The sequence below is a fragment of the Ascaphus truei genome, chromosome 3 (assembly GCF_040206685.1).
Source record: "Ascaphus truei isolate aAscTru1 chromosome 3, aAscTru1.hap1, whole genome shotgun sequence".
Lineage (NCBI taxonomy): Eukaryota > Metazoa > Chordata > Amphibia > Anura > Ascaphidae > Ascaphus > Ascaphus truei.
The window spans coordinates 359,602,264-359,674,352 of NC_134485.1; the positions used below are offsets into that span (position 1 = coordinate 359,602,264).

Genomic DNA, 72,089 nt, shown 5'->3' on the forward strand with positions numbered 1-72,089 from the left:
GGTCATTGAAATAGGGGTTTTGCCTTCCAGCCATAGTCAGGGTTCAAGAAGTGAGTCAGCCCTTGAAAAGGGATAGGTGTTTGTTGTTTTCAAAAGTTTCGCTGAAGCAGTGAATACAGATGGTGACACACAAGTGGTACTGATTTTGCAAATAAAGGTTGTCACACCGCATAGGGCTACCAGCTGTGAATGGAGTATATGCAGAAAAGTGTGAAAATTGATACAAGACTGTGCTGAAGCAAGGGAATTTTTAGCAAACAAATGCTGAGTGTAAAATTGCCCTATAAAGGAAAAGGTTTTTCAAAGCCAATTGCTGAGTGTTGAGTCCACTGCAAAGAATGTTTTTTTTTCTGCAAGTAAAAAAGTATGCCTATTATCTTGGGAGCAAAACAGACACCCAAAGTGGGAAGTGTGAATGCCATAATACCCAAAGATGAGACTGAAAATTACTGAACTCAGGCAGAAAACAAAATTCTGTTGCTGAAGCGGAGGGATCGCACCTAGCAAATAAATGGTGTATAGCAAATAGACTTTTTTTACCTAGCAACTGCACAATCTTGTATACCTGATAAAAGAAAATGCATGCACAGTACTGCTGATATTGGGAAAAAAAAAATTACCCAAGAAAGAAAAGTCTACAGAGATGCCTGTGAGAGCTACGACCTCTACAAGCAAAATATGCCCATCTGTAGGACTACCACAATTGGGGGTTCAAGCAAATACAGTGGCAACAGCTGCAATAGCGCCTCCTGAGGTCAGGAGGAAAATTACACCTGATAGCCTAAAAATGGAGGACAAGATGCAGCGTTCCTGTAATGAACCCTACCCCACGGAAGAGTGGCCCTTCCAGTCCAATAAAGAGGAAGACATCTCTTACGGGGAACCCGAACCGAGTCACACCCACAAAACACCCCAAGAATGGTGGGGGTGCCTGAACTCGGCACGAACAGAAAAGACCGCTCCCTTTGATGACGAATATGATCAGCAGGCAACAGAGCGGGAGCAGTGGATCACCCAATATTTCTGTCAGCTAAAGCAGCTGCAAGAAAAGCCTGCCGTATATAATGAAGATGCTAAAATTTCAATTGAAGATGGAGACCCCAATATTCCTGAAGGGACGGTGTCATCCAAATCAAAAAGGCGGAAAAAGAAAAGCGGTTCTTCACTTACCGTGGAAGGAACAGACACGTCCACAGATCCTGTGGAGAAAATGGAGGACAGAGTTGCCCTGCAGCCTAGAGAAAATGGAGAATTCGTCCCACGGTTAACCGAATATCCAGAGGGCCCAAGGCAGAAGTCGGGCACCCCAAAGAAGTGTCTGTCCGGTGCCAACAGTGAGGAACCCTCAACCAACCATCCCAGGGAAGCGGAGCCGGAACCAGTGAGTGACGATCCCTTCACCAGCCCTGAAGACTCCCTGAAAATTGCCAGGCGTGACTGTGATCTACTTCGAGAACAATTGAAACTTGAGAGAGCAGATAACACAGAGCTACAGAAAAATAACGTGAGGCTACAAAAAGATGTGCTCACAATTTACTCTTTAGCCAGGACAGAATTGGACGATCTCAAGACTGAGCTAGATACTGCAAAGGCTACTATTTCCGCCATGGATGAAAAGCAGAGCCAATCTGATAAAATGGTGGCTACGCTAAAGCGGAAGTATGAGGAGGCACGGAAGCAGATGACAGTCTTCCAGCAAGAGGTTCACACTCTTCGCATAGAGCTGAATGTCTCACAACAGGAGATCAACAGTGTCCGGATAGAAGTGGACGTATCTCAGAAAGAGGTTCAGACACTCCGCAGAGCACTGAATGCCTCACATCATGAGACCAACAGCTGCCGCACAGACCTGGAAGTTTCCAGAAAGGAACTACACAGTCTCACTGAGGAGCTGGACATTGCTAAAGAAACTATTGGTAATCTTGATGCAGATCTCAAAGTCTCTCAGAAGGAGCTTCAGACCCTCAACCTAGAGAAGGAAGTCTCACGCCAGGAGATGGTCATTCTCAAAGCAGATATGTGTAAATGGAAGGAGGACTGCAAAGAAGCCCTGAAGAATACAGAGACTGAAAAAGGAGAAAATTCAAGATTAAAAAGAGAAAACTTAAAACTGAAAGAAGAAAATTTTCAGTTAACAGAAGAAGTCAAGGAAAAGTTTGACGCAGAGCACCGACTGCAGAACCAACTGAAAGGTCTGCGTACAGACCTCCAGTATGCTGAGGAGAAGCAGCAAACGCTACAGGAAGAAATACTGCACCCTGCTAAAGAGGTACAAGCGCTGCAGGAACGTCTGAATACCCAGTACGTCCCCACAGAGCAGTATGAGGAGCTAAAGGCCACGCTGCATGTCTTCAGAGCATCATTGGAAGCGGAGCTTCGATACCAGGTGACTCTGTATGAGAGGGAGCGTGAGAAGGCTCAGAAACTGGAGCAAGAGCTGGAGAGACAGAGAGCCTGTTCCATTTCCTTGAGTCAGTACACCAAGGAGAAAACAGATGCAGCGGCAACCTTGACAACAAAAATTACACAGCTCCAGAATATGAAGGAGACTCTGATACAGATTCCTCCAATACGGAAAAAGGTATTGGCTCAGCCCAAGCACCAGTATCCCACAGTAACTAATGCCCGCAAGGACAAGGGTACAGTGAGAGTTGGGGACTCCACGCAACTTCAAAACAAAATTACAAAATTTGAGCCACCAAAGAAAGCACTAGCCAAACCTACAGCTGCCCAACAGGCAACAAACAGAGGTTGGAGTGCAGAATCAAAGCCAGAAGAATCCTTAGCTGAAGAAACTGAACTGGCGACTCCGTGGTGTGGAGAGGCGGCAAAAGACCACTTCAAGAGCAGATAACTCTAAGGGCTAGTCCTAACTGCTCTACAACTGTTGCCATACACTTTGTCTACAAAAAGAGGAGTGCCCGACGCAACAGAATTCTCAAGACCACGCACGTGATAAAAAGACTTTACGTGGAAAAAGTCCTCCTCGAGCGACTGAGGAGTGCTGATCTCAAGCATCTTCGGGAGGAGACAAAAATAAATTGGAGAAAGGGCTCCAATCCCAGTGGGACAGAGGGTTCTCTTCCTCCATCCACTCTCATTCAAGTCACAGAGATATCTAGAATGCGAGTGGAAGGATGGGCTTTGGCCGTGGTAAGCCCGAGCTTCCCACAAACAGGGGAAGTATGTAACAGGGGACTTATCCCTGTTCTGTAATGTGCCTTTAATCCAGCAGTGTGGTGGTTAACCTCTGGTAGTTAATTACTAAACACCTGCCTGATTAGATGGCTTAGAAAGCCTGTCTTTTGAAACAGGAAGTGAGAACTCTTTAGCTGACACCTGAGCTGAACTTGGAGACACACTTGTCTTGAGCTCTGCCAAAAGATAGCAGAGCTGCTTTCAAGACACAGGGAAAACTTCTAAACCTGTATGCTGACAAACCCTGAAGACAAGGGAGCTGAAGCAGGGACAGTAAAGATTTTCCCTCCAAACCACAAGGAACAAATAAGACTTCTAAAACCTGGGTGCTGATATTTTTTGTGCACTCATGGGTGCGGATCCAGGAGAGCAGAGAAGCTTACAAACAGATAAGACTTTTATTCTTAAAGACTGCTTATATCTGCTTATTGCATGCTATGTTTGGGGCTGGGGAGAAATGCTTGACTATGGAGATGTGAATTGATTGCATAGTGTTTTCACTAGAAATACTCCCAAGTGAACAGAAGCTTTTTTCCCCCCCCCTTTGTTTGGATGTTTTCCTGATAAATAGGAAAATGCACAATAAAGCCTTATTATAATTTCACATTATAAAGCCTCCTAATTGCGTACCTTTGTGAACGTCCGTCCACAGTGTGTAACTTTCGTTCTAGGGCAGCCAGCAATAAAATTTTGCCCCTAGCTCATAGGAACCCCCTTACTCGACCCCAACCGGGTCCGACCGTCAATGGCGTGACAAAGGGTCGCGCCGGTACGAGGGTCCCACCATTGACCGTTATGGCGGAAAAAAGCCGCTTGGCTATAAAACACTAAGGGCCTGAAAGGCGCATGCGCGACGGCAAGGAGTATGGCAGCCTAATCTAATAGCTCCCTGCCTCACTCCCCATAAACTCGCATATAAACCACTGAAATTGAAACCAAACGGCAGTAAAATAAAATCAAAGATCGTACACAAATCTAGGATGTCACGGAAAACCCCCAAACCAGCAAAAAAAAGAGGGCTACCAGAATATTTTGGGGCCGCAGGGCCGCGCGGTGCGAGCTCAGAAATGGCGCCGGTTTCAAACGCCGGCTCAGAGACTGAGCCTGACGGGGAAGAGGAAGAATTTACCCTCCAAGAGCAAAGACCGCAAACAGTGCGATATCAACAGGCTATGCACAGACCTCAAAGCATTTTTTCAGGCTGAAATTAAGGAGCTGAAGAGGGAAGTGACTGGACTGGGAGAAAGGACAGGGGTCCTGGAAACTAAGGTGGATCAATCCATCCGAGCAATCCGGAGACAAGATAAAAAATCCATAGAGCTGCAGGAGCAAATAAATGAACTGAGGGAGCGTCAAGAAGACGCGGAAAACCGCGACAGACGGAACAATCTCAGAATAAGAGGGGTCCCGGAGAGCGTGCTGGACTATGAGGAGTACATCAAGCAATGGCTGGAATCGCTGCTCCCTGAGACCCCTAAAGACGCCCTGGCAATGGACAGATGCCATAGGGCCCTGCGAGCTAAGCCTCTACAAACCGAACAACCAAGGGACATTGTGATCCGCCTACACTACTACAGGACAAAAGAGGCTGTTCTCAGAAAAACGAGACCCCTACCTGTGGTGGAATATGAGGGAGTGAGGCTCTCAATCTTCCAGGATTTATCCCCAGAGACACTGGCCCGCCGGCGAAACCTATTGCCAATTACCAGGACCTTGCGGGAGAAGGGGATCAGATACCGGTGGATCTTCCCCTTCGGCCTGCTAGTGGCTCGAGGCGGCAGATCCTTTATCATTAAAGACCTGAAGGATGGACCCTCCTTCCTGCACAAGCTGGGCCTGGAAGAGGCCCCCGGGGGGGCTCCCCCGGCGAGCCCAACCCCAGACCCTATCTGGTCACAGTCCCCGAAATCCCCCCGAGCACACCGGGATAAAGACTAGGGGAAAGAGACATAAACTCAGTTCCATGTTACGCGGCTGTTTGGTTAAGCTGCTAAAATTGATAAGCCAAATCCCAAAGTTTGCAAACACAAGAGGTCCCTTGGTGCAGTGCCCTAGTAGTAAGACGAACGCTGAAATAAAAAGAATCATACACTCACTTACCTCATGAGAGCTCCGAGCGCACCGTGGAAGATTTCGCTGGATTTGCCATGAAACGCACGATGGTCCCCTGCAAAGAAGATGGCGACGATGCACGAGGCAGCTGAAACCCACGGTGAGACGCAGGAGCCGGAAGGCAGATTCAGGCGGGAGACAGGAGAGCGCGCCCACACCTCCGCGCGAGAAGCAAGCTGGATCCAAAATGGCGACGGGCCGGAAGGACGTCATCAGGCAGGGGGCGGAGCCGGCAAAGGAGGCGCCATCTTGGAGGAGGCAGCAAAGAGGAAGGCCCCGAGAGGTGACTGGGGCGTGCCGGATCAGGACAACATTCTCCGCAGGCAGGAAATGGGCAGCTATAGCTAGAATTTAAAAACAAAAGCGGGGATTAGAGAGTTAGAAGCGTTAGACGCCGGCACGATCGAGACACACAGAAGCCAATAAGAGGAAAGAACAGGTAGAGTAAGGAGCGGAGCAAGGAAGGAGTGAGGAGAGAGGGACTTGAGCCTAAGAGGGGAGAGGAGGAAGGAGCAGAAGGCAGCAGTCCTAACACCAAAGAGGGGAAGAGGGCAGTAGTGGAAGGCAGATCAGGGACAACGGAGAAAACAGTTTAAGTAGGTGAGTATAGAGAGATAGGAATGGAGGTTATAACAGACATGTAAGAGGGAAACGTGGGAGTGGAGGAGGGAAAGAGGAGGCAGATAGAGGGAGTAGGGGAGTTGGAGAGGGAATAGAAGGAGATTAGGGAAGTGTCAATGATTGAGAAGTGAGCAAAACGACAAAGTAAGTGGTAGGAGGGGGTTAACACACTAGGAGGGTATCAACAGGGGAAAGAGAAAAGAAAGTGTTAGAACAAAATGTGAGAAGTAGTTAAGAGGGAAGCAGGGGGACTGACGGACATCGAAAGTACAAGTAGGTAGTAGAAGGAAACAAGAGGAAGGCTGAACAGAGAGATGGATGAATCAAGTAAGTGGCAGTGAGCCTAAAGTAAGGAGGATAAGGAAAAGGTCCCAGAGAGGTACACAGAGCTATGATATGGGGAGAGGCGAATAAACTACAGGGTCGGGTGCTGAGAGGAGAAAAAGTATAGAGGCGGGTCGAAGACAGATGTCACAGGGAACGAAATTCAACGACCACAGACAGGGACCTTCTCATGAGGACACTGACAGCGCTACCGTAGAAAGGGACCCAGGATAAACGGGATTTGGTTAGTTCACCCAAAGTTCAGTGGGTAGGAGGTGTTAGATAATTAGGGGAAGCGAGGCGGGAGCGGCGAGGGGAGGCCTGCTCCGAAGTCTGCATGGGCCAGGCGCTAGTGATGGGGAGAAAAATCCCTAGGCGCACTAGTGCAACCCTTTGGGTTGGATGTTCGGGGAGAGGAGTTAAACAGCAGTCCTCAAGGCCGAACATTCTGAACAAGAGTCACAAGCCCAAAGGAGGAAGTCTCGGCGAGAGGAGAGAGGCGAGAGAACGTTGAGAAAGACCAAATGTTATTGTTAATGTATGTGGTGTTGTGTATATTTTCACCCCCATGTCCCCTTGTGTATGTCCCCTCCCCTTTTTCCTTTCAGATGGGTTAAGAAAGAGGAAGGTGGTCGGAGTAAGACGGAGCCACACGGGCAGACACGCTCGGCAAGGCATGAAGAAGCTACGTCAGACGGAACAGCACATCCCTGCTAATGAGTAAGGACATAGTGTTAGTATCCCATAATGTTAAGGGCCTCAACAGCCCGGCTAAAAGGAGGGTCGCATTCAGAGACTACAGGCGCAAGGGGGCAGAAGTGCTCTTCTTACAGGAGACTCATTTCTCCCAAACTAATTTCCCCAAGTATATCGATAAAGACTTTCGGACCCACTTCCTAGCCTCAGCTCGAGTAAAAAAAAGAGGGGTAGCCATCCTAATTCACAACCGTATTCCATTCCGACTCGACAAAACATATAGAGACAGAGAGGGGAGATATCTGATAATCACAGGCTCCATTAGGGAGTATCCAATAACATTCGCTACCATATATGCCCCGAATGACAATGCTACTTCTTTTTTCAATAGTTTCTTTGATAAGCTAAGTAAAGTCGCAAAAGGGAATATCATAGTAGCAGGGGACCTGAACAGAGTCCTCAACCCCAGTCTAGACCGATGCACGACCACTAACAAACCCCACAGACACGACGTATTAACTCTGACAAAAGGCATAACAAGCTGTCAACTTATAGACATATGGAGAGAGCAACACCAGGGAGAACGCGAGTACACTTTCTACTCCCACCCGCATAACACATACAGCCGGATAGACTACTTCCTGGTGTCCAATAGATTGGTCCCTGGGGTCTCTCGCTCAGAGATCCATGATATTTCATGGTCTGACCATGCACCTGTAGAGCTGCGGTGCACACTGATCCCTCTAGACAGACCTCGAGCGAATTGGAAGCTAAACGAGATCCTATTAAAGATTCCAGATCTCGGGCGGGAAGTAGGGGAAAAAATTCAGGAATATTTTGAGGACAACGAGGGGAGCGTAGCGTCACAAGCTACACTGTGGGAAGCTCATAAAGCAACCCTCAGGGGAATTTTGATGAATCTGGCTGCCAAACGGAAAAGGGAAAGGGAGAAAAAAACTAAGGAGCTAGAAACTCAAATAGCTGAGCTCTCTGCCCTGCACAAAACCAATAAGCGGGAACACACGCTCAAACAATTATTAGACACCAAAAGTAAACTCAACCTCCTCCTCACCTCCCAGGCTGAGAAGGAAATGGCCTGGTCTAACCGGAAATTTTATGAAAAGGCGAACAAACCTGATACACTACTTGCCAATAAGCTAAAAAAGAAGCTTCAAAATAACTCTATTCACGCAATTCGGAACCAGAAGGGAGACCTTACCTCCATACCTGGGAAAATAGTAGAGGAATTCAAAATCTACTACGAGAAGCTACATAACGGAGACAAGGTCACCCATAGCACTAAAACGGGTGAGTTATTGACCACCTTCCTGAAAGAGGCAAAATTACCAACCTTAGGAAGGGCCGAGAGAGAGGCGTTGCAGGCGGACTTTACTCTAGAGGAAATATTAGAAGTCATCAAAGCATTAAAACCGGCTAAGGCGCCGGGCCCCGATGGCTTCTCTAATCTATATTATAAGAAATACGCAAAAATTCTAGCCCCACATATGCTAAAATTATTTAACGGGGTTCTGGAGGGGGCCTCCTTTCCAGCACAAATGCTTCAGGCATCCATCTCTGTGATCCACAAACCTGGAAAGGACCCGGCAGACTGTAAGAGCTACCGGCCCATTTCACTGATTAATTCGGACATCAAAATCTATTCGAAACTTATAGCGAACAGGGTGGGTAGTGTCCTTCCCGGGTTAATTCATACGGATCAAGTAGGATTTATAGGAGGAAGGCAAGCGGCAGACAACACCAGAAGAATCATTGACCTGATTGATCTGGCCCAAAAGAAAAATACATATTCTATGGTGTTGAGTCTGGACGCGGAAAAAGCTTTCGACAGAATAGACTGGCCTTACTTAACTGGTGCTTACTGAACAAGAAATTAACAGAATACTTTTTAAATCCACTCCAGAGGAAGCATTTGGGCCAGACCGGCCGCAGGACCATCTGCAGGAATTGGAACGCCTTAAAAGGAGAGAGATTGAGCTTTTTGCACACGGCAGCACACTGTCTGAGTATTACAAGCAGAAGCTGATTCCCAGAGGATTTCGGATAAAAAACAGGCCAACTATAGGGGCAGAAAACACGGCTTTCTGTGAAAGGTGGTGCCAGGTACTTAATAAGGCCTCATTAGACCTTATCATCTTGGTGATTGAGGAGGTGGGGGAACAACTTAATAACACCAGAAGGGATATACTGAAGGTGGAAATCCTGATTGAGCAGGCGAGTTCCAGTACTGACATTATACAATCTCTGGACACTTTAAAGACCAAATTGAAGAAAATAAAGAGTGACCTGATCCATTTCAAAAAACTGAAATTCAAGAAAGTGGTGCAGGATTATAAGGACGTAAGGGTCTACCCGTGGCTAAAGCAGGATCGCAAGCAACGCAAACCCAGGAAGGGACAGACCCCCCCGACAAACACAGACGCTAACACCAGTGATTCCGAAGCCCACTCCTCCACTGAACGACAGAGGGAAGCACCGCGGACTCCTTTTTTAGGACAGACTGCGGAAAAGGGGGCAAGAAAACCAGACGGGGGAAGAAAAGGAAAATCTCCTTACCTCCGATCACAAACGCGCCAATGAGTATGGATACCCTGGTCATTAATCTTTCACAGCATATACTAAGTGCAGATGAAATGTCTGTACTGGCACGTGGCCCCTCCTACAGTATATACCCACCTTGAACTTTGATGATTTTGGGCTAGAAGTTGACTTATTTAAGTTTGAACATTTACTTAACCTGAAATCCTTTTTTTCCCACAGGACAACAGAAACGATGCCGCCTACAGAGCCACCAGGGACAGATAATTTGGCACTGCCTATCGAACCGTCAGGGACAGTTAATTCAGCCGATCAGAAAGGTACCAAAGTATGTAAATTAAAATCCACATTCATACCTCCTTTCAAAAACCAATCAGTGAGCACCTATATGCGATTAGTTAAGGCAGACATTGCTAAATATGCTACCAATAGGCATAAAATCACGCACAATATGACATTTAGGGAATAGAACGCCCTTAAAAAACTGTCCAGTAATAGTGATATTATCATTAAAAGGGCAGATAAAGGTGGCGCCCTTGTCATACAAGACTACATAGCATATAAAACAGAAATTAAAAGACAACTGAGCTCAATTGATTGTTACATCAAATTGGATAGAGATCCCACTCCGACGTATGCGAGGGAGATAAAGGAGATTATCCAGCTTGGCCTTAATAACCGCTGGATATCTGAGACTGAAGCAGAATTTCTTACAATAGAACATCCCAAATGCCCACTGTTTTACACCCTCCCGAAAATACATAAAAATCTCCAATTACCTCCAGGGCGACCAATAATAGCAGCAATACATTCACTTAATCAGCCATTAGCCATATATGTTGACACATTCCTCAACCCCATAGCACAAAAAGCACGGTCATACGTAAAGGATACCTTTGACTTTTTAACCAAACTCAAAGATATTCCACGCAATGGTACTGACCATATAATGGTCAGTATGGACGTTTCCAGCTTGTATACTATTATACCTCATGAGGATGGCTTAAATATAGTAAAAACTGCTTTATCTGCCCATTACCAGGCGACAGTCCCCACTGAATATATTTTGCTCCTATTACACTTCATTCTTCATAAAAACTATTTTAAATTTGAAAAGGAGCATTTTTTGCAAATTAAGGGAACTGCGATGGGCAGCAACATGGCGCCCGCATATGCCAACCTATTTATGGTAGATTTTGAGGAGAAGTACATATATGCATCAATATACTATAAATACATAATTGGGTATTATAGATATATTGACGATCTGTTCTTTGTGTGGACAGGTACTGAGGACCAGTTATTGTCATTTTTTGATTATTTACACAATCTCCCTTCTCCTGTACAGCTTACTAATGTCTGGAGCTCTAAGCAATTATCCTTTCTAGACGTCCTGATTTCCCAAGAAAATGGTGAGTTCCACACAGACCTTTACAGGAAAGATACTGACAGAAATGCCCTGTTACGTGCTGACAGTCACCATCCCCCATCCCTCATCAATGCCCTACCTTTCTCACAAAAAGTGAGGGTTTCTAGGATCACTAGTCGACAGGACAAACTAGCACCGGCCATGGATGACCTTCGTGAAAGGTTCACTAAAAGGGGATATACCCCGGCAGTGCTTGATGCAGCCCTTAACAGAGAGGTGATTCCTAATAGGGCGACTAAGGATGAGAAACGCATTGTATTTTCCACCACATACAATAGGGCCAGTAATTTTGTCAGATTTACTATCCGGAAACATTGGCACCTGCTGCAGAATGATGAGGTGTTAGCAGCTAGTTGTCAGACACCCCCCTTGATCGCTTATAGGAGAGGGAGAAACTTGTCAGACAACTTGATACATGCTGACAACAAGGACCACTACCATACGCCCCACTTCCTAGAAGGCGGTAAACAGGGTAACTTCCGGTGTATGAATTGTTCAGTGTGTAACAGTCTTACTACCGGGGATGTATTTTGTCATCCACATAGTGGTAAAAAAATCACTATTCATAATCGTATTACATGTAGATCTACATTTGTGGTGTATATTATCAGGTGCCCATGTGGTCTTGTCTATGTAGGCAAGACTACACGCATGCTTAAAGTGAGATACATTGAACACAAAAGTGTGATACGTAAGGGTACGGACCCTACTGTACTGGTACAGCACTGTGTTGAACACAGACACAATGTGTCATCCCTCAGAGTGATGGGGATTGAACACATAGCACCAAGACAAGGATACCCTGATAGAGAAGCCCTTTTACTGAGGCGTGAGGCTTATTGGATCCACACATTGCAGACAAGTAATGGCAGGGGTCTGAATGAACAACAAAATTTCAAATGCTTTCTCAACAGGAGGTAGCAGAAGGACTCTGTAAGGCTCTGTGCGTCTCGCCGTGGACCCCTGCGACCCATTATGTACATTATGCTCCTCTAAGGATTGCTGTATATGCATTTATCTATATGTATCATGTATCCTTTCAGGTTCTAATTCTATATGTAATGCTGCTAGCATAAATACAGCCTCCACCATTTTTTATACACTGCATTAGATGACACTGTGGTTATACTATTAGTTTGTACACTTTATTTGATTATTTTATTTAATAAAACTGTAGTCACATTACACTTGATTGTTTATGTAAGGGCTCTCACCCCAGCACGATCATTCAGTCCTCCTTGGGCATCAGGCTGTCTTTTTTTCACTCCAGGGCAGGTCTGATGCCTGAGGCCCGCCCCCCCCTCCTCCCCCGTGAGGGCGTGATGACGTCACCAGGGGAGCCTCTGCTGCCAGTGAGGGGGCGGCTCCCTGAGTTTCCAGCTTCCTGCAGGACAGCCATCTTAGCCTGTTACAGGCATTGGGGAGGCTGTCTCCTCCTCCCCTGGTGGTGCATGACGTCATCACGCTGCGTCGCGCTGGCGCCCTGACGTCACGATGGGGGGCGTTGACATCCAGGAGCAAGGCAGCAGTGATCGTGGGGGGGTGAGTACCCATTTGTGTATATATTGTGGTATGTTTAACATGTTCTGTAGCCCTCTCCTTGATAAAGGCAATCTATTTGCCGAAACGTTGGACCTTTGGTGGCACAATAAACTGCACCTTTAGAAAGACCGTGTGCCTGCTTCCATTCCTTTGCTTACTTAACGGAAACCTTAGGGGCATTTGGCTTTAGAGGACGCCTACTGCGGGCCATCATGGCGCTGTATGAGGGCCCAACGGCGAGAGTGAGGCACCAGGGCTTTCCCTCTGAGCAATTTCACATAAAAAGTGGAACGAGACAGGGATGCCCGCTGTCGCCGTTGCTGTTTGCCCTTTGTATAGAGCCCTTGGCGGCGCACATACGCAATAGCCCAGATATAACAGGAATCTCAGATGGAGAGCAAGAGTATAAGGCCGCTCTATATGCGGACGATGTTATCCTAACATTATCTAAACCGCTCACGTCCCTTCCTAACGTATTTGGAATTCTGAGCAAATTTAACCAGATTTCCGGCTTTAAGATCAATCAGTCTAAATCAGAAGCCCTCAATATAAATCTTCCCAAAGAAGTGGAAAAACTGATTGATCTCAACTTTAATTTTAAATGGCAACCCTCCGCTATCAAATATTTAGGGGTATATCTTACACGGGACTACAAAACTTTATATAAGGCAAACTTTCCCAGGTTAATAAAGGCGTTGAGGGAGGATCTCAGAGTGTGGGCAAAAGGGGGCATCTCATGGATTGGAAGGATACACGTGAAGATGAATCTCCTCCCAAGGATGTTATATCTTTTCCAGAGCCTACCTGTACCATTGGTTCACTCTGACATCCTCTCCCTTCAGTCAACAATTATGAAATTCATTTGGAATAAGAAAAACCCAAGAATTGCTATGGGGATATTAAAGAGACCCACAATAAGAGGAGGGCTAGCGGTACCTTGTTTGTTCGCTTACTACAAAGCGGCCCAATTGGCTCAAATTCTCCAATGGCACACAGACCCAAGCCTTAGGAGATGGGTAGAGTTGGAGAAAAAGTGTTGTGCACCAATTGACATCCAGAAGCTTATCTGGCTGCCCAAGAGAAGGGTACGCCAAATCGGCACGCCGCTTCAGACCATTGCCAGTTCACTACGAGTATGGGAGGCCACTAAATTTAGTTGTAAATTAACCACAAAAGCATCACTCATGACGCCAATCATTGGCAACCCAGACTTCGCTCCAGGCCTGAACAGTAAAAACATGGTGTATTGGATACAAGCGGGTATTACCCGTCTTGAAGATCTGGAGGGCAGGATACAGTACATATACAAACATTTGAGCAAATTAAATCCGCAAAGGATATCCCAAATACGGAATTTTTTAGGTACCTCCAGATCAGAGATTTTTACAACAAAACCCCAATTAGACCGGCACGCACTAATTTTGAGCAGCTGTGCTCCAGAGACACGGACACAAGGGGACTCACATCTAGAATGTACAGGGAAGTAGTCTGTCCGGAGACGTCAAGCGAGACCCGGTTACACTACATGCGACAGTGGGAGACAGACCTAGGGGAGACGTTAGAGGACGAGGAATGGGAGCAGATCACAAAAGCAGCTGCTAAAAGCTCCATATGTACCACACTAAAGGAGAATGCGTATAAGGTCCTGATGCGGTGGTACTACATCCCAGCTAGATTGGCTAAATTTGTTAAGGGCTACTCCCCGCTCTGCCCAAAACAGTGCGGGGAGGTGGCTGACCTGCAACACATGCTGTGGTCCTGCACAAAAGTGGTCCCGATTTGAGAACAGATTAGAGATTGGTTACAGCGGATTCTTGATTGGGAGATTCCCCTGGACCCGTGGCTGCTCCTGTTGGGAAGGCGGATCCAGGGTATGTCAAATGCGACGCACAAATTAATCGCGCATTTCGCAATAGCCACTAGGTGCGAGATTGCAGCATTATGGAAGCAACCAGAAATCCCAGTTATCCCCAAGATTCGAAATAGGATTTGGCACGTTTGCCGGATGGAACAATTAACGAGTTTGGTTAATGACACCGGCACAAACTTTCTAAAAGTCTGGTCGCCTTGGTTGGCACAGACAGATATCCCCGGGGTGAATGCCACCGCAATTCTGCTATAATAGGTTCAGATTGACAGAGGCTTTCAATGACGTCACATCCTTTCTCCCCCAAGCCTCTGTCACATGGTACTTGAACCAATCAGAGTAGGGATAGACTTCCCACGCTCTGATTGGCTGCCGTACCATGTGAGTCCGGCCATGTGTCTTTTCATGACGTCATCTTAAAGGCAATTGCAGCAAAGCCATTCAGATTGGCTGTGCTGTCATTGCCTTTAAGTGACGTCATCATTTTTTTTTACATCGGCCAAAACACATGGTTTTCATGGCCCAATCAGGGCCGTGGGAACCATATGACGAAAATGTGACGTCATAGGCCTTTAAAAGCCTATGTCGTCTCATTTTGAAGCCAGACGCCGAGGAGGAAGGACCTCCTCTGAAGAAAGAAGACCAGGGCGTGGCACCGGACGGCAAGAAAACCCCGGAAGAAGGTAGAAGAATACAGATGAAGATGGATTACAACTAGAAGACCCCTGGATTGTCGTGTTTTATTATTTTAATGTTTATTATTTTATGGTTTTTTATTTTATTGGTTCCTGTTCGTGGATTGGTTCGTGAGTAAGCTGATTAACGGGAGTCGGTGGGGGCAAGTAATGGTAAGTTAAATAAAGAAATATATTTTATGTAACTGTGTTTTTTTTTGCTTTTTCATGTCTTGATTTTTTTTTATGCATATCATTTCTTGCCACTGTATGTATGTATGTATGTATGTATGTATGTCTAGAGAGATATATACATACAGGGTAAGAAATGATAGTGTTTTTAAAGCTTGATTTTCTGTATTGTAAATGATTGTGGCTATGCTGCTATGCATAGATGTGTGTTAAATGTATTTTATTATTAGAGAGATGTAAGTTTTGGGCTGTATGCTGTACTGTAGGTTATGGAGAGGCTTGCTTTAGTATATTGTAAATGTTGGTGTCCTTTTTAGTATGTTTTGAACTTGTTCTCTGTTACGATAGCTATAGTTAATTGTGTAATTGATATGGATGGTATTTTAATTGTTTAGGGATGTAATTCATGTGTGTTTATTAATTGATGTTGACTTTATTTGCTTACATAATATAGTTCTTGTGATGTCAGGCTATTTGAGTTGGCTTACTGTATTGTTAACATTGATTTGCAGCATCTACATGTAGTTTACATGTTATGCTACATATATACACTGTAAAAGCAATGTTTTAAGTGGCATTTGAGCCTTCAGATTGAATGATTAAATGAGATTTGGTTAGGAAATTGCTTTTTAATTCATTGAGGATGTTATGCATAAGTGGTGTTGCCATTGCAGGATGGCTTCACCCCTTAATTACCTTTGAGGTTAGTACCCGATAAGGTGATTAAGGGGTTCATTGGTATGTTAATGTAATTGAGATGTATTGCCTATTTATTATTTTGGCAACGGACCCCAAGGATGACGCTGGCGACGGAGCCTTCTTATTGATGAGGTTAGTAGAATTTTCTTTATTTTATTAAGGTATTTAATGTGTTTAATAATGGCCAAATAATGTATTATCCCTATGTGGATAATAGTTATTTGGCACATTATTGTATTGTATGTGCTAGGGGAGGGGGTATTGTCCCCAAGGGTATTTGGTAGGACTCCCCTGTGGGTAGTGGGTGAGGGTGGTTGGGGGGGTTAGTGGGGGAGGGTATGTGGGTGATGGTGGGTTAACCCCTTAATGACTGTAGTGGTTAATAACCGCTATGGTGATTAAGGGGTTAGGGGACATTACATTGGATGTTTTAATTATTGTGTCTGTTTTGCAGAAGCGGATGGGGCATGGGCAGGATGAAGATGAGGACGGCCTTCATCGTGGCAGCCGGACATGGGTGGTGAGTACTATATGTATTTAATGTATTTATTGTTGTTTATGTATTTTACATACACAGGGGGTGTATGTTGTGTATTGCAATGTTTATTGGGGGCAAATGTACCCAATAAACATGCTATTCTGCCTTAACCCCTTCATTGCCTTAGCGGCTATCCGCTATGGTAATGAATCAGCATTTATGTATTTTTAATAATATTGTGCAGAAGCAGGGGGCCCCCTGAGCTGAACCGCATTAATTTGTGTCTCAGAGACCCCCTGCTTCCCTAATTACAGGCCCCTGTTTGGGGCATCGGTTACAGTGTCGCCACCATATTTATAGCGGGCACGTCGCGAATGGGACGCTATAAAGATGGCGGTGACACTGCCACCCGATGACACATTCCGGGGCCTGTAACTCAGGAAGCAGGGGGTCCCTGGTCCACAAAGTGATGCGGTTCAGCTCGGGGGACCCCCTGCTTACTGTAGAGTATTATTAAATAAATATTAATGCTGCTTCGCTACCGTAGCAGATACCCTGTAAGGTAAGGAACGAGTCTTTATTGATGTATGTGTTTTACTCATAGTGTAGATGTGCAGAGGGTCTCCGGAGCTGAAGCCTTTTTGTTTTAGGCCCGGGGACCCCCTGCTTCCCGAGATACAGGGCCCTTTAGGGGGTGCCGGTATCCCTCTGCTTTGTGTACATGCCGCGATCGGGACCTTTAAATGCAGAGGGATACCGGCACCTCATAAAGGGGCCTGTATCTCGGGGAGCAGGGGGTCCCCCGACCTGAAACCAATGCGGTTCAACTCTGGAGACCCCCTGCACATGTACACTATGAATAAAAGTTGTTTAAAAATACTTTATTTGTTGCCGATGTTTGCGCTGAGAGAGCAGCTTGTCTCTCTCTGCTGCAAACATCTATCGGCAGACAAGGCCTATCGGAAGGCTTATCGGGACCCAGCCTGTATCGGCACAGGCTCATCGGCAGCTTTGCTTTCGCAGTGCTTCGGCAGGGATCGGAAGGATTCGGCCCTTACTGAATACTGCGAGGGCAAATCGCCACAAAAAGGCCGATCCCCCACCTATCCGCCACACTTGGTGAAAAGATTTTATCGGGCCTTACTGCATGAGGCCCTAAGTCAGAAAGTGTGAACAGTGTAAACCCATATCTCCGGTTCTGTAAGTACTAGAGGGCTAGGATTTGGCCACCATGTAGTCACTGCTCCGGCATCATTGCATGGCAATTTCCAGCACTCTCCGATCAACAGAACAGAGTATGGGTAACTCGGTAAAATGTGATGTGATGGGAGAAATGCAACTTCTGTAAATGTACATTTAAAATGATATATTGTTATCTCCGGTTCGTGGGTCATAGCGAGCTGAAACTTGGCCACCATTGAGAGTCTCCTCCGTCATGAGGGCCTGGCAATTTCTCGCCCACTCGGCCCAGTCGAACATATTATTTTTATATATATATATATGATTATAAAAATATACTGTATTTGGTGCCTAGTAAAATGCCCACGAAAGATACTAGACCCTGCAGTATGTTAATGTTCAGGGGATGACCTTATGTCTACACCAAGTCCCCTGATCAAAGGCTCTCCCACCCTGATTAAGTATGCTAGGGCGGAGAAGAGCAGGACATGGGTACTTGTACTAAGTGTCATACTTCACACTTCTGGACAGAGTTTCCCGGCCCAGACCCCCAGAAAGTAGACTTTAAGTCGCCATCTGATTAGTGTGGGGTGCTGAAATTGGGTCTCTGGCTAGAGGGATGTGTGCATGTGCCAGCTACCTGGGGCAGGTACCAAAGTGCTTTCCACGTTAGCTGGCAAAAGGTAATTGAGAAGCGCAGATGTCACCGTATGTGGAAAAAAATATATAATATATAGTGTAATGTGTTCTACAGGAAAAAACAGCTTCAAAAATCACAAGTGGGGACTCACAATTTCTCAATAAAATACCAGCAGTGTGTATGTATGGAAGACTTACTTGACATGAAGTACAAGGCTTCAGCAGAACAAACCCTCAATAAAAGAGATGACACTCTTAGTGCAACATTGCATGTTCGCTGTAAATGTATTTATAAAGGAATAAATATAGCACTCACATTTTGCACTATGTGCATAGACACATAAAATTATAGATGCGCAGCTTCAGTGTTCGCCGTCAGCCCCACTCCTGAAGTCGCGTCGCGTCACTTCCGGTTTGGCCCGTCGCGTCACTTCCGGTTTGCGATCGATCGCAGAATTGATCCACACGGGTTCAGGGGGGTTCAGGGTGCACTTCTGGACTGCTGCTGTTCACTCAACGCGTTTCACTTGTCTCCAAGCTTCGTCAGGAATCAAGCGAAACGCGTTGAGTGAACAGCAGCAGTTCGGAAGTGCACCCTTTTCCTGTAGAACATATTACACTATATATTATATATTTTTTTCCACATACGGTGACATCTGCGCTTCCCACAAGTTTCTTTCTGTAATCAACAAAAGGAGGAATTGGATCTTCTCCTTAAGGGTTAAGCTGCGAAGTTTAGTGGTTCACATATTTATTCACATTTATTATTAATTTTATTTATTAAGCACTTTTTAAGGTTTATCACTGCACCTCTATTAGAAGCACCTCACACCCCCCTTTTTACAAAAGGTAATTGGGTGCAGGTAATTGTTAACCAATATCTGACACCCAATGTTAGGGTATAGGGCTTAAATCCCATATAAACAAGTGTAAGCTCCATGCCCATGTTGTTCACGTTGTTCGTGACTACATCTGAAAGATACCTGATGCCTTGATGAATTGCTAATCCAGATCCTGATTACTTCATTGCCCAATTCCCTAAGTAGTGTATATATTCTGTGTGTTATTTGTATAATCCTGGGTGTTCACCTTCCCTGAAGGAATAAACTTTCTTTATCATATCACAGTCGCATTCAATTCAACCCAGTGATTTTGGTGTATATTATAACCCTGCACATGATATCGTGACACCAGGGTTAAGATGCATAGCCAGGTCACCCACCCACAGACAGCCGTTTCGACCTTAATGGGTCTCATCAGTGTGGAGTTGGTTAGGCAAAAAGGAAGCAAGTATAGATTTTACCATACTTAGTTAAGTTATGGTGGGTAAAAAAAGTGACAAAAACCCTCCACAGCAAAGCATATAGCAAATGAAAATATTACTGAATGCTCATTTGCTTGTCTTAGACAGATCTGCAACCCAGCCTTTCACCATTATCACCCAGCACACAGGACTTCTACTGCAGCAAGGTATTCCTGTGTATATCAGTATTGCTTGACCTGAAGAAGAGAGGAGAACTCTCGAAAGCTTGTCCTATGACATAAATTGTTAGTCCAATAAAAAAGGTATCACCTAATACTGAAGAACTCATTTATTCTGCACTATATATATATATATATATATATATATACATACACAGTTAGGTTCGTAAATAATTGGACACTGACACAATTTTCATAATTTTGGTTCTGTACGCCACCACAATGGAGTTGAAATGAAACAACCGAGATGCAATAGAAGTGCAGACTTTCAGCTTTAATTCAAGGGGTTGAACAAAAATATTGTATGAAACGTTTAGGAATTTCAACCATTTTCATACACAGTCCCCTTATTTCAGGGGCTCAAATGTAATTGGACAAATTAACACAATCATAAATAAAATTTTCATTTTTGATACTTTGTCGAGAATCCTTTGCAGGCTATGACTGTTTGAAGTCTGGAATGCATGGACATCACCAAACGCTGGGTTTCCTCCTTTGTGATACTTTGCAGGCCTTTACTGCAGCTGTCTTCAGTTGTTGTTTGTTCGTGGGTCTTTCTGCCTTAAGTTTTGTCTTCAGCATGTGAAATGCATGCTCGATCAGGTTGAGATCAGGTGATTGACTTGGCCATTGCAGAATATTCCACTTCTTTGCCTTAAAAAAACTCCTGGGTTGCTTTCGCAGTATGTTTTGGGTCATTGTCCATCTGTAAAGTGAAGCGCCTTCCAATCAACTTCGCTGAATTTGGCTGAATCTGAGCAGACAATATATCCCTATACACTTCAGAATTCATCCGGCTGCTTCTGTCTTCTGTCACATCATCAATAAACACTAGTGACCCAGTGCCATTGTAAGCCATGCATGCCCATGCCATCACACTGCCTCCACCGTGTTTTACGAATGATGTGGTATGCTTCGGATCATGAGCCGTTCCAAGCCTTCTCCATACTTTTTTCTTCCCATCATTCTGGTACAGGTTGATCTTAGTTTCATCTGTCCAAAGAATGCTGTTCCAGAACTGAGATGGCTTTTTTATATATTGTTTGGCAAAGTCTAATCTGGTCTTTCTATTCTTGAGGCATGTGAATGGTTTGCACCTTGTGGTGAACCCTCTGTATTTGCTCTCGTGAAGTCTTCTCTTTATGGTAGACTTGGATAATGATATGCCTACTTCCTGGAGAGTGTTCTTCACTTGGCTGGATGTTGAATGGGTTTTTCTTTACCATGGAAAGGATCCTATGATCATCCACCACTGTTGTCTTCTGTGGACGTCCAGGCCTTTTTGTGTTGCAGAGCTCACCTGTGCGTTCTTTTTTTCTCAGAATGTACCAAACTGTTGATTTGGCCACTCCTAATGTTCCTGCTATCTCTCTGATGGAATTTTTTTTTTGCAGCCTAAGGTTGCCCTGTTCCATTTGCATTGAGAGCTCCTTTGACCGCATGCTGTGGTTTCACAGCAACAGCTTCCAAATGCGAATGCCACACCTGGAATCAACTCCAGACCTTTTACCAGCTTAATTGATGATGAAATAACCAAGGAATAGCCCACATTTGTCCATGAAAATGCCTTTGAGTCAATTGTCCAATTACTTTTGGTCCCTTGATAAATAGGGGGCTACATATTAAAGAGATTAATTCCTAAACCCTTTCTCCAATTTGGATGTGAATACCCTCAAATTAAAGCTGATAGATTGCACTTTAAGCCCATATTCATTATTTAACTGTAACTTGAATGTATTTTGGTACACAGCCGAAATAACAAAACTTGTATCAGTGTTCAATTATTTCCGGACCTAACTGTATATATATAAAATAGGGCTCCTTACCAGGCAGACCAATAATTCCAGGACCACGCAGTAGGGAAGAATTAGCACACTTATTGATAATTCAAAAATATGTAATAATAAACAGACACAATCACCGACGTTTCGGTCCTATAGACAGGACCTTTCTCAAGGGACTCCCTATTATTAAATATTTTTGGATTATCAACAAGTGTGCTGTTTCTTCCGTACTGCGTGGTCCTGGAATTATTGGTCTGCCTGGTAAGGAGCCCTGTTTTATATCTTACCTATGGAACAAGCACCTGCCTTTCTTTTGTTTATGTGAGTGCCATCTGTCTTTTACAATATATATATATATATATATATATATATATATAGGGAAAAAGAATGGTGTGAATAGCGCTATCAATAAAAAATTAAAAGGATAATGCACAATATAAACACAATGTGATAAATGACTAAATATAGAACGGCTGCCAGGAAAAAAACCTAACCCAAACACAGTTAGTGAAAAACAGAGATACAATACAGACCGGCGCCTCAAGTGTCCAAAAACGATAATAAGTCCAAAGAAATACTGCAGTGTCCAATGACGGTGATCCGGTAGTTAGACAGCAGACTCCACAGCAGCAATCATGGTATATAATGCAGGGAAGATAAAGAGAGAAATCATAGCGTGACACTGCATATGAAAAACATATAACTCACACATACAAGACTTACACCACTAACAACACTAACAGAAAGGCTGACAATAAAACAGAGATTTATTAGAACAATTACTAAAAAGGACAATGAACTAGGGAGCAGGTCTAGGATCCGGTGTGTAAAACCGGAATCCTACTTACAGCAATCCAAAAATGTTCAAGCAGTATAACAGGAGGTGCAGTCCGGTTTCAGCTTTTCTCGGGCGCGTGGTGCTTCTGTAATGGCCGCCGGCGCTTCCTCCGATCACTCTCGCATGCGCACGAAACGCGTTGGGTGTTTTAGAGATCATTTGGAGAGTGAACACTACAAGGAGCAGACCTCAGCATCAATCCCCAGTTCTAGAGGACGGCAGAGACGTGCAGCGAGGAGTAAGCGGCGGCGAACAGCTCCACCCAGCGAGTGACATCAGTATAGACGAAAAATCTCGCGAGAGTTGGCCTGCAAGGACGCCAAGCCCGAGAGTGATCGGAGGAAGCGCCGGCGGCCATTACAGAAACACCACGCGCCCGAGAAAAGCTGAAACCAGACTGCACCTCCTGTTATACTGCTTGAACATTTTTGGATTGCTGTAAGTAGGATTCCGGTTTTACACACCGGATCCTAGACCTGCTCCCTAGTTCATTGTCCTTTTTAGTAATTGTTCTAATAAATCTCTGTTTTATTGTCAGCCTTTCTGTTAGTGTTGTTAGTGGTGTAAGTCTTGTATGTGTGAGTTATATGTTTTTCATATGCAGTGTCACGCTATGATTTCTCTCTTTATCTTCCCTGCATTATATACCATGATTGCTGATGTGGAGTCTGCTGTCTAACTACCGGATCACCGTCATTGGACACTGCAGTATTTCTTTGGACTTATTATCGTTTTTGGACACTTGAGGCGCCGGTCTGTATTGTATCTCTCTCTCTATATATATATATATATATATATATATATATATATACAAACATCACAGCTTGCACTCAATGTAATGGTTCATATAGACAGGTGTTAGTCTCAAATAATAGAAATACAACATTACCATTCTCTCGTCCGGTAAAGAAAGACTGCACTCGGTTCTGTAATCATGAAAATCTGTATTGGGCATCTGAATAGAAAAGATAAATCACCCAATCTGACGTTTCGATCCTGGAATAGGACCTTCTCTCCTTGAGAAAGGTCCTATTCCAGGACCGAAACATCGGATTGGGTGATTTATCTTTTCTATTCAGATGCCCTATACAGGGGATACTGTTCAAGATGACTTTCAGATGGTGTTCTTTTGCGAGATTGGGAAGTATCATTCATTCTGTTTGTCCTGTTTCTCCTCCTTCTCCTTCTGAAGTTGTCATGATCAAACATATTTGCAAAGTATGGTTCCAATGCCCAAAAACCTCCTTTCACACCCGGTTTGGGGGGATGCGAATGAAGCAATCATTAATTGACAAAGTAAAGCGCACTGAATTTTTCCATTTACTAGAGTCAGCTAAATCCCTGAAGTATTCATAATTGGCAAAGAGATAGCAATATATTTCTGATACAGTAGCTTTCTTATTGGCTGCATCATTAATTGCTGAATAAATGAGAAAGATTATACTATAACCTGGTTTCCCTACAGCAATTTACATTGCATTCGTTCCCAGCTCTGATAAAGTCAGGAGTGAGTGACCACAAAGTATAACTATAAGTAGAACACATTGAACATTTATGTTTGGCAACAAAATATTAAAACAACCACATTTTGATAACGTCTTGAATGGACAAGGCCATAAAACAATGAGGAATTGTAATGAATGAAGTATTTTACTGGATCAGTCTTGCACCTGCTTGAGACTTGCAGTACTCTACATAGACTAGCTAACTTAACACATTCACTGTACAATCTGGCGGACAGGTTCTGAATTTCAAACAAACACATCTGGAATCTGTCTGGCATATATTTTTAATTCAGGTGTGAATAGCAACACAAAGAGCTGTCTCCAGTTGTCTACAACTAAACGGGATGTATATTGATTACATCTCCAAAACAAAATGATTGATGTCCGGACTTAAGTAAAGGAAATATGAACATACAGAAAGGCTAAATATGTATATGTATTGCTCTATATTCACATTCATTTTGAAAGAAGAAAATAACAAGCATGGCCTTGATTTACATTTACCTCTTACAATTACAAAGACTAAATTCCCTGAGGCAGCCTTTTGATAACAAGACTTCCCATTAAGTTAAAACCACTCTTATTAAAACCTAGCTAGCTGTACCAAAGCTATTTCTTTTCATAAAGTGGTCTTTTTTGAGTGATGTTATAATAATGCATCTAAGATGCTTTTATATAAAAATTTTGATAAAAATATCTGATGAAGCGGCAGTGTTTTGTTTAATGTCTTTTTAGCTGCTACTTAGATTAATGCAAATATAAACTTAAATTTTAAACTATTTTTAAAATAATAAGCTTGTTTTCAATTAGGAAAATTGGAGCAGAAGACCACACAAGCACATAATAGTGTAAAACTGTAGTTGCAATTACCAGAATGTATCTATAAAACAGTGATCTGAGTTAGCCCAGAGGAAGGGACCCGCAGCATCTGCTCTGTCCTATGGGTATTGCAGCTTCCATCTCCTCACAGTCCGTATCTCTGGGGTAGTCAAAGTTGCCGGCGTCCATTTTCCTGTTGATGTCAGAGTTGGTCACTTTTGGGGTCCAAAAGTGGATCAGAGTCTCTGTAGTGTTGGAGGGAGCTATACTGCTGCTGTTGAGTAATCATTACTTTGTCACGAGTTTCTGTTAAAAACCTTTCCTCGAAGAAGTAGCATTTATAAGTCCACTTAATTTCCAGGCAAGTGGCCTGGTTTAGACAGAAGTAGGTGATGAAGTGACAGATAATGAGTCTGTCTTGTATCAGAGACATAAAAGGCAATAATATAAAATAAAGTTGAATATAGAAATACACATGAGGTGTATAAGTACATGTATACATTAGGAGCATAATAGAGAACATAATAAAGGATCATGACAAGGGGAGCACAGCCACAAAAAACCTGTGAAATAGGCTAATGGGAGTCATTGGCATATCAGGTGTGTCCATTTTTGGTGTACAGGTGATGGTCACATGTATCATTTGGGAGTCTATCTAGAAATAGTCAGTATCTCTCACACTCACGTTTGACACAGAAACTTTTGGTGTACTTGTAACAGGGGACTTATCCCTGTTCACAAATGTGCCTCTAATCCAGCAGTGTGGTGGTTAAATGCTGGTAGCAAATTAACTAACACCACCTGCCTGATTAGAGGTGGTAGAAAAAGCCTGCCTTTGAGACAGGAAGTGACTCCTTAGCTCTGAATGAGAGCTGAGCTTTGGAGAGAACACACATCTCTGGAGCTGACCGGTCTTGAGCTCTGCCCAGCATAGCTAATTGCAAGACACCAAATAAGACTTCTAAACCTGGATGCTGATTTTCTGTGCACGCACGGGTGCGGTTCCAGTAGAGCAGAGAAGCTTACTCTACAGCAGATAACAGATAAGACTTTCATTCTAAAGAGACTTCTTATATCTGCTTATGTCATGCTATGTGTTTATGGCTGGGAGACCTGCTTAACTAGGAGTTGTGAATTGCATGGGATTTCACTAGAAACACCCCCAAGTGAATTAAGCTTTGTTTCCCCCCCCTGTGTTTGGATGATTTCCTGATGAAAAGAAAAAGGCACAATAAAGCCTTATTATAATTTCACCTTATAAAAGCCTCCAATTGTGTACCTCTGTGAACGTCCGTCCACATATGGTGTCCGAGGTGTAAAAAGGACCAGAGATTTTTATGTGAATTTTTTTTTAATGCTTTTTGCCTACAAACAATCTGAGAAACTTAGAGGGAAAAAAAAAAACCTCATGCAGCAGAGATCGGAATTAAAGGGATACACACCACTGAAACTTACAAAAACCCAGAAGAGACTGCTGAAGTAGCTAAACCTTATTTTGCCTATCACAAAGTGTAATATGGTCATTGAAATAGGAGTTGTGCCTTTCAGCCATAGTCAGGGATCAATAAGTGAGTCAGCCCTTAAAAATGGATAGGTGTTTGTTGTTTTCAAAAGTTTCGCTGAAGCAGTGAATACAGATGGTGACCACGAGTGGTACTGATTTTGAAAATAGAGGTTGCCACACCGCATAGGACTACCAGCTGTGAATGGAGTAAATGCAGAAAAGTGTGAAAATTGATACAAGACTGTGCTGAAGCAGGGGAATTTTTAGCAAACAAATGCTGAGTGTAAAATTGCCCTATAGGGGAAAAGTGATTTCTGAACTGTGTAAAAGGTTTTTCAAAACCAATTGCTGAATGTTGAGTCACCCTGCCGGGAATGAAAGAAATAGTCCACTGCAAAGAATGTTTTTTTTCTGCAAGTAAAAAAGTCTGCCTATATATATCTTGGGAGCAAAAACAGACACCCAAAGTGTGAAGTGTGAATGCCATAATACCCAAAGATGAGACTGAAAATTACTGAACTCAGGCAGAAAACAAAATTCTGTTGCTGAAGCGGGGAGATTGCACCTAGCAAGAAAATGGTGTAAAGCAAATAGACTTTTTTTTACCTAGTAACTGCACAACTTGTATATCTGATGAGAGAAAATGCATGCACAGCACTGCTGATATTGTAAAACTTATCCAAGAAAGAGAAATTCTACAGAGATGCCTGTGAGAGCTACGACCTCTACAAGCAAAATATGCCCATCTGTAGGACTACCACAATTGGGGGTTCTAGCAAATACAGTGGCAACAGCTGCAATAGCGCCTCCTGAGGTCAGGAAGAAAATTACACCTGATAGCCTAAAAATGGAGGACAAGATGCAGCGTTCCTGTAATGAACCCTACCCCACGGAAGAGTGGCCCTTCCAGTCCAATAAAGAGGAAGACATCTCTTACGGGGAACCCGAACCGAGTCACACCCACAAAACACCCCAAGAATGGTGGGGGTGCCTGAACTCGGCTCGAACAGAAAAGACCGCTCCCTTTGACGAATATGATCAGCAGGAGACAGAGCGGGAGCAGCAGATCACCCAATATTTCTGTCAGCAAAAGCAACTGCAAGAAAAGCCTGGCGTATATAATGAAGCCGCTAAAATTTCAAATGAAGATGGAGACCCCAATATCCCTGAAGGGACGGTGTCATCCAAATCAAAAAGGCGGAAAAAGAAAAGCAGTTCTTCACTTACCGTGGAAGGAACAGACACATCCGCAGATCCTGTGGATTAAAAGGGGGACCGAGTTGCCCTGCAGCCTAGAGAAAATGGAGAATTTGTCCTGTGGGTAAGCGAATATCCAGAGGGCCCAAGGCAGAAGTCGTGTACCCCAAAGAAGTGTCTGTCCGGTGCCAACAGTGAGGAACCCTCAACCAACCATCCAAGGGAAGTGGAGTCGGAACCAGTGAGTGACGATCCCTTGACCAACCCTGAAGATGCCCTGAAAATTGCCAGGCGGGACTTTCTTTCACAACTAAAGCTGTCTCACATTTTAATCTGGTCTGTAACCATTACATACGCCTATAATATATATTCTCTTTTACTGTGCATGCAATGTCTTGTATATAATGTATACCCTGCTCACTTATGTAACTGTATTTGTAACCATGTATTATTTGTCATCATAACTCTGCCCAGGACATACTTGAAAACGAGAGGTAACTCTCAATGTATTACTTCCTGGTAAAACATTTTTATAAATTAAAAAATAAAATCTACTTCGAGAACAATTGAAACTTGAGAGAGCAGATAACACAGAGCTACAGAAAAATAATGTGAGGCTACAAAAAGTTGTGCTCACAATTTACTCTTTAGCCAGGACAGAATTGGACGATCTCAAGACAGAGCTAGATACTGCAAAGGCTACTCTTTCCACCATGGATGAAAAGCAGAGCCAATCTGATAAAATGGTGGCTACGCTAAAGCAGAAGTATGAGGAGGCACTGAAGCAGATGACAGTCTTCCAGCAAGAGGTTCATACTCTTCGTATAGAGCTGAATGCCTCACAACAGGAGGTCAACAGTGTCCGGATAGAAGTGTACGTATCTCAGAAAGAGGTTCAGACACTCCGCAGAGCACTTGATGCCTCACATCACGAGACCAACAGCTGCCGCACAGACCTGGAAGTTTCCAGAAAGGAACTACACAGTCTCACTGAGGAGCTGGACATTGCTAAAGAAACTATTGGTAATCTTGATACAGATCTCAAAGTCTCTCAGAAGGAGCTTCAGACCCTCAACCTAGAGAAGGAAGTCTCACGCCAGGAGAGTGTCATTCTCAAAGCAGATGTGCGTAAATGGAAGGAGGACTGCAAAGAAGCCCTGAAGAATATAGAGACAGAAAAAAGAGAAAATTCAAGATTAAAAAGAGAAAACTTAAAACTGAAAGAAGAAAAATTTCAGTTGACAGAAGAAGTCAAGGAAAAGTTTGAAGCAGAGCACCGACTGCAGAACCAACTGCAAGGTCTGCGTACACACCTCCAATATGCTGAGGAGAAACAGCAAAGGCTACAGGAAGAAAAACTGCACCCTGCTAAAGAACTACAAGCGCTGCAGGAACGTCTGAATACCCAGTACGTCCCCACAGAGCAGTATGAGGAGCTAAAGGCCACGCTGCATGTCTTCAGAGCATCATTGGAAGCGGAGCTTCGATACCAGGTGACTCTGTATGAGAGGGAGCGTGAGAAGGCTCAGAAACTGGAGCAAGAGCTGGAGAGACAGAGAGACTGTTCCATTCCATTGAGTCAGTACACCAAGGAGAAAACAGACGCAGCGACAATCTTGACGACAAAAATTACAGAGCTCCAGAATATGAAGGAGACTCTGATACAGACTCAGAGAAAGCAAAGTGCGCAGATAGATTCCCTGAGAAGAGACTTGCAAGACGCACTGAAACAGGTTGAGACTCTGCAGGCCAGTAACGTACAGATTCCTCCAATACGAAAAAAGTTATTGGCTCTGCCCAAGCACCAGTATCCCACAGTAACTAATGCCCGTGAGGACAAGGGTACAGTGAGAGTTGGAGACTTCACGTAACTTCAAAACAAAATTACGAAGTTTGAGCCACCTAAGAAAGCACAAGCCAAACCTACAGCTGCCCAAAAGGCAACAAACAGAGGTAGGAGTGCAGAATCAAAGCCAGAAGGATCCTTAGCTGAGGAAGCTGAAAAAATAGGATGTTCTCTAGAAATGGAGGTGGAGGTGCAACTCAGTCCCAAAGAAGCTGAACTGGCGACTCCGTGGTGTGGAGAAACTGCAGAAAGACCGCTTCAAGAGCAGAAGACTCTAAGGGCTATTCCTAACTACTCTACAACTGTTGCCATACACTTTGTCTACAAAAAGAGGAGTGCCCGACGCAACAGAAATCTCATGACCGCGCACGCGATAAAAAGACTTTACGTGGAAAAAGTCCTCCTCGAGCGACTGAGTGCTGATCTCAAGCACCTTCGGGAGGAGACAAAAATAAACTGGAGAAAGCGCTCCAATCCCAGCGGGACAGAGGGTTCTCTTCCTCCATCCACTCTCATTCAAGTCACAGAAAGATCTAGAATGAGAGTGGAAGGATGGGCTTTGGCTATGGTAAGCCCGAGCTTCCCACAAACAGGGGAGGTATGTAACAGGGGACTTATCCCTGTTCACAAATGTGCCTCTAATCCAGCAGTGTGGTGGTTAAATGCTGGTAGCAAATTAACTAACATCACCTGCCTGATTAGTGGTGGTAGAAAAAGCCTGCCTTTGAGACAGGAAGTGACTCCTTAGATCTGAATGAGAGCTGAACTTTGGAGAGAACACACATCTCTGGAGCTGACCGGTCTTGAGCTCTGCACAGCATAGCTGATTGCAAGACACCAAATAAGACTTCTAAACCTGGATGCTGATTTTCTGTGCACGCACGGGTGCGGTTCCAGTAGAGCAGAGAAGCTTACTCTACAGCAGCTAACAGATAATACTTTCATTCTAAAGAGACTTCTTATATCTGCTTATGTCATGCTATGTGTTTGGGACTGGGAGACCTGCTTAACTAGGAGTTGTGAATTACATGGGATTTCACTAGAAACACTCCCAAGTGAATTAAGCTTTGTTCCCCCCCCTGTGTTTGGATGATTTCGTGATGAAAAGGAAAAGGCACAATAAAGCCTTACTATAATTTCACCTTATAAAAGCCTCCAATTGTGTACCTCTGTGAACGTCCATCCACAGTACTGTACACATAAGTATAATAAAATAAGGATCACTTTGCAATAAAGTATTTTAATATGGCTATCCAAATTGTGTCTGGATAACCTACAGTATGTTAGACACCATTAACAATAACATTTTGTCTACTTTTAGAAAATATAACATTTCATGCATTTACTTTTTGCTTAATGTTTTCACATGAAAAATTGGGATGTGTACCAAAGTAGCATTAGGCAGATTTTGATTTACCTCTATTTTCTCATGTAATTATAGTAACTAAGCAGCAATACACCCAGGCACAACTTATGCTGTATGTATTTATATCTTTATTTAAATAGTGCCATCCATGTACACAGCACTTTACAGTTGTAATATATGTGACATAACAGGAATAAGCTCATCATACATAAAAATAGACATTAGGAAAAGGAGTCACTAACCTAAGAACTTAAAATTCAAGTGCCAAGTAGGGAGAACTTATAAACACAGTAGGAGGATGTTATAGTAAGTGCACCTGGAAAGTGTCAGTGCATATTAGATGTATAGTTTCACTCAACAGAGCTACCCAAATGTTTCATTAAAAAAGGTGTGTTTTAAGATGGGCCTTAAAGGTGGAGAGAGTTTGCTAATCGAATATTAAAGAGAAACACTTTAAAAGGGAGGCTTTAGATAAAAAAAAGGGGTAGATGGAAGATATCCTTCAGCAGAATGCAACAGTCGGTAAAGTGTACAGTGAGAAATTAGGTGAAATTAGGTGAAGAAGAGGAGAATGAGGGTGAGAGTCTTTAATTCTGTAAATAATACAGGATTTAATAGGAGGCCAGAAGAGGCATTTCCGTAGGAGAGATGCTGAGACAGATTTTGGAGAGAGTAAAGAGATTCTAGCAGCAGCATTTAGGGTACTGCAGATTGTAGGGGATACAAGTAAGAGGCTGGAAAGGGCACGTATCTTTGCAATGTTAAAGAGGAAAATCGACAGCTTGTAGCTACATTGTGAATGTAAGAATGTGAGGGAGGAGTCAAATATGACATATAGGCAGTATGCTTGTGATACTGGGGGTATGATAGTGCTGTCAAAAGTAAGAGGGAGAAGGGGATAGTAGGGCCAGGCTTCGGAAAAAGTATGAGGAGCTCTGTCTTTAATATGTTACGCTTGAGTTGGCGGATGATATGGCGGAGAGACATTCAGATACTTTGGTCTGTACTAACAAAAACAAAAATCTAGGCGCTATTTGTGTTGTGCTAAAATCAGTGTGCAATGTGAATTGATATAAATAATGAAGGTAAGTGACTAGAAACCAAAATTAACCCCCTTAAGGTTAACAAAATATTAGAACACAAACTAAAGGGGGAACACTAAGAACCCTCTATTAAGTGAAATAGTGAATACAAAGTAAGTATAAGTGGGAACAAAATGACACTAGTTTGCATCTTGTAAACACTGAAATAATAATTGTAGCCCCCTCTCCCCGGGCCAATCGCAGATCGGCCCCCCTAAGGTGTACTGGGGTCTGGCTATGTGTTTTTATGTGGTGCACTCCTGCTGGCAACAGGAGGACCTGAGTCTCCCGCGATGACATGGGGGATAACAGGAACAGGTTACTGGGGTGGATGCCTTCGTTCTGATTCAGTGGTGCAGCGCCTCCATCTTTAGAAAGCCCCAGGAATGCGGGGTGGAATCCTTACCAGAGAGTGTTCCCACACAGGGATGAGAGATTCCAGTCTCACACAAGTTTGTCTTTACAATCAGCAGTCTTTATTCACAGCAGGGCAGAAGCAGCAGCCAACAGGTACAGTTTAGTTCATACACCGTCCACCAACTGTTTTCCCTTTGTGATGGTCCTTCCCTGCCTCCACTCTGGATCAAGGGCATCCAGAGTGGGGCTAACTCTTCCCCCACCCCCTAAGCAGGGCGAGAGGTACTGGTCCATCTCACTAACTACACTATGGTTGGATCAGCTCTACTCATGAGCTGATCACTCCTCTCCTCCAACTCTAACTCACTATCACACTCAACCACAGAGCCACTAACAGACTAAATAGGAAGTGCACTGCTCTTTTATGATATCAGCAGGCAACGCCCCTATGTCTCTTGCTTTGACACAGGGTAAGGTGACCTACCACCACCACTCAGGGCAAGTGCTTGAAGTGGGGGAAACCCATGATAACTCCTGGCAACCTGCATTACCATGGATTATACCAGGAGGAGGATAGAACTATAGCCCCATTTCTTACCAGGGCTACATAATTTAACAAAACCATGATGAAGGATCCTGGACAGTGATTCCTGCAGGGAATCAGAGGGAATCTGCTGTGGTTTTCCATCTTATTTTTCAGGCACCGCGAATGAAGAAAGGAAAAAGGACACACATACAGATGCAGCCTTTTGTTTTTATCATCCTTTCAGTGAGTGTCCGGCAGATGGCAAACTGAATGTCTTTGCCTATGGGACTCTGAATGCTACAGTATTGTATAGTGCAGTTCAATGTCTGAAGCAGGTGTCTAAAAGCCCAGGTAAAATGTATGTATGTTTCTTTGTTAATGACCTTGTACTGTCAATACTGTATCTAATGTCGGTGTTTCACATTTTATTAAAAACCAGTATGTATTTAACATTAATTTCATTTGTGAGTGTTGCACGTGACATGACATGATGGCAACTCCTTGGGGCAGAAGACAAGATAGCAGGTATACATATATGATATATTCCACAATTGAAGTCAGGACAGATAAGAAGGCAACTCTATCTGAGATCTAAGAATATATCAATGACAAGTACAAATATTTCAAAAATTCACCAAACCAGCAAGGGTGGAAAAATTCTATAAGACACAACTTAAGTTTAAATGAGTGCATTATTAGAACACCCCCGTGTCCCGACATAAAAGCAGGTTGTTGGTCACTGCACCCATCTTGGCAGGTCCAGATGCAGCCACAAACATTTGACCATTTCTTGCCAAAATCTTCGAGATTTCGGTGAGATACCTCGAGATGTAGACCGCAGCAGACTAAAGGCCCTGCAGATTAACACAGCAGGGGTCCCTGTATATGAATCCTACCAGGTTCTATCTGTCTGTAAGAAACGCGCAGTAAGAGATAGACTGAATGAGTCACTCTCTAACAAACGATTGCAGGGGTTTTATTTCATTTTAATATTACATTTTTGTAACAGGGGGTCTCCGAAGCTGAACGCATTGATTTCAGGTCCTAAGACCCCTACTTCCCAAGTTACAGGCCCCATTATGGGGTGCCAGTATCCCAATGGCCATGTTTACATTTTCCCGTGTCACGGCCCATGTGATCGGGGGATTAAACAACAAGCCAGAGGGATACCGGCACCCCATAACGGGGCCTGTAACTCGTGAAGCAGGGGGTCACAGACCTAAAATCAATGTGGTTCAGCTCTGGAAACCCTCTGCTACCATACTGTCATTATAGAATAAAATAAGCTTCATTACCTTAGCGGCTAAACGCTAAGGCAATGAAGGGGTTAAGGCAGACTACCAGGTTTATTGGGGGCAGAGGGGGTGAGTAAATGGGGTAATAGCCCAAGGATGGGTGGTTAGGCATAACGGGAAGGTTGCGGGAGGGCTTAACCCCTTCATTACCTCAGAGGTAGTAACCACTATGGCTATGAAAGGGTTACCCCTTTTTACCACCCCACAACCCACCCTAGGCCTAACCACCCACCCTGTGGCAACTACCCTTTCACTCAATCCCTCTACCCACAATAAACATTAAAATACTTACTACCTTATTTATTTATATTTATTTATTTATAAAATATTTTACTAGGAAGTAATACATTGAGAGTTACCTCTCGTTTTCAAGTATGTCCTGGGCACAGAGTAAAACAAATAATACATGGTTACAAGTACAGTTACATAAATGAACAAGGTATACATTATATACAAGACATTGCATGCGCAGTTAAAAAATATATATTATAGGCGAATGAAACAGTTACAGACCAGATTAAAATGTGAGACAGCCTTAGATTTGAAAGAACTTAAGCTGGTGGTGGATATGAGAGTCTCTGGTAGGTTGTTCCAGTTTTGGGGTGCACGGAAGGAGAAGGAGGAACGTCCAGATACTTTGTTGAGCCTTGGGACCATGAATAGTCTTTTGGAGTCTGATCTCAGGTGATAGGTGCTGCATGTGGTAGGGGTGAGGAGCTTGTTCAGGTAGCTGGGTAGCTTGCCCAGAAAGTATTTGAGGGTGAGACAGGAAAGGTGAACTTTATGCCTAGACTCTAGTGATGACCAATCTAGTTCTTTGAGCATTTCGCAGTGATGTGTGTTGTAGTTGCATTGGAGAACAAAACGACAAATTGAATTGTAGAGGGTGTCAAGTTTGCTAAGGTGGGTTTGAGGAGCCGAGCCATATACTATGTCTCCATAGTCAATAATTGGCATTAGCATCTGCTGTGCGATACGCTTTCTGACCAGGAGACTTAGGGAGGATTTGTTCCTGTAAAGTACCCCTAGTTTGGCATAGGTCTTGGTTGTCAGGGTATCAATGTGCATCCCGAATGTTAAGTGGGAGTCAAACCATAAGCCCAGGTATTTAAAACTAGTGACAGGTGTTAGGGTGGTGTTAGCGTTGGTTCTAATCAGGAGCTCAGTCACTGGAAGCTTTACAAATTTAGTCTTGGTCCCAAATACCATTGTTACAGTCTTGTCAGTGTTTAAAAACAGTTTGTTTTGGGAAATCCAGTTTTCGAGTCTCAGAAAGTCAGACTGAAGTATGTGTTGAAGGTCAGAGAGGCTATGGCTGTGTGCATATAGGATTGTGTCATCTGCATACATGTGTATTGAGGCTTCCTTACAAGCTGTGGGAAGATCATTAATGAACACTGAGAAGAGTAGGGGCCCCAGAACAGAGCCTTGCGGGACACCACAGGTGATATCCAGGGGGTTGGAGTTAGAGCCTGAGATGGACACATTTTGGGATCTTCCTGATAGGTAGGACTGAAACCAGTTTAAAGCATGTTTCCCTATTCCAGAGCTCTGGAGTTTGTTAAGCAGGATAACATGATCAACTGTGTCAAAAGCCTTTGCAAAATCTAGGAATACTGCACCAGTGAGTTGTCCCCGTTCCATTCCACACTGGATTTCATTGCAAACTTTTAGCAGGGTAGTTACGGTGGAGTGTTTGGGACGAAACCCAGACTGGAATTGGCTAGGGAAATTTGTCTTGGTGTAGAAATCGCTTAATTGGGAGTGGACACATTTTTCCATAACTTTGGATAGAATTGGGAGAAGTGAGATTGGCCTGTAGTTTGAGACAGTGTTTTTGTCCCCACTTTTGAAGATTGGGACAACTCTAGCAGTTTTCCAGGTCTTAGGGATATGGCCTGCAGACATGATAGAGTTGACTATGGACGCAATTGGTTTGGCAATGGCTGGGGCACCAAGTCGTAGGAACCTAGATTGTAGTAAGTCGGGTCCACATTGGCTGCTTAGTTTTAGTTTGAGGAGCGCTTGTGTAATCTCCTCTTCAGATACTGGGCTAAATTGAAAATTGTGGGCAGTGTTGGGAGGGGGTGGGACTGTAGGGATACTCCCAGGATTAGATTCATGTTTGGGGTTTGGGCTGCGTTTCGCTAATAAGTTAGTGGCACACCCCACAAAGTAATCATTGAATGCATTTGCAATGTCAGTGGGGTTTGTCAGAGTAATATCCCCCTTAGTGATATTACTTGGTTGTTGGTGGTTAGGAGGCTGGAATATATTGTTGATAACCTTCCAGAAGTTAGCTGGGTTTGATGTATTTTGGTGGAGATTGTCAGAGTAATATTGTGCTTTTGCATGCCTTGTTTGCCTTGTGCACATGTTCCGCATGCATCTGTAGTGATTGAGATCCTTGGTAGTGCCAGTTACTTTGTAGCTTTTCCACAAGGCATCACTGAACTGGAAGAGTGCTATAAGGTCAGTTGTAACCCATGGAAGGTGGGCCCCCCGTACCCTTATTTTGCGTAGTGGAGCATGGGTATCGCAGAGTTTAAAGAACTCGGATTGGAAATAGTCGAGCGCAGAATCAGGGTCGGGAATTAAATCGAATCTGTGCCATGGGCAGTTGGTAAGGTCATCCAGAAACTGTTGTGGGTTAAAGTTTGTAAATGTTCTAGTGAGGAGAACTTTAGGGCTTGATTGGGGCGGTTTAATTTTCCTTACACAGTACACTATTGCATGGTCACTGAAAATGTCAGGAAGGATGCCAGAGGATTGGATTCTGCTGGGGTTTGAGGAGAGAATCCAGTCTAGCAAGGAATGGTTATGCGATTTCAGGTTTATCCGTGTGGGTTGGGAAATGAGTTGTGATAGGTTAAGTGACTTGAGTTGTATCTGGATTTTGTGGTTTTTAGAGTCAAGCCAATTGAAGTTGAAATCCCCTAGAACTAGCAGCTCACTCTTCTCATTCAGAGAGGAAATGGAGCCACGAAATTGGGTGATATCAGTCAGGGATTGTAGAGGGGCTTTAGGGGAGCGGTAGATGCCAGTGAGTAAGATGGGCTTAGAAAAGGGGAGGCAGATTTTGCCAACTAGAGTTTCAAAAGAGGGTGGGCTTGGTGGGCAATTTAACAGTGTAAATTGTAAGGTGTCTGCAATATAAAATAACACCCCTCCTCCTCTCTTTGACCTATCTCTCCTAAAAATTGAGTATCCCTGAATGGCAATATGTGCATCAGGGGTTTTAAGGGATAGCCATGTTTCTGTAAGAACGATGGCTTTAGGTTTATGCATAAGGCACCATGCCCTTAGTTCATCCAGTTTGGGCAGCAGGCTCCGGATGTTTATATTGGCGACAAATAGCCCTTTTTGGAATTTAAAGGTGGAATTCTCAGGGGCATGGGACAGAGCTGAAATGGGAGGACCTGGGTTAGGTTCAATATCACCTGCTAAAGAGAGTAATAGTATGAGTAGAAATTTGGTTAGTTGTTTGCAAGTTGTAGATTTGTGGTGTTTGCCATTAGAGTGAGCAGTGGTTGGTGTGCTGGTTTTTAGAGTTCTCCACCAACATTCAGTAGATAGTGCAAGGCTTTTGAGTAGTCCAGGGTGTATGGTAATGTTGGGTGTGGGCCAGGATGGAGGAGTTTGTAGTGGATAGAGGGAGTAACATCTCCATGAGGCCAGGAGAAAGAAAAAAGTTAAAATACATAGCAGGTTCATGATGCCAGAGGTAGGCAGTGCTGCAAGGAGCTGTTGTGAGCAGAGTGAGTGTGAGCAGACTAACAGCAGGTGTGTGCCTGTTCCTTGTCAAATGTTTAGCTGTATTGCAATGGTAGAGTCAGTTCAGGGTTTCAGTGTATTGTGCAGTCAGTTTTGGGAGAGACTGCAGTAAATAAATTGTAAAGGGGTGGGGGGTTGAAATAGGCAGGTTAGCAAGCTTGGGATCATAGTGTGATCTGAATAGCTTACCGTTTGTTCTCATGAGTTAAAGAGTGTTCAGTAGATCCAGTCCCCAGTCACCTCTAGTCAAACTGTAGTCTAACTGTATTTATCACTTAAAAGCTCACTTTAAATGCCTCACTGCCTAATGCAGTTCCTGCCCAATGCAGCAAAGGTGTTGGTATTATACAGAAAAAACAGTCACATGACCCTCCCCCTCCCCAATCAGTCAGCTTGTTCCATTTGGTCAATTAACAGCACAGAGTTAAGAGGAAAAAAAAAAACTTTTTACATTCAAACATACTAACTTATATCAATTCTATAAGGCCACAGTCAGTCTTTTACACAGGATTTGCACAGCATCAGGAACATACTTATATCAATTCTACAAGGCCACAGTCAGGCTTTTACACAGGATTTGCACAGCATCAGGAACATACTTATATCAATTCTACAAGGCCACAGTCAGGCTTTTACACAGGATTTGCAAAGCATCAGGAACATACCTGTGAAGAGAATGCAATTAGATCCATGTCATATCAGCTGAGGTTATTGGTCATTGCATGCAAAAAGTGAGTATATTAACTGTAGTCTAACTGTATTTATCACTGAAAAGCTCACTTTAAATGCCTCACTGCCTAATGCAGTTCCAATACACAAACCACCCCCTTTACCCCCAATAACCCCCTTAACACATGCAGTACAGTAATGGGCAAAATAACTATTATCCAGATATGGATAATAGAGAATTTGCCCATTTAAAATAAAACATCAGCCAGAATAAAGTAAATACAACTTGCACTTACCTCTGCCAGGATGAAGGCTGACCTCATCCTTATCACCATCCTTGGCCTCCGTTGTCAGCAACAAACAGCAAAAGTACAAAAAAAATACAATCTAATGGCCCCTAACCCCTTAATCACCTCAGCAGTTAGTAACCACTATAGTAATTAAGGGGTTAACCCACCCCCACTACCCACCCAGGAGGCCTAACCACCCACCATGGGGACACTACCCCCATTACCCATTGATTGGCACAGTGTTAAAGCATGCCCATAGATTAGCACTATGAGTCAATGGGCCAGCTAAAAAAATAAACAACTACCAGCAAAATGAAATTTTATCAAAACAGTCACCAAAAAGAAACAATAAAAAAGTAAACACCAACAAAATACAGAAATACATAACAAATTCCAAAGAAACTCCGGAATTAAAAAGCAAAACACCAAAAGAAAACATAAATGAATAAAAGAAAACACCAAATAAACAACATTATTAAAAAGCTAAACACAAAAAAATAAGCAAGAATTATAAAATTTGCTAAAAAATGCATTGCTTGTTACTGTTTTAATCCATACCCTAAAGGGGCATAGATAAATACATTGGCAATCAATGGGCAGTTAATTTAAACCCAGAGACAGAACATGAAACACAGACAGAGCTCAGTGCACATCCAGTGAAACTTATACACGGTACAGTGCCTAAATATATATGTATAGATATCTATTAAATAAAATGGTCTTTTAGTTTAACAATTTAGCCAAAGTGTTGTAAGCCCCTGAGCCACTACACGGCAGACCACATCTCAAGGGTCCCTAACACTAATATAAATTCTTAGTAACCTGTGCATTACCAGGAAGAATGATTTATAATAAATCTGTCAAAATTAGTTGCATAGTTCTAAGTCTGATTGAAGCTTTTATTAACCTGTACATTACCAGGAAAAGCACTCTGTATTAGATTTGTCACAATCATACTGCAAGCAAGCAAGTTCCCCTGAGAGTGGGAGATGCTATGGAGTGAGCTTTTAACCATTTAAATGTGGGAGGGGGTGAGCTTCAATTAGGTAGGAGGTTGCCACCCTCCAATCAGCTAAGACCAGCTGAACAAGAATTGTAAAACATACAGGACACCTACAAGCTCATATTGAACCCCCAAAATAACCACAACATATATATAAGCATTCATGTGTCACAGAGGACTGCTACTGAGCATGGCAATATATATTTAAAACCAGAGACAGAACATGAAACACAGACAGAGCTCAGAGCACATCCAGTGAAACTTATACACTGTACAGTGCCTAAATATATATGTATAGATATGTATTAAATAAAATGGTCTTTTAGTTTAACATTTTGGCCAAAGTAGCACTCCTCTGTGACACTTATATGCTTATATATATGTTGTGGTTATTTTGGGGGTTCAATATGAGCTTGAAGGTGTCCTGTATGTTTTACAATTCTTGTTCAGCTGGTCTTAGCTGATTGGAGGGTGGCAACCTCCTACCTAATTGAAGCTCACCCCCTCCCACATTTAAATGGTTAAAAGCTCACTCCATAGCATCTCCCACTCTCAGGGGAACTTGCTTGCTTGCAGTATGATTGTGACAAATCTAATACAGAGTGCTTTTCCTGGTAATGTACAGGTTAATAAAAGCTTCAATCAGACTTAGAACTATGCAACTAATTTTGACAGATTTATTATAAATCATTCTTCCTGGTAATGCACAGGTTACTAAGAATTTATATTAGTGTTAGGGACCCTTGAGATGTGGTCTGCCGTGTAGTGGCTCAGGGGCTTGCAACACTTTGGCCAAAATGTTAAACTAAAAGACCATTTTATTTAATAGATATCTATACATATATATTTAGGCACTGTACCGTGTATAAGTTTCACTGGATGTGCACTGAGCTCTGTCTGTGTTTCATGTTCTGTCTCTGGTTTTAAATATATATATTGCCATGCTCATTAGCACTCCTCTGTGACACTTATATGCTTATATATATATGTTGTGGTTATTTTGGGGGTTCAATAAGAGCTTGTACTGCACCGACACACTTTATTCGAGCAAATACCCGGTATGTACCTGGCAGATACCTGGAATGCGCCGCTCCTAACCTCTGACAAGCCCCGTTGCATTTGCCTTCCCAGCCTGGGTTCATGCCTGGCTGATGGGCGGCTGATCTGTTAAATGATAATGATTAGGATTTAATAGGCTGCAATGCTTCGCGTGTCTACCAGATGGCATAAATTCATGAATTGTAATGCAGTTTATATATATATACTGTGCAGTATTGCAGCCAGCGGGAATAAAATGCTTCAATCCCTGCTTGGAAAATAACTCAATGCACTCGGGCAGAAAACAGTCACAAACCTCAATACACCCGGGTATACCCGAATTCGTGGGACTAGCCAAGCTCGAATAAAGTGTGTCGCCAGTGTAGGTGTCCTGTATTCAATCAATGGGCAGGCAATGAAAAATATACAATTGTAAAAATACAATGAAAATACCTGAATACTTAAAAGAATATACATTCAGTTGTTTTTCATACATTTAGATATTTTCACTCTCTGATTCTGGGGTTTCAGGAAGCTCTTGACCAAAGAAGCAATGATCCTCAACAGCCACAGTCCTCCGGTGCACAGCCACCAGCTACCTGCCCCAACTTGAATACCTGCCTCCATCTAATTATATGTCTCCATCTGGCTACCTATACCAATATCATTATCAGCAAGGACCAAACAACTCCACCAACGAGATGAACCTGTATCCCAACTACATAATCAACTTGAGCATGCACGCACATGACACCCCTGGCATCAACAGTGGGTCACTACCACCCAGTTGGCAACTTTTATAATCAAGGTAAATATACTGTAACTGTCATTCCCAATGACATGCATACTGTATGCGTGCCATAACCGTAGATGCATTAACGCATGCGCACATTAGTGTGCATTCATGCATGTGCACACATTCACATTTTAACGCATGCGTACTGTACTTAAAGCAGTTCCTTGTTTATCATTGTTTATTCATACTGTAGTGTATAGTACAGAAAATAATTTCAAAATTATTTTGCAGAAATGAAAGCGTCAAATTGACAGCCAGAAGAAGATGTCGATGGAAGTCTAAAACCATTACCATCAGGACACTTTTATACTACTGTATATCATATTATATTTATTACTTTAATTTTTTACTTTAATACTACCAGCATTTGTTATAACAATACATAATAAAAATAAAAAGGGGAGAATTGTTTTGTGCATATAGATAAATCATATACCTAATAATTAACTAACACAAAAGGGGAATTTCACTGAATGAAAGGGTGCCAACCAACACTGCATTGCAAATGCTACTGTATGCACGTTTGTTTAATATTTTTGTAATTTCAATTTCTATGTAGCCCCTTTATGCCCACCCTAAGTGAAATCTGATCTGCTACTAGTGTCTTTGCTATGATATGTTGCATACCTGTCAGGTAACAGGAGGGCTGAGAAGGTCTGCAATGATGTGGGGATTATCAGGTAAGGTTTATAGGGTATCATTGTTCATTGGCAGTGCCTCCAGTCAGCGAGGATCATCTGTGATAGTAGGATGGTCCATGCTGACACCTTTCCATATCCAAAGACAGTGAATCACCCTTGCATAGGGTTCCATGGTATTTATTGAATTTGTTAAGTTCTTACAGCAGGCACATCTCATTCTTGCTTTCCATAGAAGGTCACTTTAACGCTTGAGGCCCATCTGTTTCCTTTTGCATGGTGCTCCTTCTGCATCCCCTTATTGGACCAGGGAAGTTGTTGCTAACTCCACAGGGGGGAATAAAGAGACGCACCCACTTCTGGGAGAGAGCCAGTATATATACCCTGGGGTTGGGATTGTAACCCTGCCACATAACAGGGTAGGTATGATACTGACAGGTGTCATATCTGCACATGTGACCCAGCCAGTACCTCCCCCAGGCTGACACTCACTGGCTGTTGCTATGCCGCCCTTGGATACACTAATGCATCCAAAACTGCAATAGCACACTAGGCCTTCAGAGAAATTAACCCTTCCAGTGCCTGACCCTAGCAGGACTTATACTGTTAGGAACCAGAGGAAAATTTAGCAGCCAGAGGCTAGGCTACATCTAAATGTTTTTATTTAACGATTGTTGGACAGTCCCAAAGTGTGTCTGGACGTCGTCTCAACTCCTCGAGAATGGTGGCAGATTGCACGATTAGTCCATCTCAGGTTGTGCATCTCATCAGGACACTGGGTCACATGTGCAGTTATGACACCTGTCAGTATCATACCTACCCCTGTTATGGGGCAAGGTTACAAGCCCAACACCAGGGTATATATACTGGCTCTCTCCCAGAAGTGGGTGCGTCTCTTTATTCCCCCCTGTGGAGTTATCAACAACTTCCCTGTTCCAATAAGGGGATGCAGGAGGAGCACCATGCAGAAGGAAAAAGATGGGCCTCAAGCGTTAAAGTGACCTTCTAGGGAAAGCAAGAATGGGATGTGCCTGCTGTAAGAACTTAACAAATTCAATAAATACCATGGAATTGTAGCAGGGGGCCTCCGGAGCAGAACCTTGTTGATTTGAGGTCCAGCTTCCCAAGATACTGGCCCTGTTATGGGGTGCCGGTATCTCCTATGCATGTAAATGTCTTGCGTCACGTGATCGGGACATTTCAATGCATAGGAGATACTGGCACCCATAACGGGGCCTGCATCTCAGGAAGTAGGGGGTCCCCGGACCTGAAATCAATGTGGTTCAGCTCCGGAGACCCTCTGCTACATTACTGTAATATTTCAAATGAAATAAAATCCCCACGATTGCCTGAGAGAGGCGTGCAAAAAAAACACAAAAAGGGAAAAACACAATTAATAAAGATAATAACCTTTATAATAAACTTAAAAATACATACTAAAAATCGTTAACATAAAATAAGGGTTCACATGAACCCACACTTCCACAATTGCAGAGTACTAGCAAAGATACCCTGAATCAAACCCCCTAGGTCTAGTGGTGTTGAAAAGTCCTGGGATAGGCTGGATATTACAACAGCTTACATTGATTTCAAACAGGGACCGCACTCCATGCAAAGTAGGGGAAAACACTGCAGTCTCTCGAGCTCCCATCATCACGGCCGCTCTCTGCTGCGTGATGACATCACCTCTACGCGTTTCACATCATATGACGCTTCTTCAGGAGGTATGACTAACCACTCCCATATCTGCTCTTAAATAGCAAGACGGACAATTCCTCTGCCAATGGGAGTTGCCATAGGTGTGTTACAAATCAGTGTTAGCTTTGTCTGAGGTAGGGTTCTGCAAGTCCTTGTGCAGGATTTCTCTCCACATCGGTTCAGGGTCCAGTACCATGCTGGCCAGAAAGATCCCCATAACGGGGCATGCATCTCAGGAAGTAGGGGGTCCCCGGACCTGAAATCAATGCGGTTCAGCTCTATACACACACACACACACACACACACACAGCAGCTCAACACACAACACAGCACCTCTACACACACACACTAAATGCTGCTAGACACAAACTCTGCTGCTGCTGCTGCTGCTGCTGCTGCTGCTGCTGCTGCTGCTACACACACATGCAACACAACAGCACCCCCCCACACACACATACAAACAGTGCTGCTGCTACGCCCATAAACACTGCTGCTGCCACACACACAAACACTAGACAGAAACTGCAGCCACAAACAAACTGCAGACAGCCACTTACTTACTTTGCAGCTACACAAACACTCTCTCCCTCCCCAATTCAACTGAATTGGTTAGCTCTGTTCACGGAGGGAGGGGGAGGAGTCACTGCCTGGCTGCTACTTCCTGACCAATCCCCAGCCATGTCTCAGAGCTGTTCCTGCCTCTTGACAAATCCCTTGCCATGTCTCAGAGCTGTTCTGAAAGCTGATGGGCTAGAAATAAACACATTGGAAATAAACACATTGCAAGCTGCAAAAATTCCGGGCATTACTGAATGAATAATGCCCGGAATTGTAACCAATCAGAGAGCAAGGATTTCAATAATGAATGGAATTGTACTGCTTTAGCCTATAATAGGGCATATTTCTAAGCTTTCATACATGTTTACCTGGGAACAAGAGTTGGACATGAGTTTTCTACTAGAGGACTAGAAAGCTATCTCCTCAGGTACAGTATATCTAAAAGTTAAATTTGTACAAATATAAAAGAAAATAGATATAAAGTTATTTTTTGTTCCTCCAATAGATAGAGGATGTTGAGAAGTCGGAATACTGTCTCATATCTGGTGGCAGTGCCCTAAAATCTCTAAAACTTGGTCTCAGAATTTTGATGTTTGTTGTTTGGGCAATGTCTAAGGATCCATTCACGGCATTATTAAATTAAAGAGTTCAGGAAATGCCCAAATCGTCCCAAATATGGACGTCACAGGTATTATTGGCCACTGTGGCACTATTGTGAACTATTGGAAACAAGTGGGTCGTCCTCCTGTATCTATGATTTTACATAAGTGGCTTACCTTTTGGAATGTCTCATGAGCTTACTGAATGGAACTTGTGATACATTTAATAGGATTTGGCTTCCCTGAAAGAATTTGCAATATGCTTTTGCATGAATCTAAATGTAATTTTACTATACAGGTTATACCTATTTCTCTGCAACACCCAGGCACATGTATCTCTGAATTGCCTTGTACAGTACAGAACTATGCAATGACTCGTATTTGCATATAAAATTTGCCTTGTTTCCCTCTCCTCCTCTCCATTACCCCCATTTTATTTTCTGCACCCCTCTCCATTTCTATACCTTACTTTGAAAATGCTCTAAATAAACAGTTATATGTATGTGTGTGGGTGTGTGTATACAGTAGTCAAAAACCAATTACATCTCAGTAAATATGGTTCAATTTGAAAGCAAAACAAATGTGAATGTATGTATTATCCAGGGATAGTGTATTTTGGATGAGAACAGCTGCTTCTTCATTTTGTGGGAAATGTGCATGGAGATCCTCAGTAAATAATAGCTGATGAATACATGTGTGTGTGTGTGTGTGTGCGTGTGTGTGTGTGTGTGTGTATGTGTGTTGTTTAATGTTTATTATTGTGATGCACAAGCATTTGATGAACTGGATAGGATGTATCATTTCTCTAGGGCTGCCAATAAAAAATAAAAACATTTTGCTCACTGCAGAATGTTTATTCCATCTGTCCACTCTAATTTATAGTTATCCTCAAGGCAAATAAGCTGTCCTTCCCCATTACCTTTTTAGACATTGTATTCCTAACAATTCCTTCAAGAATTTCTCACTAATTGTCTTTCCTTTAGAACGTTTTCATTGTTTGCACTTATGAATGTTGAGAAACAGTTTGTATCTAATGCTGACCAATAAAAATAAAAAATGAGCAAAAGAGAAATGAAAATTACAGCTAAATAAAGCAATAAAAAGCTGTTCGGCGCAGGGACTTCTTTTCCTATTGTTTTACGTCTGAAGCACGTATTCCCATTGTGTTATAATATTAGCTCACATGTATTGTAAAGCGTTATGTGCCTGGATGGTGCTATATAAATAAAGATATAATACATACATTAAACAGTATAGGAGCAGCACAACATAAACAATAAAACACAAAATGGAATAACTGCTTTTAAAATATAGTAATCTGAATTATGTTTTAAAGCACAGAGGGTTAGATCCTCAGAGGTCCGTTAAATCCCGTCTACTAATGTGAGGTCACCTAATTAGGTAACAGACATTTGTTTTTCTCCATTTAACAGGCATCCTCAAAGCTAATGAGATACAAAAACAATGTCCATTAGTAAAAGGACAATCATTAGGTTACCTGTATGAATGGGGATTATTCTTGCACTGCACACTCATATTGGAGAAAAGTATATTGTGTGTTTCAATTAGCTAGTTAGTGACGCATTATGCATTTGCGTTATGTAACATAACGCTCATGAGCATGTTGCAATTTCAAATAAATTCAAATTACAAACTGAATAACTCAGGCATATCACCTAAACAGCTCAATTGTTGATATGGCTGTATAGGTATCCACATCTTCTGCTGTAACTGCCCCAGTGTCTAATGAAGCATAGATTCGCTGTTCAAATTCAGAGCTGAAGATCCTCATCAGAGGAGTGGTTGACAACCACTGGAAACTTTTATGGGCTTTGTGCTCACTCACAAGTACCACAGAAAAGCAGCATATTTGGAGCAACATTCTCCACTAAATTAATGCCCTACAGAACATTGTCCGTTCAGTGAATATGCTGCAAAATCATTGGGCAGACAGCAAGCGCAAGCTGGCTGACCATGCTGCCCAGATGAGGAAGACAGAAGAGGTACCACCTGCTATCCTGCATTGCACCACTATAGAGAAGCAGCTGAGGGAGGTGAATTGTAATTACACTAATAGCATGTTTTCTTGGACTGGGGGACATGGAGGAGCTGCAAAGACCTGGTAATGAACATTCAGTACATACTGTATATTATACATATAGCCTAGTCCCCCTGGTTCCCTGTTTGTCCCCTTACCTTTCTATAGGAGTATAGCACAGCAGTGGAACTACAAGTCTCAGCAGCCTCAGGGGCTGCAGGACCATTTCCAGGCAACCAATAGGGCTGAGAAATGTATGGCCGTTAGAATTCTGACATTTGAGATTCTGACAGTTAAGGGGACTGGAGTTGGAAGCTGGATACCGAAGGGGTAGGGTGTGAGTGTGCAGGTGCCTGTGGCATCTGCACCAAGCCAGAGACCCCTGATAGGCCCCAGCTAGGCCCAACTCCTCTCAGTTTGTGGCTGTTACAGGGACAGACCTATAGATAGGGAAACTGCCCATGTAGCTTGAAGTGGGGGTCACAGATAGGACACAACGGCATCCTGGCTCTTGGTGGTCTGGACCAGACCACCCCCACGGAAGAGACTGTCCTTGAGGAGGACATTCCACATGGAAGCACCGGAGTCTGGATCATCGTTGGGTCCGTGTACTGCATCGCAGGACACAGCGTGCCTGGGTGCAGACACACCCGGCAGGTACCCCATGCACAAGGGAACCAATATACTGTACACTATAGTGGCAGCACTGACCTCAAATAAGGGTGATGGGTTATATCCTTGTGGACACTGAGTGGTTGAGTGCCCCATCAGGTACTGTGGGGTACTGTGAACAAGTGTGTGGGACACTGGGCGGGTGGTTACGGCCATGCGAGGCCTGGTGGGTAGGCTGTAAGCAGTAGCCATATTATCGTTCTGTAGTAAAGTTGTTATTTTATGTTTTACCCATTGTGTGTGGTTATTGTATAAGTATATGTATATAGGTCCTGTAACGAGTAATTCTATACAGTAGAATCCGTTACAGGTGGAGGTGCTGAAGAACACTGTACCAGTTACACCCCAGCCTCCTGCAAGCCACAGTTATTGCACCACACACACCGTAGCCACACATTCTCCAAGGGGTGGGGGAAAGTGCGCTACATACACTATATATCTATTTAATGTATACATGTCTTTAACACTTCTCGCAATCCAGGGGGAAGCATGGGGGAAAATCAACAAAAGATAATATCTAAATGCAGATGCTTCTGAAAAGGTCAGAGATGAGTCTTGGCTCATATAAAATGCCTACTCACAGTGTATAAAAAATAAAAGCACAATGATATCTGCACTTAGATATTATCTTTTGTTGATTTTCTCCCATGCTCCCCCCTGGATTGTGAGAAGAATTGTAGTTTTGTGGGACAGTGAAGACAGGCCCTACCAGAGGGTTTGAGCAAGGAGTTGCAACTTTATTTATTTTTATTTTTGTGTCACTGCACGATTTTTCCATATTCTATTTTTTGATGCTGTCACATTTATTATTCACTTTGTATTATAGCACTAATTGCCGATCACTTTATAGTTAGTGAACACTCTCTGTGGAAGCGCCCGTATAATCACTTCTGTGTGTTACACGTAACATTATACATAACCTTGAACATAAGAAAAAACTATCTTATTTGCTGGGCACTCACACATTCAGGTGTGCTCACACATACTGATGCAGCTACCAGTATTAGAACACTTACCTGAGAAATTCCTGGGAGATGCTGGGGCAGTCCCACAGTAAATGCCTCAACATTGCCTCAACATTTCGGTGAGATTCTTAATGGCCCAACAGATTAATAGAGCAGGGGGTCCCTGCAATCCCATTCAGTTTTCACAGAAATGTTGATGCAATGTTGCAGCAACATTGAGGCATTTACTGTGAGACTGCCCCAGAATCTACCCAGGCAGAGTTCTAATACTCGTTGCTGCATCTGTACACTATAGGCCATGCATACTGTAGCATGGTAAGGTAGCAATGCATAGCATGGTGAGATAGCAATCAGTATAAAGTTATTTGAAGACCATATAACTGCTCACTAATCAAAATAACACAACAGATGTTGTAAAACTTACTGTTTTCGGTGCCACACAAAACCAAGTGTAAATCCCCAGCATGTTGCTTCCCTGCGACAACAACTTTGCCACGTCCGCAGTAAATAGGCAGTAGGCGGTGTTAGTGTGTCTTTAACCTAAATGCAATATAGAAAAAGGGTTCGATGAGGTGAGGCACTGCAATGATGAAAGGGCTGGAGGCAGTATGGTAAAAATATGATTGAATTAATGGACAAGGCACGAAGAAATAGGAATGGAACAAGAATCCACTGATTCGTTTCTTGCCATGTGTAATCATGGAGGCGTCTAGCATCTTTTTGTCACCGTCTCTCAAGCGAAGGGTAACCCAGAAATCCCCACATAATTTATATGTCACTGGAAATCCAGGTGAAGGCGAATAAGGATAGTACAGGGAGGGGAAACATAGGGGTCTGTACTCAGGTGGGAGATAACCTCCCATCACACATTCATGCAAAACAAATGGTAATAATGTATGTAAAATGATACACAGATAATATAGATACAGGGAGACTTTGTATGTACAAACCTGAGTAGACAATACATCCCCATCTATGCTATTAAAATGTGGCAAAATATATACTGAAACAAAACAAAAAAGAACCAATAAAAACCTTTAACTTGAACCAATAATAATGTCACAAAAACCAGGGTAAATATATGTAGTGCTGCTTACCCCCCTTCCCCTCCCCCTGAAGAAGATCTTGCTAAAGCTACAGGTGTATTGGTGCTTGTTACCTCTGAGGGTCCAGGAAAGATGAGCTTCTGCGATGGGAAGGAAAGACAGGACAGGCTTTTGGTGATCCTTCAGGCTCTTCTCATGGTGTAAGCGCCTCCAGTCATAGAATGCTCCAAGGTTCCTGGAGACAGTCCCAACCATGACAGTCTTCTAGCATACCCTTACCCAATAGGCTGTTACTTAGGCAGGGGTATATAAAAAAGATGCTTTATTGAGGCAGCCACTGCAGTTGGTATTACAGTAAATGCATGGTGTTTCAGGATAAGTCCCAGACCTCTGGATGGTACCTGGCTTCTCTCAATTGAGGCCTTGCAGTCTATTAGATTTTTCCACCTCAACCCGCAAAGGGGCTGGGAGCATGTCTCACTCCCAGTCGGGAGGAACACAGCACTCTACGTCTCTACCCCAGGAGGGGGAGAGGTGGACTGACTATAATTTAGAACACTTCCTCTCTATGGCACAGAGGGGGAGGGCACAAGATCTGCACCATGATTAGCTACACACAGACCCAGTTTACCTCCACCCCTGTCACTCAGAGAGACAGTGTGAGCGAGCGTAAACCCACAGGATAACCTGCCCACTGCCTGTAGATACTAGGACTTACGTGACAGGGAGGTAGAAAGATAGCCAGGACCAGCCATGGCTATATATGCAAAACTTCTGAAGAAATCTGCTGATGAATACAGACATATTCACAGAATATGATTTGAATTTCTATTATAGACCCCATGTACTGTTATGCTAAAAAAACAGAAACAATAAAATACACTTCTGCAAATCAATGTTGACCATTATTGAGCTGTGATCATATAAAAACATGATTTTTTTTAATGGACCAAAGAAAAAGATGGTTGTTAACATATATAATATAGAGGTCTGTAATGGACAATAGAATACCCACATCCTAATTGTCATACATGTTGCTATCAGACCATCAATTGTAATAAATTGACTCCTCTGACATAAGATAAGACAAACTGGTCTAAATAATTGTGAATGTTGATTCAATTTTTTTTATGATATTCAAATTTTAATTTTAAATTCATTCTATTTCCCATGTTATTCCTCCTTCATACCCTTTTCCCAATTATAATCCTTTCGATTTCCCATTATTATATATATTTTATTTTATTCACTTCATTTCACTATTATTTTATATTTCATTAAACCGTTTCCTTAATAAATATGGGGTAACATTTCGTCAAAGATTGTGTTCGCTGTGAAATCGGCATATCTTTGTGGACACGTCTGAGTTCAGAAAACCCTCTGCTGTTTGTTTTATTTCATTAGTGCAAACTTTTTGCGCACCATACGTAAGTGATCGAAATGTTGACTTTGAGCAAATTTATAAACAAAAACGATGCCAACTTTCATGAGTTTGCGAAGATTATTCATGTGCCGAACTGCAGTAAGTTTGCCCATCTCTACAGTACTCCTTAACGTTCGCTAAATATACTATTTCACGTCTCCTATTCATATTCCTTCAATTATATATATGCAATCCATTGTTTACATTATATGCCATTTCCCCTAAGCGGTGATACTCGTTAAAACTCTTTTAGATGCCGGGTGACATTTTGTGGCTTCTTTAAGCAAATGAGCTATTAGGTGTCTTCTGGTGCTGCAAGGCGTCTTACTTACTAGCACCGCTTAGCAAGTGTGGCCCTATATAATTATGCTTACTTATTTTCCTTGATTAGATTTTACTTTAATTCTGCTTTATATATTATAGTCTATGTTTATTCTTTTTAAACATTAAGGGGCACCCAATCTGGCGTTAATTGCTATTCATGTCAAACATAAAATATTAATCTAGTTATAAAGAACCACAGCATCACAGCATTATAAACTAAAGGTTTCTGGAGCATCAGATTGGTGGACTAGTTACAGTTCACTACCATATTATAATATTTTTCTGTTTGATTTTCCTGAAGGACTTTGTACACCTACAGTATGCTAACAGTTGTTGGGTATAGAGCTGTAAGTACAACATTCGACGGTACAGTATGTTTCCCTGTGCTTCTGCTTTCCCTCTCACTGCCTAGTGTGTGTGCTGGAGGGGCGGCGGAGTCGGCGGTGATCTCCGCGGCGGAGGGTCGCCATGTTGGCTGTGCGCGCGCACTTCGCAGAGTTGCGCAGCGGCCATTAGAGGGAGAGCACAAGGCTCCCTATGTAAAAGGCTGTAGGTGGGACTACAATCCCCATGATGCTCAGGGGCAGTGACACCACCTGATACCAGGGAACCAGTGAGGCTGCAAGATTCTCCTGAAAGAGCAGGAAGGACTATTGCCTGCTGGGAGAGGAAGCGGTCAGTGACGACCAGGAGCTTGAAGCTGCAGGTTAGGTCCACGGAGCTGTGCTCCAGGGACTAGGCCAGAGTTCAAATCCCTGGGCCCAGTTAGTTCCCTGAGTCACTGTAGAGGTGCTGAGAGTGCTGTATTGGGAAGGCCTTATTGCAGGGACCTTTTTCCTATAGTTTGAGACAGGTAATGCAGCAGGACTTTGCCTGATTACCAGCGCAGCCTGAGAGTGCTGGTGTGGCATCTGCTCCATAGCAGAGACAGTGTGCAGAGGATCATCCGGCTGGGGACCCTCCCCTGTGGAGTCAGAGGGTTCAATCCTTCTGCAGAGAGCAGCGCTGTACGGCGTGGGATCACGTGGCGGTGTTGCAGAGTAATCAAGGATTCTCCTGGTTAGGACCATAACCAGGAAGGTATTACGTTAAAGTGCACCAATGGGCCAAAACACCGGGAAGCGCTGTCCCACACACACTCTATCCATAGCTGGTGGACACTAATAGGTTAAGTGCCTGGCACAATGGTACACCAGGGACTAAGATGATACAGGACTGATTATAAGCACACACTCAGTTTCATATGCGTGATGATGTAATGCTGTGCATGCAGAGTAATAATATGTTGGTTATATGCTAAGAGTTCTTATCATTCCGGTCAGTAAATACTGTTTATCCAATCACGTGTGGTATTGTATATGTGGGTAATGATAAGGGTATACTCCCACCCCGTTGGGATCCCTCATCAGTGGAGGCGCTGCACCGAGTGTAAATACAACCTAGGCTCCCAGTGGCGGAGGCTCAGGCCTTCGGTTATGCTAACAGGTGAAAGCAGTACCAGTAGTACCGTACCACAGGGGTACAACTGCTACACATATATTGATTCAGTGATAAATGATAGTTACACAGTATCTTTAATAATGTATACTGTATCTAGCTGAATAGATTCATTTCTTGTTTCATTTACTGCAGGAGTAACAATAAAAAGGCTCTTCTAGTTGACATTCACTTCCTTACTGGAAGGAACTAATTTTGTTATTGTTATGCTAAATGTTGGTATCTGTATTTGCCAAAAAGCATTTACTTGATTTCTACAGACATCCGGTAATCATTTTAAATTGCTTATTTTGATTAGAAAGCTTTGTAATGTCCCTTCATTTTCCAGCGTAATTTTTTTTGTTGGAAAATATATTTTGCATTTTTTTTGTATTATCCTGTTGGCAGAATTGATTTTTGGAAACTTCTGTTTGGAGGGGTTATGGTTTAACATTTATTTTAAATATACAGTATGTTTAATGTTTTACTTTGGTTTTGTTTTTCACTGTTATTTTTCTGTATTGAACTGGAGCAGAGGGTCTCCGGAGGTGAACACTATTAATTTTAGAACCACCTGCTTCTGGAGATATAGATCGCTGTAAGTTGGAAACTGTTCCTGGTGGGCCTACGTGGCGTAGTGTGGGAGCTTTAAACTCCAGCTAGAGCGGCTGCTGGTACCCCTTATGAAGGTCTAGGGAGGGGAGGCAATTCACTAAGCAGTTATAACTGCTTTTAAGTACGATAAATGCCTTTTAAGACTGATACTGCCTGCTGCACAATTCACTAAGCAGTGATAACAGTGCTTTATTGGCCGTTAAAGGCATTTTTTCAGCCAGGGAAAATAAATATGTCTAATATGCGCCGTTTTTTGCCAGTCAGCGCGATTCACTAAGCAGTGATAAGTGAACAGCTAAAGGGTGGCGTAAAAGAAATGGAGCCATGTAGAAAATACTTTTTTATGTTTTTTCGCCACACAATTATTACAACAGACTGGTGTGTGTCCCCGGGTGATCCCCGCGGGAGTTAGGTGCCAACGGGTGATCCCAGTGGGAGTCCAAAGCCCACAGGTAATCCCTGTTGGAGTCTGGGGCCCATGGGTGATCCCTGCGGGAGTCAGGGGTCCCCGCTGGCCTGCCGTACTAATCCTGTGCCCAAAATAACACAACAGCCAATACTTTTAGATAAATACACCACCTCCCCCCACCCCTTAACACATACAGTACAATAATGGTCAAAATTATTATTATCCAGATATGTATAATAGAGTATTTTGCCATTAAAAATAAAACATTAACGGGGGGCGTGGCCAAGACACCGAGCAAGCAGGACGTGTGGTTATACAGCTCCGTCCCAAGAGAGGACAAAATAAAGATAACAGGGTCCAAGAAACCCCTCAAAAAATATTAAAAAAGCTGGGAGAAGGCATCATCTTTGTGCTGAATGCCCCGGCGGCGGTGGATTATACACAAACCCCAAGCATACACGCAAAGACCGGGTCCCCTGGGCCTCCTCTCTCAAATTGCCGTGTGCTTAAAATGGCGGCCAAGCAGGACTGATTTACCTGGATCCGGCGCCAAACCCTGCAAGGTAGTCTCTCTGAGACCAAGGTCTGCAGCCCCCCAAACCATCTGGGATCCGGAGAGCGGAGCGAGGATCTGACCCGCGGCCTGATCTGCATCAACCCGCCGCTGGCTCCGGCGGAGACAGGTGGGTGCCGCGCGGGAGTGGTGACGCCTGTCGGGCCTTTGATTCCTCCACCTAGACAGTCTACGGGGGCCTCCCGCTCTGTCCCGCTCTGCGCAACGGCCGCACCTGGTGTCAGGTCCCGGCGGTGAGCGGCAGAAGTCATCTGCTGCGTGCGAGCCTGATCGCTGGGGGCTCTGGAAAGACTTCTCAAAATAAAAATACTATGCTTGTGCGGCAGGAGGCTAACTAAAATGGCCGCCATGGCGCTGTAGCTGCACGCCGCGCTTACCTCTCCCGGCTGGCAGTAAATCCGATCAGCTCGCCTTCCCGCTATCCCCCCCTGCCTCCCTGTGCTGCCTTCTATCTGACTGCACTGTTGCGGCGAGGAGGGGGGCTGAGAACAACTGCTGCCCGGATCGGAGCTGCCTGGATCCCTGCGTTTCAGCCTGCGTTCTCCCCCCAGGAACATAAATAAATAAACACCAAAACACAAAAAACAACCAGCCTGGGGAATACACAAACATATGCAACCACTGAAAAATTGAAAAACAGGGCTGTGAGTTGTTTTCCAACACACTCTCTCCCCATCCCTAATCCTAACAATAAAAAAAAAATGTGAATAATCACGGTGCTTCAGGAATTAGGGGGTTTATGTCAATGTAAAAAGTCAAAATATCACCCAAACAATATCAGCTTCAACTATAAGCCTACGACCAATAACAATAAATATGCCACCTACCAAAACACCAAAAAAAAACCCGCGGGAGGCCGCACTCTTCTTTAAAAAAACGAAGACAGGAACTAAAGATCAGGAAGCGTCTATCGCTGGCGAAGACGCAGAACCAGAACCTTACTCCGAAGAAGAGACAGACACTCCGCTTACTCGCAAGGAAATGTTGCTGTTTGTCCAAGACGTTAAAAGCTCCTTCCGCTCCGAGATGCAGAGTTTCCATCATAGAGTTAGAGAGGAAATAGCGTCTATAGGAGACCGTATCGTGGACTTGGAGGAGAAAGTGGACACCACCACCTCTACCCAGGAGACCCAAGCCCAAGAAATCCACGAATTAAAAACACAAGTTAAAACAATTTTCGAAAAATTGGAAGATACGGAAAACCGATAAAGACGCAATAATCTGTGGATCAGAGGGGTCCCGGAGGAAGTGGACAATGCTCAATTGGACGCATATCTAATCCAGATCTTTGGGTCTCTGCTACCAGAAATGACGAAAGACAAACTCCAGATGGACAGAGCACATAGACTGCCTAGACCTAAAGGCCTGGACCCCAAAAAAACGCGAGATGTGATTACACGTCTACACTACTTTCGTAGTAAAGAGGAGATACTGAGAGCCGCTAGATCTGCTCCAAGGATAGAACAAGACAACATTCAGCTTCTCATTTTCCCAGATCTGGCTCAAATCACGTTGAACAAGCGTAAAATGTTCGCACAGGTCACAAACACACTGCGAAATAACAAAATACGCTACCGTTGGGGTTTTCCGTGCAAGATAATATTTATCTACCAAGAAAAAACATATATATTTCTCTCCCCAGAAGAAGGCGAAGAGAGACTGAGAGCAATGGGTCTCCTTGAACCAGAGGAAACGGAGGCCTCCCAGCGGAATCAGCCCCCACCTAAACAACAGCGCCCAACATGGGTAAAGACCCCAACTGCACGAAGAGAACAGAACCAGCCCGCTTGAAATTTGGAGCTGATCACTCATTGAGTTTCCAGTTAATCCTACAGATTGACGGAATGTTGCTCGGAACATTCGGCATAGTTGAACTTGTCGCTTACTCCAGATATGCTCTTTTTCCTGAACAGGAGTGGAGATACCTGATGTCAATTTACTAACTTGAACTACTCTCAAGGACCAAGGGGATCTGGTTACCAAGAATCTCCTGAAGTTAACTTCCCATAATGTGAAAGGTTATAATTTTAAAACACAGGCTACTAAGATGGTTGTTTTGGAAAGGTGTTTTTTTTTTTTCCTCAATATTGACTGTGTTTCTAAATGGACTGCAAGTCTCAAAGCACCCAGACACTGATAGACAGCCTGATCTAAGTTGAATGTTTTGTGCAGCTGTCACATGTTGGCCCAATTTGGGGGGTTTTCGGCCTCGGTCCTCGGGGGCCGTCGGCGGTCCGGCTTCTGGGGGTGTCCCTGTTTCGGTGCGGGCGGCTCGGTCGGTGGCTCTGTCTTTGACTGGGTCGCTGGGTGGGCCGCCTGTGCTGGGGGGCGGCCCGCTGATGGCTCTTGGGGCCCGTGTTTGGACACACCGGGCCTACTTTGAAACCGTTTCCTGGGTAAAAGTATGTCCTGGTCGCAGGTTATCTATGTTATTTACCCCAGATCTGTTGCCCCAATACTCTAAGTATAATTTTTGTGTCTCTCTTCCCCTATAGACTAAATATAGATTTTGAGATGACCGAGCACTGGATGCCAGCCTGATCTACTCAATGTGAGAAAATTAAGGAAAGATAAGGTGATGTAAATAGTTACAATGTTTCATTTCCCCCTCGTTTTTCTGTATCCGGATGTGTAAGACTACACATACAATCCATCCCGCACTTTCCGGGGTGTTGCTTTTGCTTTTGATTTCTGAGGGTCTGGCTCCCAAACTAAGGAGCACTGCAGCATTAAGCCGTTGGGCCGCGGCCCGCCCCCCCCCAGGTTTGCGCATCCCGTGACTGCGATACTGTACACTCGCATCACAGGACCTGAAATGGTTGGTCCCCCCAAACATAGTTTGGAAACCGGGGTCCTCTTTTTACCCCACCCTACCTTGTCCACCCTCTCCCCACACCCAGTTCTACAAGCATTTATTACCACAGAAAGTTAATATATGTATCTCTCAATAAGTATGTTCACAATACAGACTGTTTACAATAGTTAAGATACTTTTTCTTCTGTTATATACTGTATAAGTCATCACTCTGTTCACCTGTATCATAGACCTTTAAAGCATCACTATGCCGATTAATATAATTTCCCAAAACACCAAGGGCCTCCATACCCCCCGTAAGAGACGAATAGCCCTTTCAGAGGCTAAAAGACTAGCAGGAGATATCATTCTGTTACAAAAACGCATCTGAAAAAGGAGGATCAATCACTGCTGTACAGTAGCGACTACCCTCTAATCTATCACTCTTCATCCCATACAAAAAAAATGGGGTGGCTACACTTTTCCACAAAAATCTAAACTTCAAAGTAGACAAAATTAAAAATTATTTTTTTCAAAGGTCTAATAGTTCTTCCTATATAACTGCAACCACATGCACACCTTAAAATATATACCACATATTTTGTATTACAAGTCAAAAAGGAATTAATCCTATATTTTTGGCCCGTGTGTATACTTTTAATGGATTTAATTGGTAAAGCATGTTTACAGAGTTTACAAGATCCACATTTGTAGAACCCATTGGGAATAGTACCTCTGGTTCTTTGAAAACAGAATTAGTGAACAGGAATAAGGATGATAAATTTCCAGTCGCAAGACATTTTAATCACTGCTCAATGGGTTCAATAGATCAACTTACATTTAGTGCCATTGAACATACAGTATAGCAAACCATCCGAGAGGAGGAGATAGAGAATCTCTTCTCAACTGTCGTGAAATGCATTGGATTTATAACCTTGGGACTTTGATGCCCAAGGGTATGAATATTGACTGGGAACTTAAACATTTCCTTAAATGAACTTAAAATGATATGTAATGCTACAGTATGTTTTCCCCTTCCCCTCTTTCTCCCCCCCCCCTTCCCCTTTCCCTTCCCCCCCTCCCCCCTTTTTGCTCTGTTCTATATTGCTCAGAGAATGATATAATTTTGTATATATAATTCTGTATTCATACATTTTCATTTCTGTATGACCATCTTCATTTATATAATGATTTATGATCAAACTCTAAAAAGATAAAACATTCCTGACCATTGGGTACTGATATACAAAAATAATTTTATTGATTATAATTCTGTTATATGGGTTTAAGGAATGTATCTTTTTACAATCTCTCTCCGTTATATGTACAAATATGTATCTTACATCTTGCATTGTAACTTTACCTATATTTACATACATTATGATTATTGACATACTCTATCCTAACAGATCAGCTTATAAGATTGATTTTAACATGTTTTTATGTTTTGGTTTTAACACTTAATCATTTCTTCCGGTGCATGCTGATGTATTACAGCATACACTTGCTGCGCATCTGATGTATGATGCCCCCCCCCCCCCCCTCTTCGGCTCGAGCGTGTCATTACCAGTTCAGTGATCCTATTGGTCCAGGGCCTGGGCCAATCAGATCGTAATCTGACGATTTCGCGCCATGAGTCATACACGTCACAAATCAGCTGGAGGCGGGGGAGCTCCTATATCAGCTGCTGCAGACGCAGTCTGTAAAATATTCTCTTTGACAAAGGGCGACGGCCCGAAACGCGTAAGAGTTTTTACATATCCCATGCCATGATGTCTACCATGGATTAAAGGACTTTTATGTATCGGTATCTAGCCCCTTATCTTCATTTGCTGTGCTCTGTTTTTTCCGTGAGGAATCATCTGCTGTATACCATTTACATGACGCACGCCGTGAGATTCACCAGATAGAAAAACTCTCAGTCGTGAGTACCCCAGTCCATTCACTACGGGCTGGGTGTCATACATTATAAGTGTCTTTCTCCAGGGGGACGTTATTTAATGTGTTAATGGGAGGTCAGAGTTTTTTACTGACCTTCACCCTACTGCACAGGTTCCCCACACATTAGGAGATAAGTAATGAGACACAGACTACATATGTGTTTAGAGAGTGGTGCTTGTCCCTGTTTTCCTCACTCAGTGGTTATATACCAGATTTGCATCTAGAGACACCCCACAGCTGAGCACGGAATTCTAGGAACCCTGTCTCCTAGTACCTGTACAAAAACAGAACAAGCAGTGGTCTTTAAATGAATCATTATTGTTGAACCCACAAAATCTCCAACAATTGGAAGAGGAACTGGCCCAATATTTTGATATAAATAACACCCCGGACGTTTCCCCTTTTACTGTACCTTGTGGGAGGCCCATAAATCTGTGCTTAGAGGCAAACTGATTGCTCTGGCTTCTCGGAAAAAGAAGGAAAAAGCGGAACACATTGTGACATTAACACAAAAGTTATCAGAACTAGAAAGTATCCATAAAGCAAATCCCTCCCGAAAAAACTATAGACAAATAATCTCTATTAGAGGGCAATTAAATCTTTTGTTAGTGACAAACGCAGAGAGAGCTATACGATGGACCCAACAGAAATACTACGAAAAAAGTAATAAGGCAGATAAAATGCTGGCACATACAAAACAAAAGCAGGTTAAAGCTAAGATCCATAATATTTATACTAAAAATGGAAAGATATCACATAGCCCCAAAGTTATAAGTGACACTTTTAAGGAATATTATGCATCTCTTTACAACCTGCCTGGCCCAGTGGGAGAATCGGCTAAAAAGAAAAAAGCGAAAAAAATTCAAAACTTTCTAACTAAATGCTGGCTCTCGACGCTGGAACCAGAAGATGTAATAAATCTTGAAAAAAATATAGAACCCCCTGAAATCCTGGAGGCTATCAAATCTTTGAAAAATGGGAAGGCCCCTGGTCGGATGGATTTTCAAACCTTTACTACAAAAAATTCTCCATAATACTTAACCAAAGTATTTAATGAGATCCTTTTAGGCCTCCCCCCACCCAGAGATATGCTACGAGCAACCATAGTCGTAATCCCAAAAGATGGAAAAGATCCCATGATGTGCTCTAGCTACAGACCTATCTCTTTGTTAAATACAGAGCTAAAATTATACGCAAAAATCTTGGCCACTAGATTAAACAATATTCTTCCAAGATTGATCCATCCGGACCAGGTTGGCTTTGTTTTGGGCAGGCAAGCCCTTGACAACACAAGGAGGACGGTGAACCTAATACATGTAGCAAAACAAACCACACGCTCATCATTATTACTTTTACTAGACGCTGAGAAAGCTTTTGATCTGCTGGATTGGCAGTTTATGAACGCCACACTCTCACAAATGGGATTTACTCCCAAAATCTTAAACAGCATAAACACGCTATACTCGGCTCCGACAGCCATAGTGAAAACGAATAACTCCTTGTCTGACCCTTTCCCAATATCGAATGGAACCAGACAGAGGTGCCCACTGTCCCCCTTGTTGTTTGCTTTGGCAATAGAACCATTAGCCTGCCAGATAAGAATGAACCCCGATATCAAGGGTATCAATGTTGGACAGAAGGAATTTAAGATAGCTCTCTATGCGGATGACATACTACTGACGCTCTCAAATCCCCTTATCTCACTCCCCAACTTTTTCCAAGCTCTATCTGAGTTCGGCTCCCTTTTAGGAGACAAAATTAACCACTCCAAATCTATGGCTCTTGGCTTAAACCTTCCCAAGGATATGGTAAAATTACTTCAACTTAATTTTGACTTCAAGTGGAATCAGACCCACATTAAATATTTAGGGGTTCAAATAACAAAAGACCACTCATCCCTATACAAAACAAACTTTAAACCTTTATTTGACCAAGATGCAAAGGACTTGTCCACCTGGAATCCATACATCATCTCTTGGTTCAGAAGGATCACCGCTATTAAAATGAACATCTTACCTAGAATCCTGTACCTCTTCCAAACTCTCACAGTTAAGATTTGTCAGAAGGACCTAAATAATATTCAAAATAAAATTCTGAAATTTGTATGGCAAAATAGACGTCCGAGAGTCCGCAAAGGTATTCTTTATAAATCTAAGTTAGAAGAGGGCTTAGCCCTTCCAAACCTACAAAAGTACTATAGAGCGGCACAGCTAGGGCAACTAGTTAGTTGGCATTCAAACCCAGCCGAAAAAAAGATGGGTCTAACTAGAAGAGTTGATCTGCCCCCCCCTGCGAAATTAAGACTCTTCTCTGGCTTAATAGAAAATCCAGACCAGCTGAGGTTTACACAAACCTGGTGCTATCTTTCGCATGTAATCTTTGGGACTCCCTTAAAACTAGGTTCTAGCTGACTGGTACCCCATCCCTCATGCAACCCCTGTTTTCAGATCCCTCCCTCCCTTTCTACACTAATAACCGACAATCCAACCTTTGGGTCCAAACCAACCACATGTGTTAACGCTATATGAAGACTGGTGTATACGTCAGCCTCTTATGAAGGACATTACTTCCAGACTATACCATAGTTTGACTCCCGTCAAAAATAGCCAAACCCCTGATAAATATATGGTGTCCTGGGAGGAGGAGTTAAATACCAATTTGGACCTTGATGTTTGGAAGGATTTCTGGGAAGCCGCCTCCTAAAATTCTTCTTGTGTGGTGATTAAGGAGAATATTTACAAGCTAATATATAGATGGTACATGACTCCCACCAGGTTGAACTCTTTTCTCCCAGGTGTCTCTCCTTTATGTTGGTGTGGTTGTGGCGAAATGGGGAATATACTGTACATATTCTGGCCGTGTCCAAAAATTCAGCAAACATGGAGGGAAGTGTTTGCTTTAATACACAGGGTTTTGGGCATCCCTGTCCCACATACCCAATATATATAGTATTGGGAAAGCCAATGGCCAATTGTAACAAAAAAGAAATTAAAGTTATCTCCCAAATTCTAAATGCTACTAGATGCACCATCACCAAAAACTGGAAACAATCGTCTCCCCCATCCTTAAACCAAATAAATAATAAAATCTGGCATATAGTCTACATGGAAAAACTCACTGCCTACCTATCTGGTTCCACTTCACAATTCTCAGAGACATGGGCTCCCTGGTTTAGACATGCAGGTATATCCCCATATTTAGACTAGATTATTCTGAACAGAGTGATTTATGATTTATAATTTATGTTGTAGTTAACCTGTTATTTAATATGTTACATGATTTCAAATGCTGTCCCCCTTCCCCCTTCCCATACCCCTCTCCCCCCCTAATGTGTAATCAGACTCTGTGAAATATTATACCGTTGTACTGTTCCCCTCCCTCTTTTTTTTTGTACCCCTCCCACTTTTGAAAAATGATAAATAAAAAAATCTAAGTAATAAAAAAAATAAAACATTAACAAGCAGAAATAAAATAAATAAAACTTGCACTTACCCTTCCCAGGCTGCCACGATGAAGGTCATCCTCATCGTCATCAGCCTCCATGTCCTCCGTTGCCACAAACAATACAGTACAATTAAAAATACAATCTAATGTCACCTTAGCAGTTAGTAACCACTTTAGTAATTAAGGGGTTAACCCACCCTCTCCCACTACCCACCTAGGAGGCCTAACCACCCCCCCAGGCAACTACCCCACCCTTCACCAATTCATTGGTACAGTGGGCACATCATGCTCATATAATATGGGCATAATTTACCACTATAGCAAGACATGGTGAAGGAATAAAAAAACAGGCCCAAATAAAACAACAGCACATTGGAAAATGAACATATTACTAATGTCAATCAAACTATTGAATGGCAAAGTGGGTAAATCATGCTCATATAATATGGGCATGATTTAACACTATGCCAGTCAATGGTCAACCTAAAAATAAACAATCAAAAACAAGATCCAATGCATTCAAAACAATCAGAAACAAGTTCCAATGCATTCAAAACAATCTTATACTAAAAACAAATAAGAAGTAAACCGAACAAAATTACCACCAATCAATTAATCAAATCCAAAATATAGACCAGAATTAACAATTAAAACACAAAAACAAAACCATGAATACATAAAATAAATATCTAAATAATCTGCATCATTCAAAATCAAAAGTCAAAAAATAATCCAACATTAAAAAGCAAACGCCAATAAAAAGCCAGAAATAAGCAATTTAAAACACCAGCAAAAATTCCTGAACACTACATCAATCTGCAATATAAATAGCATACAAATTTAAAATCAAAGAAGCAATATACATTTAACATACATGCAAGCAAGCATACAAGCACGGAAAGCGGCGATAAGCGCGACGCGACGGCGCGATGGATTGGTCGCGATCGCTGGACGTCATCTCAATTTGATTTTCCAGCGACCGTCGCCTGACCGTCGCGTCGCCGGCACTATAAGCGTAGCCTAAGTCTTACTACATCTATATATACTTATTTTTTTATATTTGCACACATAATAACAAAACTTCTCTTGTAATAACAAAGACCCTCTGTTGTACTTTCACGACAAAAGAAAATGTTACTTTGCATGTTTAAAGGAGTGTTACAGTGAATGTATGTTGATACCAGTAAACTAATATAACAAAACTTTATGGACTAACATAAGTATTGTTACAAATTATAATATGATTATCAAGATTTAGAATATTTTTGATACTGTATACATTTTAGCTGTGAATTTAGGTATGGTATAAATGACAAGAAATGTGAAAAAGAAATGGTAATATAAATTACTGTATATTTCTATAAATATGTCTTTAAACAATATTATTTAGGCTGTTATTGTTTCTCCGCAAATAAATAATAAAACAGTATATCGAATTGAATAGCTCCAGCATTACATTTGTGCCATTCCTTGTTTAATTACATCCAGGCTCAGATTCAGTAAGTGATGCAAAGCCCTTGGACCCATTCAGTCATATTGGATTAGCATGTATACAATCTACACTTGTATTGTAACATTTTGAGAAAAACAATCTTGAAGAAACAATGTAGATACAGGTAGGATGTTTACTGGCTTTACAGTATATAAGATTCAAATGTAGTTTTTCGAAATCCTACATACAAAACAAATCATTTGAAATTAAATAAAATGTAATAATCTGGCAACATTTGGAAAATTATGCAAAATCCACAGAAACCTAAAACAACTACTCTAGAAACAAGCATTTGAATCACAGCCAGTAACATAATGTACTTTCTGTTAATTATTTTTTTAAACCCAAACCACATATTCATCTAGTCACTCTTTTGCTGACCATTTCAGTTTTATTTATGTTCCTCTAGAGATTGGAGATTTGCCTTGACACTGGTCCTGCCAATGATTTAAAAAGCCGCATTACACCCCCTTCTCTTGATTCTGCTTGTAATCCCTCTCCCTATACAGCATAACATAACTGTTATAGTCAGTCTAAATACTGTAAATGAATCACAATAAATACTCTATAGCATTGAAAAAATACTGTAGGTTTTAATATTAATCTGTACACTGTACTGTAAAAATATTTTTGTAGTTTGAATACCTGTAGTTTTTCCGAATCTTCAGTATATTTTAAAAGATATATTGTTATGTCTGTTGTCAAAAATGGTAAACCTTTTATGAATTTATATACTTTTGTCCTCTCTTTCCCACCTTAGTAAATACAGTATATTGTTGGACTGCATATACTGTGTGAAGGCTTATCCAGAAGAAAGCAGAGTGCAGAAGAAGGAAGAGGAAAAGTATGATAATGGTTTCCCACACACTAGAAACGGGGTTGAATATATATATATATATATATATATATATATATATATATATATATATATATATATATATATATATATATATATATATATAATGTTCATAGTTGCAAGTGGAATACCTCTTCCCCATGCCAACAGAAGAGGGGCCACACCAAAGTATCCCAATGTCTATATGGCAGTGCATTAAAGTGCATGTAATGCTCAGCGGCTCTTTTTACTTTGGTTCTCAAGAGGCTGATGTCCATGCTGGCTGGAATGGTAGGCAAAGAAGTAAAGGGCACCAGGAATTGTATATAGTTTATTAATCTTAACAGTAGAACTAAACAGGATTTCAGAGTCTTCCTAGATATCCTGCTCCCTGCCACAGTTCCCTGACCTGTCCACCGGGTGTGTTGCTGTTTCTGTCTGCTTGTGGGTTTCTCTGTCTGTCGCCTCTTGTTGCTCCTGTCCTTATAGTTTCCTGTTTCCTGTTCCTCCTTTGCCTTTGTTTTGTGTCCTGACTCTTTATGCCCATGCTTCTGTTCCGTGTGGAGTCTTGATTACTTATTAAAGGTCCTTGCCTATGTATTGGCTTCCCCTCTGTCTGTTTCCTGCTTTTGAGTCCCTCGTCTCAGTGCCCAGGACCAGAGTTTCCTGGCTTAAGATGGTGCAGCATCTCAGAAAGAAGATCACAGGCTTAGTATTGAACTGGAGCAAAGGAATGGAAGCAGGCACACGGTCTTACTAAAGGTGCAGTTTATTGTGCCACCAAAGGTCCAACGTTTCGGCAAATAGATTGCCTTTATCAAGGAGAGGGCTACAGAACATGTTAAACATACCACAATATATACACAAATGGGTACTCACCCCCCCACGATCACTGCTGCCTTGCTCCTGGATGTCAACGCCCCCATCGTGACGTCAGGGCGCCAGCGCGACGCAGCGTGATGACGTCATGCACCACCAGGGGAGGAGGAGACAGCCTCCCCAATGCCTGTAACAGGCTAAGATGGCTGTCCTGCAGGAAGCTGGAAACTCAGGGAGCCGCCCCCTCACTGGCAGCAGAGGCTCCCCTGGTGACGTCATCACGCCCTCACGGGGGAGGAGGGGGGGCGGGCCTCAGGCATCAGACCTGCCCTGGAGTGGAAGAAAGACAGCCTGATGCCCAAGGAGGACTGAATGATCGTGATGGGGTGAGAGCCCTTACATAAACAATCAAGTGTAATGTGACTACAGTTTTATTAAATAAAATAATCAAATAAAGTGTACAAACTAATAGTATAACCACAGTGTCATCTAATGCAGTGTATAAAAAATGGTGGAGGCTGTATTTATGCTAGCAGCATTACATATAGGATTAGAACCTGAAAGGATACATGATACATATAGATAAATGCATATACAGCAATCCTTAGAGGAGCATAATGTACATAATGGGTCGCAGGGGTCCACGGCGAGATGCACAGAGCCTTACAGAGTCCTTCTGCTACCTCCTGTTGAGAAAGCATTTGAAATTTTGTTGTTCATTCAGACCCCTGCCATTACTTGTCTGCAATGTGTGGATCCAATAAGCCTCACGCCTCAGTAAAAGGGTTTCTCTATCAGGGTATCCTTGTCTTGGTGCTATGTGTTCAATCCCCATCACTCTGAGGGATGACACATTGTGTCTGTGTTCAACAGAGTGCTGTACCAGTACAGTAGGGTCCGTACCCTTACGTATCACACTTTTGTGTTCAATGTATCTCACTTTAAGCATGCGTGTAGTCTTGCCTACATAGACAAGACCACACGGGCACCTGATAATATACACCACAAATGTAGATCTACATGTAATACGATTATGAATAGTGATTTTTTTACCACTATGTGGATGACAAAATACGTCCCCGGTAGTAAGACTGTTACACACTGAACAATTCATACACCGGAAGTTACCCTGTTTACCGCCTTCTAGGAAGTGGGGCGTATGGTAGTGGTCCTTGTTGTTAGCATGTATCAAGTTGTCTGACAAGTTTCTCCCTCTCCTATAAGCGATCAAGGGGGGTGTCTGACAACTAGCTGCTAACACCTCATCATTCTGCAGCAGGTGCCAATGTTTCCGGATAGTAAATCTGACAAAATTACTGGCCCTATTGTATGTGGTGGAAAATACAATGCGCTTCTCATCCTTAGTCGCCCTATTAGGAATCACCTCTCTGTTAAGGGCTGCATCAAGCACTGCCGGGGTATATCCCCTTTTAGTGAACCTTGCACGAAGGTCATCCATGGCCGGTGCTAGTTTGTCCTGTCGACTAGTGATCCTAGAAACCCTCACTTTTTGTGAGAAAGGTAGGGCATTGATGAGGGATGGGGGATGGTGACTGTCAGCACGTAACAGGGCATTTCTGTCAGTATCTTTCCTGTAAAGGTCTGTGTGGAACTCACCATTTTCTTGGGAAATCAGGACGTCTAGAAAGGATAATTGCTTAGAGATCCAGACATTAGTAAGCTGTACAGGAGAAGGGAGATTGTGTAAATAATCAAAAAATGACAATAACTGGTCCTCAGTACCTGTCCACACAAAGAACAGATCGTCAATATATCTATAATACCCAATTATGTATTTATAGTATATTGATGCATATATGTACTTCTCCTCAAAATCTACCATAAAAAGGTTGGCATATGCGGGCGCCATGTTGCTGCCCATCGCAGTTCCCTTAATTTGCAAAAAATGCTCCTTTTCAAATTTAAAATAGTTTTTATGAAGAATGAAGTGTAATAGGAGCAAAATATATTCAGTGGGGACTGTCGCCTGGTAATGGGCAGATAAAGCAGTTTTTACTATATTTAAGCCATCCTCATGAGGTATAATAGTATACAAGCTGGAAACGTCCATACTGACCATTATATGGTCAGTACCATTGCGTGGAATATCTTTGAGTTTGGTTAAAAAGTCAAAGGTATCCTTTACGTATGACCGTGCTTTTTGTGCTATGGGGTTGAGGAATGTGTCAACATATATGGCTAATGGCTGATTAAATGAATGTATAGCTGCTATTATTGGTCGCCCTGGAGGTAATTGGAGATTTTTATGTATTTTCAGGAGGGTGTAAAACAGTGGGCATTTGGGATGTTCTATTGTAAGAAATTCTGCTTCAGTCTCAGATATCCAGCGGTTATTAAGGCCAAGCTGGATAATCTCCTTTATCTCCCTCGCATACGTCGGAGTGGGATCTCTATCCAATTTGATGTAACAATCAATTGAGCTCAGTTGTTATGTGGTTATACTATTAGTTTGTACACTTTATTTGATTATTTTATTTAATAAAACTGTAGTCACATTACACTTGATTGTTTATGTAAGGGCTCTCACCCCATCACGATCATTCAGTCCTCCTTGGGCATCAGGCTGTCTTTCTTCCACTCCAGGGCAGGTCTGATGCCTGAGGCCCGGCCCCCCTCCTCCTCCGTGAGGGCGTGATGACGTCACCAGGGGAGCCTCTGCTGCCAGTGAGGGGGCGGCTCCCTGAGTTTCCAGCTTCCTGCAGGACAGCCATCTTAGCCTGTTACAGGCATTGGGGAGGCTGTCTCCTCCTCCCCTGGTGGTGCATGACGTCATCACGCTGCGTCGCGCTGGCACCCTGACGTCACGATGGGGGGCGTTGACATCCAGGAGCAAGGCAGCAGTGATCGTGGGGGGGTGAGTACCCATTTGTGTATATATTGTGGTATGTTTAACATGTTCTGTAGCCCTCTCCTTGATAAAGGCAATCTATTTGCCGAAACGTTGGACCTTTGGTGGCACAATAAACTGCACTTTTAGTAAGACCGTGTGCCTGCTTCCATTCCTTTGCTCAAGTACCTCTGGGATGTCTGGACCTCCCTGGATACAGCGCACCGGCAGATAAGTACCCCCCTCCAGCACCTACCAGCGGTGTGCATGTGCTTCTACATATGACTTAGTACTGAACTGGAACACTCTCGCCCGGAAGGCCATGGTCTAAATATTGAGCAGTGTACATTGAGGGATGCTTATGAGATGGTTCTAAGGGAAAAAGAGTCAGTAAAGAAGAGAACATAAATCTGAAGGAAGAGGTTTGGAATCTGACAAGTCAGATCAGTGGAGCGACTGAGAAGCTTCACCAAGCATGAAAGTTAAGAAACAATTGGCCCAGGAAAAGTTAGACTTGCAGACAGCACTGCAGGATGGAAAGAGAGTGCTGCAAGAACAACGTGTCTCCCTGGAGAAGTACATACAAGCAGAAAATATGCTGCAGAGCCAGCTAAAGAACTGCGTGCAAGTCTGCAGGACGCCGAGGGGAAACAGGTGGATGCTATTCAATTTTTCCGCCTTATTTTTAGCTTTCGTTATCATTATGGGATCATATTTTTACGATTTTATTCCACATAACAATCACTTTGGAGCGAACCTGGTCGTATGGCGGCGCTATATCGATGACATTATTTTTACATGGAACGGTGAGGAAGAAACCCTTAAATCCTTTTAAAAATATCTTAAAAAGAATGCTCTTAATCTTTCTTTTACAGCTACTTTTAATAAGAAAGAGATTTTATTCCTAGACCTAACAATTTATTTTAAAAATAATATTATCCAGACTAAAACTTTTTTTAAAACTGTGGACTGTAACAAATTTATTTTAAAGAATAGTTGTCATCACAAACTATGGCTAGACAATATTCCCATGGGGCAATTAAGATGGGTTAAAAGGAACTGCTCCAAAATAGAAGTTTTTAATGAACCAGCCAAAATTCTTGGGAAAAAATTTATAGAGAAAAAATATGATCCCATAATGATAACGAAAGCTAAAAATATGGTGGAAGAATTGAATAGGGATGAACTTTTAAGGCTACACAATGAGAAAAAACTAATGGAGGACAACTTTATATCATTTGTTACGTGTTTTAATCGAGAATCCCATCAAATATAAAAAATTATTAAGCAACACTGGCATATTTTAAAGGGAGATCCGGTTATGTCCAATTATCTCTCGGATCAGCCACAGGTGGTATTTTCGCGAACAAAGAATCTTAAAGACGTGCCTGCACCCAGTGCTCTGAAAGAAGAAAAAACCCCATAATATTAGCAAAGAGACATGATTATCATCCCCCCCAAAAGGTTTTTTTAAATGCACTACCTGTAAGGCATGTAAAAATGGCCATAAAAAACAGATACTTTTATCTCAAACATCACACGGAAGAACTACAGGATCAATTATTTTATTAATTGTTGAAACATGCATATTGTATATATGCTCATATGTCCTTGCGGGCTTCAATATACAGTGTATAGGGAGGACCATTCGTCCCCTTAGAACTAGAATTTTAGAGCATATAAGAAACATTACATTGGTATAGAGAATCAAAGTGTTCCTCTACATTTAAAAAAATTCCATAATTCAGACCCCTGTGGTTTGATCTATCTAGGAATAGAGCAGGTTAAGTTCCTTTGGAGACGGGTGACAGACTTCAGCATCTGTCCCAAAGAGAATCCTTTTGGATTTATGAATTGAGAACACTACAACCTAATGGACTTAATGTAGATTTTGATTTCAATGCTTTTTTAACCTGATGTTTTTATATAACATTATTGCATCTGCTGTTACTGAGTCTTTTATCTACTTTTATTTTGTTTATTACTATGTATCCTATATGATCTTAGATTTTTCCAATCCTGCATATATATTTATTTGTCATATTTATAGCATTATCTATTAATTTAAATTTAAGGTTTCATATCCCCTTTTTAATATGTACCATTAAGTATTTTAGTACCTTACTGCAATATGGAGTCTGATAAATATCACCCTATGCAGTGGTTATGCTTGCTATACTCCTGGCTGTAGTCCCTTATATCACTGTCAGTGTTTTTGATACTTGCTTTAGGGTAGGTACTCATGCGCTGTTACGGCGATCTCTGCAAGGGAGCTCTTCCTTGTTTACACAGCAGTCTCTGACGCTCGGCGAGAATCTCTTGTGATTGGCTGCCAGCACCAGTGGGCGGGTAATGACGTCACATGCCTGTTCCTACACACAGACGCTATGGGTCTGTGCACAGTATTGGCTATGAATGATAATGGCGTCCGTAGGGGGAGAAAAACGGCGCAAATTTGAAAGGTATATAAATGAGAGGACACCAGGGGTAATTTTACAATGCACCTTGAAGAAGTCTGACTGACGAAACGCGTACGACGGCACTACAGTATAGTACTGAAGCAACCTGACCTGAGTGGAGAGAATCATCCAGGACACATTGAACCCCAACCTGTGGATGGCCACCACGAGAGACTGTTAAAGCAAGGGTTCTACCTGGAATGCACCACCCACTCCCCAGCACATAGGGTTGAGTGGTCTACATTCACTAACTTACTTGTAAGTGTTTTCTGCTTTTTTAATTTGTGTTACATAAAGCTATTTCAATAATTCCTGTGTCCTCTGCTTTTACCTTTGCCAGGAGTATCCTGTCCCCCCAGTGATAACCGGCCACATTTCCTAAGTTGGTAACTTGGAACAACCGATATGCATATTTGGCTCACATAAAATGTGAGTACCACATATATATATTTATCTACAGATGATACTATTTTTACAATATTACACTATTTTCGATTCTTTTTATCATTCTTATACACATCTGGATGTGAGCGTGCTTGGGACTCTTTCTGCATCTTGCCTCAAACACCCTGCTTCCCTGCTGTTACCTTGTCTGACCTTGTCTTGAATCCCTTGCTCCTGCTTGACCTCAGTTTGTACCTGGACCTCCACCTTCTCTGACCCTGGAACTCTCCTTGCATTTGGCCTTCTACCTTCTAAATTCCTGGACCCCGGCACCGGTCAACGACTGTCCAATGTCTCCTATCCTAGACCGCGGCATGTATTACGACCATTCTGACCTTTCCTACCCTGAGCCAGGTAAACATCTACCACTCTGCACTCCCTATGCGGTTACGCGGTTGTTGGCCGGTATATATCAACATCCCCACCTCAGCCTCACGGTCCCGTCCAGTTTGTGGTGAGCACACATTACACACCCGAAGTGTAACAGCCCTATATACCAAATTAATGTACAAGTCAATGCACAGCCATAATTCCAGAGGGGGGTGACCTGGGCAATATACAGATAACATAAATCAGTCTATACATGGTCTAATTGAACCCC

The 72,089-nt window shown here is 42.7% G+C and overlaps 1 protein-coding gene across 1 annotated transcript; it reads left to right on the forward strand.

The window, feature by feature from the left end:
• Positions 1–8,841: 8,841 nt before the first annotated feature.
• Positions 8,842–47,242, forward strand: LOC142490768 (uncharacterized). The gene is made up of 5 exons (XM_075593185.1): positions 8,842–9,549; positions 9,730–9,827; positions 10,856–11,765; positions 46,794–46,992; positions 47,077–47,242. The coding sequence occupies exons 1-5, from the start codon at positions 9,546–9,548 to the stop codon at positions 47,240–47,242; spliced, it is 1,377 nt and encodes a 458-aa protein (XP_075449300.1). The 5' UTR covers positions 8,842–9,545.
• The last annotated feature ends 24,847 nt before the right edge of the window (positions 47,243–72,089 follow it).

Coding starts and splice junctions, on each gene's coding strand:
- LOC142490768 (XM_075593185.1), top strand. Junction 9,828..10,855: donor TAATTCAGCCGATCAGAAAG/GTACCAAAGTAT, acceptor TCTCCTGTACAG/CTTACTAATGTCTGGAGCTC. Junction 11,766..46,793: donor AGAAGCCCTTTTACTGAGGC/GTGAGGCTTATT, acceptor TTGTCCGTTCAG/TGAATATGCTGCAAAATCAT.